The sequence below is a fragment of the Pan troglodytes genome, chromosome 19, assembly GCF_028858775.2.
Source record: "Pan troglodytes isolate AG18354 chromosome 19, NHGRI_mPanTro3-v2.0_pri, whole genome shotgun sequence".
NCBI classification, from domain to species: domain Eukaryota; kingdom Metazoa; phylum Chordata; class Mammalia; order Primates; family Hominidae; genus Pan; species Pan troglodytes.
In genome coordinates this window covers 47,437,046-47,497,993 of record NC_072417.2, presented here as the reverse complement: position 1 = coordinate 47,497,993, position 60,948 = coordinate 47,437,046, and the positions used below count along the sequence as shown (strand labels likewise).

Below are 60,948 nucleotides of genomic sequence, written 5' to 3'. Positions count from 1 at the left end.
GTAGCTGTATAGTTTTAGGTGCATTTGTGAGAATAATAAGAAATTTAAATCTTTTTAACCTCTGAAGATTACCATTTCCTAAGAAATTTAACATTTTAATAAGCTAACGTTAACTGAAGAAGTTAGGTAAACAAAAAGTGGAACAAGACTAAAATCTGTAAAAAAAAAAAAAAAAAAAAGAAAGAAAAAGTAGAACAAAAATTCATAATGATAAAATGGCCAGGTGTGGTGGCTCACGCCTGTAATCCTAGCAGTTTGGGAGGCCAAGGTGGGCAGATCATGTGAGGCCAGGAGTCAAGACCAGCCTGGCCAACATGATGAAACCCCGTCTCTACTAAAAATACAAAAATTAGCTGGTTGTGGTAGTGTGCACCTATCATCCAAGCTATTCAGGAGGCTGAGGGAGGAGAATCACTTGAACCTGGGAAGCAGAGATTGCAGTGAGCTAAGATAGCACCAGTGTACTCCAGCCTGGGTGACAGAACAAGACTCTGTTTCAAAAAAAAAAAAAAAAAAAAAACAAGTAAGAAAAAAAGAAATTCATAATGATAAAAGATAAATTGATTAAAATATAAAACAAATTAGATTGATGAGAAATAAATCTGGTTAACTATAAGGAAATACATAATGGACAATGTTGGGAAAATATGAACAAGAAAAAAGAGAAAATAACAAAAAACCATTTATGGATTGTTGAAAAGAAAGCCCACTTCCAAATTTAAAGTAAATTAAGGGTAATTAAAATGAAATAATTTTGTGCAAAAATGTAGAAAAGCTACTAGGAAACAAAAGACGTTTTAAGAAAAGTGTTAACTAGTATCATGGAGATGTTAATTTGATCAGTAATTACAGAAGATTTTAAACTTGAAGTCAAACATCTGCTTCTAAAAGGCAGATGATCCTTCTGCTACTCAACCAAGTATGACCAGGCCTCCACAAAGAAATAATCCTCATGGCATGCAGTATGTTCCAGTGAAAACAGGAGCAAGACATGCCATGGAACTCATTTGAGGAGTGCAACACAGACAAAATGTCAAAGCCAGAAAAGGAGGGTATAGCAGACCACGGTACAGTGTCACTTGTACCCTGTTGGTGGGAATGTAAGTTAGTACAGCCACTGTGGAAAACAGCATGGATGTTCCTCAAGAAACTAAAAATAGAGCCACCATCTGACCCAGCAACTCCATTACTGGGTATATATCCAAAGGAAATGCATTCATGGTGTTGAAGAGTTGTCTGCATCCCCGTGCTCATTGCAGCATATTCACAATAGCTGAAAAACTGAATCAACCCAGGTGTTGTGGGGAGGAAAAGCTTTCCCTCTACCCTCAGAGGGTTTGATAATTGAGTCTGTGAAATAAATGGACAGCAGGCAGATTAACAGGAGAATAAGGCTTACAAATTTTCATGTGGGCACGGGAGGCATCACATGAAAGAAACGTGAAACGCAACACCCAGTGAGGCTGGAAGCTTATGTATTTTTCTGCAAAGGGGAGAAAGAGAGGAGACAAAGAGAACCGAAGGGAGAGTAAATGACTTTGGTGAAAGATAAATGGATCCCTGGAAGAATGAATAATGAGAAAGGGACAGCTGTGACGAGGTCTGTCTGGGCTGCTGCGACATGAACCAATCTTCCCTTGTTGATAAGATTCCCAGGGAGGGGATTCATGCCAGCTGTGCTCCCTTTGGAAGATCTGTCTTTCAACAGATGAGAGAGGTCCAGAGAAAACCCTCCCTGCATTTGCTCCTCCACCACTGCCCTCAGTTTGAAGCAATCAACACATCAAATTGGCATATTCTGGTTGGGGGGAAGGAATTTCCTGAACTTCTTCAGTGTACGCACATGGATGAGTGGAAAAAGAAAATGTGATGTACATATAATGAGATAATAGAATATCATTCACCCTAAAAAAGAAGGAAATCCTGCCTTTTGTGACACTGTGGATGAACCCAGAGGATGTTATGTTGAGTGAAATAAGCCAGACACCGAAAGGCAGATATAGTTGACCTTTGAACAACAGAGGTTTGAACTGTGTGCGTCCATTTATACAAGAATTTTTCTCAAAAAAAGTTACAGCAAGGGGGCCTGCTTCTCCTGCCTCTTCCTTTCCACCTCCTCCACCTCTTCCGCCTCTGCCACCCCTGAGACAGCAAGATCAACTCCTCTTCTCCCTCCTCCTCATCCTAAAGACGATGAGGATGAAGACTTTTATGATGATCCACTTAATGAATAGTAAACAGATTTTCTCTTCCTTATGGTTTTCTTAATACCATTTTCTTTCCTCTAGCTTACTTTACCATGAGAACACAGTGTATAATATGTATAACATACAAAATGTGTTAATCAATGGTTTACGTTAACACATAAGACTTCCAGGCAACAGTAAGCTACTAATAGTTAAGTTTTTGGGGAGTCAAAAGTTATACACACGTTTCCAACTGTATGGGGGTGTCAGCACCCCAACTCTCACATTGTTCAAGGGTTGACTGTATTGCACAATCTCCCCTAACTCCTGTTTTTAGATGTGAAATCTAAAAAAATTGTACTCACAGAAGCAGAGAGGGGAACAGGGGTTGCCAGGGGCTGGGAGTGGAGGGGATGGGGAGATGTTGATCAAAAAGTACAAACTTCTGGCTGGGTGCGGTGACTCACACCTGTAATCCCAGCACTTTGGGAGGCCAAGGAGGGCAGATCATCTGAGGTCAGGAGTTCAAGACCATCCTGGCCAACATGGTGAAACCCCATCTCTACTAAAAGTACAAAAATTAGCCGGGCATGGTGGTGCGCACCTGTAATCCCAGCTACTTAGGAGGCTGAGGTGGGAGAATCATTTGAACCCAGGAGGCAGAGGTTGCAGTGAGCCAAGATCATGCTACTGCACTCCAGCCTGGTGACAGAGCCAGACTCCATCTCAAAAATAAATAAATAAATAAATAAGTAAATAAGCACAAACTCCCAGTTACAAGACGAATAAGTTCTGGAATCTAATATACAGCATGGGGACTATAGTTAATAATACTTGACATTTGCTAAGAGCATATCTTAAGGTTCTCATCACGCACACACAAGCTTACTGTGTAAGGTGACAGATGTGTTAATTAGCTTGGTTGTGGTAATGAGTTCACAATATATACATAGATCAAAACATCACACTGTGATCATCACTTCACCTTAAATGTATACAACCTTAGACAACTATACTTCAATAAAGCAATTATACCTCACTTTGTCAATTATACCTCAAAAACCTTAGCAATGTGAAGCTGATAACATTCAGAGGGAACATGGAAGAAGGCAATCTTTTAACTAGGTTTAAAAGGATTAAAGATAGGTAAGAATGGCTGCAGTCACTAGAAAATACCACATTGCCATCACAGAAGACAGGCTTGTTTGAAACACCAGGGGGAAACTTCTGGAAGTGAATAGTGAAATCAGTGAAGTTAAAAATTAAAACACAACAGATTAGCCTCAGATGATGATAGAAATTATAAGAATATCCATATGTGGAATTGTCTAGAATATATAGCAATAAAGATTTGCAAACTGTGAAAGATCATTAGGAGACCGGAGAATTGAAATGAGAATATGCAAAACATGCTTGACAATAATTACAAAAGGAGAAAATGCAGATAATGAGAGAACGGTCCTATTCAAAGGGATAATGGCTAAGGAATTTCTGGAATTGATGAAAACTATTGATCTTTAGATTCCAGAACCACAATGAGTGCCAAGAATAAATGAAAGTAGATAATATGCAGAAGTATTGTGATACTGAAGTAAATCAACCAAAATTAATGTTTAAGAGACCCAGAATCTCAAAAGTAACCACCCACAAGATAGTTTGTACTCAGAAATGGAAACGGGAGAAGGTTACAGTGGAGAAAGAATAATTTTATAAAACACACTTACCCAGGTGGTTGCAGTCCAGGGAGAAAGCCCACCTCACCCTCACAGCAGGGGAGAAACTGGCTTCATGTTTCTTGTTAGTGGTTGCACTGAAAAAGCCTGGCATCCCCTCTGTACTGTTCATGCTGAAAGTGCAAAACCTGATTCTCAATGTGAGGACGTATCAGGCAACCAAATGGAGGGACGTTCTATTAAATGACTAGCCTGTATCTGGAAATACATCAATATTAAGAAATCAAAGAGGCTGCAGAACAGTTCCAGATGAGACAACTGAATGAAGGCATGGTTCAGGATCTTCTTCCCCTATAAAAACAATATTGGAACAGTTGGCAAAATCCGAAGAAGATGTGAAGGTCTGAGAATTGTATTGTGTTAATGAAGATTTCCTGTTTTTGATCACTGTACTGTGATAATGTAAGAGCTGCCCTTGGTTTCAGAAACACACACTCAATACTTGTAGGTAAAGGAGCATCATGTCTGCAACTGACTCTCACAGGGTCTAGGAAAATAGCGATAGTATTCTACATCTGCACCAAGAGAAGAGAATTTAGCAAATGTAGTTGAATGTTAATATGAGAGGAATCTGAAGGAATCATAAATGGATTTTTTTGCACTACTATTGCAACTTTTTTTTTTTTTTTTTTTTTGAGACGGAGTCTTGCTCTGTCGTCCAGGCTGGAGTGCGGTGGTGCGATCTCAGCTCACTGCAACCTCCATCTCCTGAGTTCAAGCAATTGTCCTACCTCAGCCTCCCGAGTAGCTGGGATTACAGGCACCCCGCACCATGCCCAGCTAATTTTTGCATTTTTAGTAGAGGTGGGGTTTCACCACATTGGCCAGGATGGTGTCAAACCTCAGGGAATCCACCTGCCTCAACCTCCCTAAGTGCTGGGATTACAAGCCTGAGCCACCACGCCCGGCCGCAACTTTTAAAATGTCTGAAATTACATCAAAATAAAAGATAGGAAAAATTAGAGAAATAAATGTAGGCAAGGCAGATATCTCAACAGCCACACAACAACCATGGAAAGATTTATTTATTTATTTTGAGGCAGAGTTTCACTCTGTTGCTCAGGCTGGAATGCAGTGGTGTGATCTCAGCTTACTGCAACCTCTACCTCCTGGGTTCAAGGGATCCTCCCATCTCGGCCTCCTGAGTAGCTGGGACTACAGGCATGCACCACCACACCCGGCTAATTTTTGTAATTTTTGGAGAGACAGGGCTTCGTCATGTTGCCCGGGCTGGTCTCAAACTCCTGAGCTCAAGCGATCCACCCACCTTGGCCTCCCAAAGTGCTCTGGGATTTCAGGCATGAGTCACTGCACCCAGCCAGGTTTCTTTAATATACTGAGGAAATATAACTGTCAACCAAGATTTCTCTGCTTACATGGTGATCACTCAAGATTATGAATTGAATCAAAACCTTTTCAGGCAAAAAAGAAGACTTGAAGAGTTCATGGCTAAGAGAAATTGCATTGAACTAAGTAGTAAGGATGTAGTTGAAGGAAACCAAAATATTTCACCCCATGATATATTTGGACACATTTTGAGATGGCTGTTTAGAGGGGCCTGCAAACAGAAGCAGCCCTGCAAAGCTGTCTTTTGAGGGGAAGGTTTGCATCTGTAGAGAATCCGCACTGACGCAGGCAAGTTTCCTCTGAAGCCTTCCCTTGTCTGGATCTAGGAAGGAGTCCCTCAGAGTCTGACATATTTAGCCATCAGAAAGAAATGTTTACCATCTATTCTCTCCGAGGACTGCTGTCTGTGTGGTTCTGTCTGCATTCTGAGACCACCTTTGCGAGCCAGGCCTCCTCCTCCCTCTCCCCTAACCTGTCTTGCTGTCATCCCAGCCCCTGTTCCTTCTGTAATCTCAAGGCGGTAAATAAACTTCTGCACACCATTGCGGGGTTGGGATCATCGCTCTGGTCCTTCTCCATGTGCACATTAATAAACGTGCATGCCATTTCTCTAATTAATCTGACTTTTGTGAGTCGATTTTTCAGTGAACTTTTCAAGGGCAAAGTGGAGGTTTTCTTTTGGCCCCTACAGTTTTGGTGTCCTGAACAGAATACCAAAGCTGCTTTGCTCTTCTGGAAGCTTCAGTCAGGGGACCCAGGACCTGACAAGCTGGCAGAAGGGTAACAAATTCTTACCAGCCAGGCTCCTGGCTGGTCTCTCTGTGGAATCCGGGTGAGCAGATGGTAAAAATCAGTTGTTTTTCCTCTACAAGGTGTTGATTACTGTGAGAAAGGATCTGTGTGAACAGTGTTGGGTGCAGCGACTCTGGTGTACTTTTTGGTGTGAATATTCATATTGTTTAGGGCCCTTCCTTCCAGGAGGATTCTTCTCCTCTGTCTTGGTCTTCCTGTGTTGTTCTGTCCTGAAGAGAGGCCTTGTAGGGTAGAATGGGGGCTGAAGATCCTGCCAGCCCATTGTTCAGGCCAGACCTGAAGAGCAGCCAGTCTGTGGCTGTGATCAGATGGGCATTCAAACTTTGCTGTGGGTCCTCAAAATAGAAGCCAAGCCGGGTGCGGTGGCTCCCAGTCCTTTGGGAGGCTGAGGTGGGCAGATCACTTGAGGTCAAGAGTTCAAGACCAGCCTGGCTGACATGGTGAAACCCCATCTCTACTAAAAATACAAAAATTAGCCAGGCATGGTAGCGAGCACCTGTAATCCCTGCTACTCAGGAGGCTGAGGCAGGAGAACCACCTGAACCCAGGAGGCAGAGGTTGCAGTGAGCCAAGATCATGCCACTGCACTCCAGCGTGGGTGACAGAGTGAGAGACTGCGTCTCAAAACAACAACAAAAACAAAATAGAAGCCAGATGAGGACCCCTCTCATCTTGTTTTATGCCCTGGAGAGTTTGACTTGTGACAAGTGGGAGCACTGTCTCTTGTTTCCGCCCTCTGGGGTGTGATTTTTGGGTCCCATCAGGTGTTCAGTCTGAAGATGCCTGGGAACCTGAGATACAAGGTTTTAGGCAGCACACTTTTTGCTCTGAATGTGTCCAGCTGTTGGGAATGTTTGTCTTAATAAGAAGTCCCATCCATAAGGAATTTTTGTGGTCTGGCCCTTGTTGCCTGGATAGTCCTGGGAAAGTCCCATCCTAGGAGAACTGTCCAGTGTCATGAATTAAGGGGTCTTTGATGGGTGTCCCCAGAAATGTGTGGGTCACCAGAGGCACTGTGTACACAAACACCATCCTAACCATGTGTGACAACAAGAGTCTGTTGCTTTGCAGGGACGTGGATGGAGCTGGAAGCCATTATCCTCAGCAAACTCACACAGGAACAGAAAACAAAACACTGCATGTTCTCATTTATAAGTGAGAGCTGAACAATGAGAGCACATGGACACAGGGAGGGGAACAACACACACTGGGGCCTGTCGGTGGTGGGGAGGGAGAGTATCAGGATAAATAGCTAATGCATGTGGGGCTTGATACCTAGGTGATGGGTTGATAGGTGCAGCAAACCGCCATGGCACATATTTACCTATGTAACAAACCTGCATGTCCTGCACATGTATCCTGGAACTTACAATTAAATTAAATTAAATTAAATTTTAAAAAGAAAGAAAAACAATAGACAAGAAATAGGAACTAAGGAGCTAATTTTTATTTTATTACTTCAACCAATATAAACTGTGGGTTAAAATTAAAAAAAGTCTCTTCCTATCTGAGCCTGTTTCTAGGAGTGAATTTTACTGGAGGGATCTTTGGAACTGCCTATCGTCACCCTCTTCAGGAAACAAGTCTTTCTTAAATGGTAATAACCTACTCTAAGCCTGGAAAACCACATCCGGGGCTTTCCATGAAGAGGCTGTGGGATGGAGTTGCTATTAGAGTAAGTACATCATTGGAAATTCCAGCCATTAGCAGCCAAAAGATGGATTCTTTAAGTCAGAAAGACCTCTAAATTACAAAAAATAGTTTAGAGATTTCTTATTCTAAACAACTGCCTTATTTATATTCATTGGAAGATTAAATTAAAAGACACATCATAGTGTCATGGCTTGCCTTAGAAATCCTCTTGATGAGATTAAAGAGCAAAAGTCTGACCTGAAACAAAGCTAAAATCCTTCATATGCTCCAAATGCCTGCCCTGGGTCCCTTGTGGAATCTGCAGTGCCAGCCACTCCACCTTGCAGTCTATTTTTTTTTTCTTGAGACAGAGTTTCACTCTTGTGATCCAGGCTGGAGTGCAATGGCACAATCTCGGCTCACTGCAACCTCCAACTCCCAAGCTCAAACGATTCTTCTGCCTCTGCCTCCAGAGTAGCTGGGATTACAGGCATGTGCCACCATGCCCAGCTAATTTTTGTATTTTTAGTAGAGACGGGGTTTCACCATATTGGCCAGGATGGTCTCAATCACTTGACCTCGTGATCTGCCTGCCTCGGCTTCCCAAAGTGCTGTGATTACAGACGTGAGCCACCGCACCTGGCCCCAGCTTGCAGTCTTGTTAAAATTCCACACATTCACCGCCATGGCCTGGGTGCAGGTCCCGGTCAGGAAGCCAGTCGCTTTTGGTTTGATATTTGTGTGACTTTTGACTTTGTGGCGTACCCACTTGTCATTGATCCTTTCCCCTTCCATAGACAGCTTTTGGTTTTCTGTCATCTCCTGTTTGAGGGGTTACACGGGGCTCTTAGGCTTTTGTGTGTAGATGGTCAGCTGAAAGGCTGAGACCCTGGAAGATATGGCTGGCAGATGTGGGTCGTAACCCATTTGTGGCTAGCAAAATTTTCCTTTCTTTGAGCTGTCTTTGAGGTGGTTCTGGATCTGGTGAGGACTGCTGTGCCCCTCTCTGGAGATGCCTCATGTGCCCTTGGTTAAGTCATAATCTTGATTAAGCCTTATTGGTTTTGGTGAGCCACTTGAGGCAGTATCTTTGTTTAAAAAAAAAAAAAAAGATCCAATGGTACAATCTCCTGTAATCCCAGCACTTTGGGCGGCTGAGGCAGGAGGATCACTTGAGCCCAGGACTTCGAGACCAGCCCTGGGAAGCAAAGTGAGATCCTGTCTCTACAAAACTACAAAAATTAGCCAGGTGTTGTGGCATGGGCCTGTAGTCCCAGACACTCAGGAGGCTGAGCTGGGAGGATTTCTTGAGCCTGGGTAGTCGAGGCTGCAGTGAGCTGTGATCGTGCCCCTGCACTCCAGCCTGGGTGACAGAGTAAGACTCTGTCTCCAAAAAAAAAAAGTTTCTCTTCTTTTTTGAGACTGTCTCACTCTGTCACCTATGCTGATATACAGTGGTGTAATCTCAGCTCACTGCAATCTTCACCTTCGAAGATCAAGGAATTCTCATACCTCATCCTCCCAAGTAGCTGGGATTACAGGCATGTGCCACCACTCCTGGCATTTTATTTCATTTTATTTTATTTATTTTATTTTATTTTATTTTATTTTATTTTTAGTAGATACAGGGTTTCTCCATGTTGGCCAGGCTGGTCTTGAACTCTGGCCTCAAGTGATCCACCTGCCTCAGCCTCCCAAAATGCTGAGATTAAAGGCATGCGCTACATGCCGAGCCATAAAGATAGTTTTTAAGTTATTGCTACAGTAAAATAGAAGGGCCAGACATGGTGGCTTATATCTGTAATCCCAGCACTTTAGGTGGCTGAGGCAGGAGGATCACATGAGGCCAGGAGTTTGAGACCAGCCTGGGCAACATAGCAAGACTCCAATCTCTACAAAAAAATGTAAAAAATTAGCTGGTTGTAGGCTGGGCGCGATGGCTCATGCCTGTAATCCCATCACTTTGGGTGGCCAAGGCAGGCGGATCACCTGAGGTCGGGGGTTCGAGACCAGCCTGACCAACATGGAGAAACCCTGTCTCTACTAAAAATACAAAATTAGCCTGGTGTGGTGGCACATGCCTGTAATCCCAGCTACTAGGGAGGCTGAGGCAGGAGAATCGCTTGAACCTGGGAGGCGCAGGTTGCGGTGAGCTGAGATCATGCCATTGCACTCCAGCCTGGGTGACAGAGCGAAACTCCGTCTCAAAAAAAAAAAAAAAAAAAAAAAAAATTAGCTGGTTGTGGTGGTGCATGCTTGTCATCTCAGCTACAACCCAGGAGTTGGAGGCTGCAGCGAGCTATGATTGCACCACTGTACTCAAGCCTGGGTAACAAACGAGACCCTGTCTCTAAAAATAAATAAATAAATAAAAAGAAAAGTAAATAAAACAGAAACATCTTCAGAATTTAATTTAGACATTTTTGCCTGGGTCTAATTAGGCAGGTTTTTACTGTCTCTGTTAGGTGTTTTACAGTCATAAAACTGAATGGATAGCGGGGGGGAAAAGAAAATAGAAAAAATGCAAGAAGTTATAAAAGGTTTATGAAAATCTTATTTTATGTGATCAAAACTGAGATTGAAGGGATCTATTTATAAGATTTTATTAAAATTAGCTTTAGCATTAATACACCGTTGCAAAGGTAGAATTTGGTTTTCTCTTTTAAACACGATTTTCATGTAGTATTAATAAGCGATAGTAAATGATTTTTGTTTTCCTTGTAAGTAAACTGCACAAAAAAGAGGGGAGAGATGGATTTTGTTTGCTTCATGCTGTCTTCATTAGGTCTTTTGATTATTTGGGAAACAGAGTCTCCTTTCTATCAAAGAGTAAAAGTTTTTGGTTTTAAAAATCTTTACATTATCACTTGGGGTAATCATCACTAATGCATGACTATTACTTTATAGTGGTGTGTGATTCATCCTGTTTTTTATCAAGTGTTTTAAACTGTTGATATTTGGAAAACTTCCCAAAATCCAATTTGAAATTATAAAAGTAAGTATTTTCATGAAGAACTCCTGGAAGTCCAAGAGGGACATATTAGTCTTATTTGGTATGCAAAAATCATATGGAAAGACTGGCCAAATAAGAAATTGTATTTAAATTTCTTTGAGTTGTAGTTATAAAAATGTGTTATTAATATGTGTTCCAAAATGGTATGGGGTTACTAAAATTCTGATATGTCTTCATATGTGTTATCAGTAATAATTATGATTATTATATTAAATTGTTGAATGTCACAGAAGTAACCAAATTTCCTTGTCAATTGTGTCTTTAACCCTGGTTATTTTAAGTCTTTTGTCATCCACAGATAATTTTTGTTTTACTTTGACTCTTCTCAGATAGCAATTCATGATTTATTATAGTCAAAACTTGCTTCTTCTTCAAGGAAATTTATCAAAAAGTCCTTGACAAGTACTCTTGGATACAGATTTCCGGTAAGTTTGGATATCATACTGTTGGACTAGGCAAAAACTTCCAGAACTCTGATAAGAGAAGGTGATGGGTTCCTGAAGATTGCTAATCCAACATCAAGCAGTACAAGAGTAAATTACATGGGACTCAACTGATAGAGGACTGAACATTTTTTTTCTTGACTATTTGGTTTGAAACATTGTGGATTCTTTCTATGCTTTGTTTTCTAGAATCAAGAAAACTTTTTTCTCTTAAGCCATCCATAGCTTTTAACAATTGAACAAAATTGAAACATTTATCTCTCTCTCTATCAGATTTCTCTAGAAATCTGTTATTTGCATAAGCTCAGTAAGAATTGGTTTTTTAAAAATAACAGGACATAACTGGAGACACTGGTTATTTTACCAAGGTTTTGACAAGAATGGCATATTTTCAGATATGATGAGCCTATTTAGCAGAACTAAAGTTGATTTTATAGATCTAATAAAAATCCCTGTGGAAAGACTGGCCAGGTACCTTGTCTACACAGTTCCCTTACAAGGTTCTGGACCTTGCAATAAGTAAAGAATGTCACTTTCTGAAGGGCCCAAGAACCTCAAGATATACTGGGACCTCAAGAGGGGAGGAATTCACCAAATTTGTACAGGCATTACAGGCACAGTCTGATGGCAAACTCTTGGCTTGGTTTCCTAGCCTTTAGAGGATTTTAAAAGTCTAATCTGAAATTCCTTATGAAAAAGTTACAGCAAGGCCAACTTAAAAGAATGGCCAATCACCATTTTTTCTGTACTTTATTCAAACAATCAGGCCAATTATAACAAAAAGAAAACTTATTTTGTGAATAAATTGGTCCTATCGTGATTTGTCTTTGTTAGAAATGGGGAACTGGAGAGAGAAAAACTATGTTTCAGAAGAAAACTATAGTATACCCACTATTCTACTCTAGCCCTGTCCATTGTTTTTCAGTTTTTATTATTTGTCTGCAACTGGGATTGAATCCTGAATTCTTTTCTGGCTACAAGTCTCCAAGCTAATGTTTTTACATTTTCTCACATTTTTCTGACTTGGAATCACTAGAAACAAAAAAAACTGTGCTTTTCTTAAAGCCCTGCAAATTGACGCTAGAAAACTCGATATAAACTTTAGGGGAAATCACTATAGCAACTTTACATGTAAACAGCCTTTGTACCTGTTGATGTATAGACTACTCAGAAAGTTTGCTGGAACACCTGATTCCAACTAATACCCAGAAAAATCTGTCAGATTACCACTACTATTTGAAGATGCTTCAGCGACTCTGGAAAAACTAGTCTATAGACTATTCCAGACATTAACCTTTGTTTTTCTTCTGTTTCCATAGAAATGTCTCAAGAAGATCTGAGACAAAATATTTAAATTTGTTCTTTTCTGCTCATTCAAATTTGTCATTTCTTTTCTTTGCCTGTCTCTTATCTAACAAGTTCCAACCTAAATATCTCCAAAGGAATCAACTTGCCTTTTTATATGTGAAACATTTGAAGTTTCAAAGTGGGGAGTGGAGAAAACCAAAAATATTTTATCTCAATATATACTTTGGTGCACTGGAAAAAAAGACTCTGGAAAAAAAGGAAAAGGATACTTTGGCATATTCTGAGATGGCTTTTCAGAGGGCCTGCAAACAGAAGTAGGCCTGCAAAGTTGTCTTTTGTTGGAGAGATTGGAAAGACAAAAGCACCCCACAAATACAATTTATTTATAAAACATTATGTGTTGTCTTAGTCCATTTTGTATTACTGCAACAGAGTACCACACAGACGGAGTAATTTATAAAGAAATTTATGTCTCACAGTTCTTGAGACCGATAGGTCCAGTATTAAGATGCTGACATGTGGTAAGGGAAGGCTTTCTTGTTGCATCATCCCATGGTGGAAGGTCGGGGGCGGGGGAGAGAGAGAAGAGAGAGAGAGAGAGAGAGCGAGAGGGAGAGAGATACCCACTGCCATGCTAACTAACCCACTCCCGAGATAAGGGCATCGATCCATTCATGAGGGTAGAGCTTTCACGGCCTAATCACGTCGTCTTAAAGATTCCACCTACTTTGGCTCTTCCTCATGGCACCTTTTTATTTTTAAAAATAAAAGGTCCTACCTCTTAATGCTGTTGCACTGGGGACCAAGTTTCCAACGCATGCTTTTGGGGGCCACACTCAGACCACGGCAGGTGTCTAGCCCCACTGTGTCTTGCAGTAAAGCAAACAAAGCCAGGAAGGAGTTAGGAGCCCTGAGCCACGTGGCCTGTCAAGGAATCACATGGAAGTTATGTCTGTTTCTCATCGCTGCTATGGCTGAATACCACAAAATGGCTTAAAACCACACACATTTGTGCTACATTTCTGGAGGCGAGAAATCCCAAATGGGTCTATCAGGCTAAAGTCACGTTGTCTGCAGGGCTGCGCTCCCTTCTGGGGGCTCCTGGGGAGACTGTTCTTCACCATCTCAGCTTCTAGAAGCTGCCCACATTCTCTAGCTCACAGCCACATCACTCCAACCTCTGCTTCCACGCCCGCCTCTCTTTCTATGACCTGGCCCTCCTGCCTCCCTCTTTAGGAACCTTGTGATCATCTTGGACCCACCCATGAAATCCAGGACATCTCCAGAGCTGCACGGCAATGCAGGGGCACATCCACATTGCCACATATGTAACATGGTCACTGGTTTCATGGCCTGGGATGGGAATAGCTTTTGGGGGTCATTGCTCTGCCTACCACAATAACAAAGAGCTTGGGACAGCTGCACTTGTTAACATGTTGGTCCATGAGAACTAAGGCCCTGAAGGATTTGACTGCTTCCCGCTCCCTTCTCCTGACTCCAGGTAGCAGTGAATCCACAGGAGAGACAGGGATCAGTTGACCTTAGGGTGTGTCTGGTGTCAACTCTAATTGGACCAGTAAGGGAACAGAAGCCTTGAGAAAGTACCACAACAGTCTCGAAGTCCTCAGCCAGCCAGTCTGTGACCATGCTGCCATTCAGATTTCTGCCACTTGTTTTCCAGGCTGCAGATTCTTCAACACACGAAACCAGTCACGCGACGGGACACTCAATGGTGCTGCTTGCCCTGCTTAGTTTGGCCTGGGGTTGCTTGCTACAAGGCAAGCTCCACCTGCAGCTCTGATAACCCGCCCTTCTCTCCAGTCTCACTGATCTCCCAGGTGGACAAACTGGAAGGTGTCTTACTGGAGTTGTGAGGCAGGCAGAGGCCAGAACCAACAGCCATGCCTGGTTAGAGAATGCAGCATCCTAAGCAGAGGCAAGGAGGAATCTGGCTGTCCTCCAAGTCTCAGCCTCTTCAGCCGGCACCACAGACTTCCGTGCCCATGCGCCTGGGCCTGCAGCTGTCTGAGGTCCATATCTATTATGTCTACTAGCTGGGCCAGGGCCGTGTCCCCCTTCTCCCAGCTGAGTCAGTGTCTGAAAAGCAGACCTGATATTAATCCTTATGTCTAGCAGGGTCCTTCATATCAACACACCAAAAGGAGGAAAAACTCATCGAACTGGAGTTTATCCTCAATTTTTTGTTGGGGTATGTCTTCACTTGTCACAATATGATGACAATAAAATAAAAGTTTTATAAGATCTCTCAAACCCAAGGGTTGGGAAACAAATTAAGCCTCAAATGAGGGGTTATATGTGCCAGACAAATTATAGGCCTGGAATTTGGAGGGCCAGCCCCACCTGGAGCTACCACTTGGCGGCCCCTTCACTCCCATAGCAACCAGCACAAACTAAGCAGAGGTGGCACCTGCCAGGGCTGTGTTCCTCCCAAAGCCCACCCTGCCCCAGGGGTGATACCCTGAGGGTCCAGTGCTCAGTCCAGTCCTGCAGTCAACCCAGCCCATACCCAACATCCTGATTTGCCTTCCAACAGCCTTTGGCTGGTGACATCTCACCCCAGATCCCCAGCCGGAAAGCTACTCTGGAACCAACAAACTCAGATTCCAAGGAGAAGAGAGAAACTCACAGGAATTGCAGTCTGGAGAGGGTAAGCTCACTCCATATCTTGATACATAGACCAGTAAGATCCAAACTGGTCTGCAGCCTGTGGAGGCATGTGGCACACACACAGCTTCCTATCAGAGTTCTTACACCTCTGGGCATCTCGTCTGAGATGTCCCCGTCTCTGCCATGGTGACCTTCCCCTCCACCCGTGCCCTCCATCCTTCCTCCCTGTGGTTCACTCAGTCTTGATCCATCAATTACCTCTCCCTGTCTTTTACATAAAACTCAGTTCTTCATCATCCACTTCCTGTCAGCCTTTGCAAAAGGTGAACTCTCACACGAGAAATAACCGAAGTTCTTCTATGCACCGCTGACGTGAGTGTAGCGGCTGGAGTGTGAAATCAGAGCTACAAAGGCAGGTGGACCGGTGCATATCTCCAGTGGGTGATGGTACATGCATGTCCATTTCATTATAATTTTTAGAGTATAAAAATAGACTCTATATCCCCTACTGAGTATAAGATGTCTTCTCACAGTAATGAGAAATAAACAAAAGCAACCCCTCTCCCACATAACCAGTGTAAATTTGGGCTCTTATTCAAGTCAGCTTGGGTTTGAATTCTAGCCAACTGGTAAGAAGCAGCATGATTTTGGACAATCACTTAACTTCACTAAGTCTGTTTTCTACCTATAGGATCAAGCATCAGCTCCAAACAAACAAACAAACAAAATATCAAAAGGCAGAGCTGTGATCTAAGCCCTCTTTTTCATGTTCAGAGCATACATTCTCCACCTTCATCCTACAATAATATCCCAACTAATGGAAATAATTATTTCTATTTTTGATTGCTTATGACCTTTATAGCAGCCATATATGAGGACACCCTGCACCCCTACCCTTGTTACTAACATGTACAACTGAACTAAAAAATATCGAGACATAATACTCAACAAACAACCCAGTCCCTGCTTCTCATGTTAGTTAAAAGCACACCAACGAGTAACTGGGAGATTCATACTGTGTAAGTAGCAAATATTCCAGGCCAAATATTCCTTGTGGGAGGGGCAGTGATGATCTCTGCAGCTCTTCATGCAGTGGGAGGCCTCCCTTGGACTGGTCGTTAGTGAACCTGCTTCACACCCTCCACAGCTCTTCCTGCAGTCTTCCAAGGCCCCCAGACTTGCCTTGTCCCCTCTCACAGGAGTGCTCTGTCTGCCTGTTGATGCTGGAGGTGCAGGTGGGAGCTTCTCGGGCCAACTGCTGGGGTCTCTGTCTCCTCAGATCTGCTGCAGGAGAGCATCTTCCTGTAACCTCATCCTGTGTGTCTGCCCATTGGCTCTGCCAACTCACGGGGTGGCTGACATGCTCTGGACAAGACACCCACCAGCATGAGTTTGCCTCTTCTTTGTCACGGCAGTAAGGCTTTGTTCTAATTGTGTCACAGGAGCATTGAGGAGGACAGAAGCAGCAACTGTGACCTCCCCCTTGGCCATCAGAGGCACAGCTCTGCCCAGCTGCAGGCCACCTGCAGGCAGACCATGGCTCTCTGACACTCTGCATTTGAAAGCAAGTCTACAGTTGTCTTCCAAAGTGCTGACTCTTTTGAAACATCATCAAAAAGAAAAAAGAGGAGAGATTGGAAGAAAAGCTGTGAGATGATGGAGGCCTGAGAGGGAGAACTGAAGAAGGGTGGAGGACCTCAGGCCAGGGCCAAGAGGGGACGTTGCCGTCACCAGCACTTAAGCCAAAGGTGGGCAGGAGCAGGGGCTTGTGGATGTCCCAACTCAGACAGTGCTGCCCTCTTGCACCATCCCTCAACATACAGGTGGGGAGTGTGACCGCCTGTGCCAAGGTGGGCAGGAAGGGGAACTGCCTCCTATCAAGGTGTGGGAATTTCCTCCTGTGTAGGGAAGTGGAGAACCTATTATTTTTGCTACAACAATATTGTCCCTTCTCATCTTGTCTCCCTCAAATAGATGCTGGGATCCTGGCCAGGAGGTGCTGTCTTCCGGTTTTCTGTCTGTCCCTGGACTGGAGTCTCAAGTGACAGGACAGGACACCTGGCAGACTCCTGAAAAACCCTGGCATGCCTGCAGTGTGCCCTGAAATGGACGCTGCCTTCCTTGCAACGGGGACACATGCTCCTTTCTCTAGAGTTACAGTGTCTTCAGGCTTTTCATCTTCATGGTGGTCAGTTTTTACCTTTAAGTTATTAATTTTCTTACAACATTTAGCATCTTGGCAGCAGGCTGTGATGCTTGAGTGGTGCTCACACACTGAGTTCTTAGACCTGATAATGCTTATTTTAAAGTTGCAAGGTCTACTACATTGACCCGAGGAATAAAAATTAAATCTTAAGTTCCCCCAGTTGACTGATAGAACCCTCTCTTGGCCAAAGGGCCCCAGAGAAACCTTAAAAACTGAGCTCCTGGCCATGATGGGATGGGAGGTCAGATACACTTCAGCATGTCCCTTCCATATTAACCTTTAGCCAGAACTCTTTCTTAAGGAGTAAGCAGAAACCAGCTCTGGCAAACAAGAAATGCAGGACTCATTCCTTTATCATCTTTAGCCAATCATCTGAGGCCGTGGCTGGACTCACCCTACCTCTTTGCAGTTTTGGAGTGACAGTCACCAGCTTCACAGTGCATCCTTCCTAAAACGGACCACCGCCTCTGGACCAGTTTTGGCTGGCTCACAGAGGATGCACAGTGAGAGGTTTGTGGCCCCTCCTTCGCCTTTTGATGTCACAGGCTAAAAACTACACCCTCGCATGAACACGTGACCCATGAAGAGGCATGAAACTCAATGGCACGTTCACATTTCTCCTTTCATAAATATTCATTGTTCCTCCTGTAGTTTATTGAATATGTATGTTCTGCCACTCCATTCAGCATAAATTCCACACAGAATACAGTCACTCCTTCATATCCACGGGTTCTGCATCCATGGATTCAGCCAACCTCGATTCAAAAACATTTGAAAAAAAAGAATGATTGTGTCTGTACTAAACGTACAGATTTTTTCTTGCCATTATTCTCTGAACAATACAATATAACAACTATTTACATAGCATTTACACTGTATTAGATATAGGTAATTTAGAGGTGATTTAAAGCAATCTTGTCCAACCTGTGGCCTACCCTCCAACGCAAATTTGTAAACTTTCTTAAAACATTATGATTTTTTTTTGTGATTTTTAAAAGCTCATCAGCTATCGTTAGTGTTAGTGTATTTTATGTATGGCCCAAGACAATTCTTCTTCCATTGTGGCCCAGGAAAATGAAAAGATTGGATACCCCTGATTTAAAGCATGTGGAGGATGTGTGTAGGTTATATGCAAATACTATACTTTCATATATAAGGGACTTGAGCATCCGGTAATTTTAGTGTCCAAATCACCAAAACCCTTCCAGAGGAGGAGTTTTGGGACCAATCCCTTTGAAGATACCAAAGGATAATTGTATTTCTCTGATCACTGGTCACTAAAAAGTGTAGAGATTTCTCCCCACCAACCATTCCTTCAGCAGATAACAGCTGGGTGTCTCCTAATTCAATTCCATTCTGAAACTCTCTACCCGGACAGTGTCAGACCTCACAGATTAAGGGCTCAGTCCCACCAGACTGTCCCTGCTTCAGATGCCAGTCACAAGTAGTAAGTTGTGACCTGTGCTTCTGCCCAACTGGCTGCAAATCAGGATTCCCAGCATCCCCTCCTCGGGTTTGATTAATTTGCTACAGTGGCTCACAGAGCTCAGGGAAACACCTTACTTACACTTCTTCATTTATTACAAGGGATATTTCAAAGGATGAAAATGAAGAGGCAGATGGAAGAGGTGCGCAGGGTGAGGCATCTGGGAAGGGGCTCAGAGCTCCCACACCTGCTCCAGACACACCGCCCTCCAGGCTCCATGTATTCAGATATCTGGGAGCTCTTCAAACCCTGTCCTTGCGGGTTTTCACTGAAGCGGCATTACAGAGGCATGATCAACCACATCATTGGCAATTGGTGATCAGCTCAACCTTCAGTCCCTCTCATCTCCCCAGAGGTTGGCAGGTGGGGCTGAAAGTCCCAACTCCCTAATCCCGCCTCTGTCTTTCTGGTGGCCAGCCCCCATCCTGAAGCTCTCCAGGGTCCCCAGCCACCAGTCATTTCATTAGCACACAAATGACACTCTTAGTACTCTGGAGATTCCAAAGGTTTTAGGAGCTTTTTGCCAGGAAATGGGGACGGGGATGAAGACCAAATATCTATCTCAAAATAGCACAGGAGTCTAAATTTGTAACAGGCTTTCTAACATGCAATTTGTTAAGTCATTGCATGACTTAAAAATAAGCTATTCGAAAGCTTTAGAAAGCTATTCGGAGGGAAATGTTGGTGAGTGTTCATGAAAAGATATGGATGAGGCTGTTCATTTCAGCCTTATTATTTGCTTATTTATTTATTTATTTTTTGAGACACAGTCTCACTCTGTTGCCTAGGCTGGAGTGCAGTGGCACAACAATGGCTCGCTGCAGCCTTGAAATCTTGGGCTCCAGTGATTCTCCTGCCTCAGCCTTCTGAGCAGCTGGCACCATATGAGTAGGCTCCTATGCCTAGCTAATTTTTATTTTTTTATTCTTTGTAGCGACGAGGTCCCCCTGTACTGCCCAGGCTGGTCTTGAATTCCTGGGCTCACACGATCCTCCCACCTCAACTCTCAAAGTGTTGAGATTACAGGCGTAAGCCACTATGCTTGGCCTCAGCCTTATTTGTAATGACAAAAGAAAAACAATCTGATCCATCCTATAAACTAAAAATAAAATCCTAAGCCACCTGCACTGACTGAACAGACCCCCTCTTGGCCAAGGGAATCCCAAGCCTTGTTACACTCCTTCCCTTTTGGAGTTTAGGTGCAACTGTCCAGCATTAACATTAGAGATCCTAATACTGACAAGACAGATTCTGTGTCAATAAAAGACCAAATTATAAAGAAGACCTAAGGCCATGCCAGGTGAGGGTTTAGTCAGGCCTGCAGGCCATCAACCTTGCTACATAGCATCCTTAACTTAAAACATGCCTTTCCGCTGACATCAAATTTTAGACAGAGCTTACTCCTTTAACCAACTGCAAATTAGAGAAACTCTGAATCCATCTATAACCTGTAAACCCCTGCTTCAAGATGTCCCACATATTCGGGTCACACCAATGTACATCTTCCATGTGTTGACTTATGTCTTTGCCTAGAACTCTTTCCTCCTCAAAATATGTACAACCAAACTAACCCAACTGCCTCGGGAGTGCTTCCTCAGGCCCTTCAAGACTGTTTCCCCAGGCCACTGTCACTCATTCACTCATAGTAAACCTTTTTCAAATATTTTACAGAGTTTGGCTTTTCCATCAATAATCCATGTCTGAGAACTCTTAAATCAGCGTTCCTCAATTTAGATTATCTATTTGCTCCTGTCACTGTTTTTGACATACCCTGATATGACCTATGCTTTTACCTAATTCTTCTTGCACATCCGCAGAGACATGTTCTGTCAGTGTCGCCTCCCAAGTGTATCATGCATCTGTCCACTTGCCGCCATCTCTCTGCTACCCCCTTACTGGGAGTCCTGTCCCTCTTACTTGATGGTAAGTGCTTTGTGCTTCTTACTTCTTGACAGTAAGCGCTTGCGAATGGTGCTTCTTCCAGCCAATTCTCTTATGCAGCAGCCAAAATCCCGTTATGGAAAAACCAAGCTTCTTCCTGCTACACAACTTTTTTACTAGCTGCAAATTCAGGACAGCCAGCGTCTCATTAATTACTCAGGTCACAATTCCTATTTTTACATCAGAGGACCCTTCAATGGCTGACGTCCTGTGCAGTGCTGGCCCATCCACACACACAGCCCCTTCCCTGCGATGTCACCCTCATAATCCTGGTAGCTATGTGCCATCAACTCATTTATTTCTTAATAAGAGCTTTAGTGAGACGTCATTTGCATTTCAAACAATTCACCACTGAAGTGTACAATTCAGTGGTTGTTAGTATATTCACAGAGCCATGAAGCCATTATCCAGTCAATTGCAGAACATTTTCAGCATCCTGAAAGGATGCTCCCCATCCCTTCCAGACCTAAGCAACTGCTCATCTACTTTCTATTTCTACGAATTTGCCTATTCTGGACATTTCCATGAATGGAGTCATTTATGACCGGCTTCTTTCACTGAACGTGCTGTTTCTGGCGTTCACCACGGTGTGGCATTTCTCACATGTGAATGTCGCATTGTGTGGATGGAGCACGTGTTGTTTATTCACTCATCAGTCGGTGAATATTTGGGTTGTTTCCTCTTCTTGGCTATAATGAATGATGCTGATAAGAACGTTTGTGTGCATGTTTCTGTGTGAATGTGTTTTCAAGAGTTGTGCTCTTAATACATTTGAGGAAGTTTTGGTGGAAGAGACCACAAAAAATGGCATATACATCTCAGCCTTCTGTTTATATAGAAAATATTTCTTGAAGGATACATTAAAAATTTTAGCAGCATGAATGTCTCTGGATAGTGGGCCTTGGGCTAGGTATTATTTAAGAATTTACTGATTTTTTGCGTTAAAGAGAAACTATTACTATTCTAATTAAAAATATTATAAGGAAGTAACATGCCACACTTTGCCTAGCTTGGTTTGCTAGTTCCACGAAGTCACTGGCCTGGCATGCCGGGCCCTGACCCTTCCTGCCTCACTCTTGGATTTGCCATAGAAGCACCTGCCATTTGCGCTCCTGCATATGGAATCTGTTTGCTCCAGCTTCAAGCCTTGTGCATTTGTCTTCTGCCTGGACGACACTTCCATCCACGCCTCTGAGAGACCGAACACTGCTCACCTTTCCCACTCGCCTGGGGAGACTTCCCTTAATCCTCGAGACTAAATTCTCTCAGACACCACATGCCATCACTCTCCTCATTCTTACCCTCATGTTGACTCCGTGTGTGTGTGTGTGTTTGTGTGTGTGTGTGTTAGAGCTGTGTGGTGCTCCTCTTGGAAACAGTTTCTGAACCCATCTGCAGGCCTGCTGCAGGAGCTTCAGAAGGCACATAGGGAGAGGGATGCTGGAGTGAAGAAGGTCTCTTTATTGGATGTTTTCTTTCTAAGTTCAGGTGGTGACTTTATGCTTGGTGGATCTGAAGCAACATCCTCAAGCACAAAATCATTTTTATGATGTAAAGATCCATCTGGGGGAGCACCTGGCACCTGTCAAACACCACCCAGCTCCGCCTAGAACCGGGCTGTGTTTGACCCTGCTCTCTCCTCAGACTGTGCTCCATGTGGACACCTGTGGCTAGCTGGGTGAGGGGGAAGACTGCGGGATAAAGAGAGAAGGAGGAGGCAGGAGAAATGCACCTAGGCATGCTGCCACCCCAGGCACGCATGTGAAATCTTCGTGGATGGGCAGGAAATGCCCATCCGTAGTAGCATGGGAAGCAGCATGGGGATAAACAAAGACCACTCAAATGAGGGACGCAAAGGCCCCAGCAAGGGAGTCAGCCATCTCCAGTTGCATTTTGGTAGAAATGTCCAGGCAGGCAGAGGATGGGAAAAGTTCACAGTGGAAAAAGAGGAGGCTCCAGGTGCACTCCGAGTGGAGGCTGTTGGCTTGGGGAAGCTGGGGTGGCTGACCAGAAACGGGGCCTCCTGTGTGGTCAGTTAGGGCAGCAGATTTTCTGGTTGGTTCTAAGTTGGAAGCTGGGACAAAAATTAGGGAAGCTGTTATTAGTCAAGTTCTGGCTGTTTTGGGCTGGTTGTTACAGGGCGGTGTTAGGCTCCCTGGATTGACTGGAGATAGCGGGCTGGCTTCCTGCAGGTCTGACTTCTAGAGGGCTGGCTTCCTGGGCTGTTGCTGCAGATCCCAGGCTGGCTTTGGGGCTGGTTGCTGCAGATTATGGCTCAGAGTTTGATTTTTGTATGTAGTCTTGCCACTGTCATTGTATATTCAGTCTCTCACGGGTCAGCTTATCAGCACCTGCTGGGACACTCCAGGGCTTGCTACTTCAACCAAGGGATGGGTCTTGCAGATCTACCTTGCTAGCCCCCATTTCAGATGTGACGCTCGAGTCCTAACAAATGAAGGGCACATGTGTGGAGGCAGCTAATAGCACAGAGCCAACTTCTAGGAGAATAGGACGAGAGAACATAAAGATGTATTGAAAACCATAACTCTTGAAAACCGTAAAATCTCAATCCTCAGGCGGTGTCTGAAATAATCACAACAAAAAATTCTTTATAAGTACAGAAAACCCACCTTTTGGCCGGAACCGCCATCTTCCAGTAATTCGCCAAAATGACGAACACAAAGGGAAAGAGGAGAGGCACCCGATATATGTTCTCTAGGCCTTTTAGAAAACATGGAGTTGTTCCTTTGGCCACGTATATGCGAATCTATAAGAAAGGTGATATTGTAGACATCAAGGGAATGGGTACTGTTCAAAAAGGAATGCTCCGCAAGTGTTACCATGGCAAAACTGGAAGAGTCTACAATGTTACCTAGCATGCTGTTGGCATTGTTGTAAACAAACAAGTTAAGGGCAAGATTCTTGCCAAGAGAATTAAGGTGCGTATTGAGCACATTATGCACTCTAAGAGCCGAGACAGCTTCCTGAAACACGTGAAGGAAAATGATCAGAAAAAGAAAGAAGCCAAAGAGAAAGGTACCTGGGTTCAACTAAAGCGCCAGCCTGCTCCACCCAGAGAAGCAATGGGAGAACCAATGGCAGAACCAATGTAGAACCAATGGGAAGGAACCTGAGCTGCTGGAACCTCTTCCCTATGAATTCACGGCTATTATGCCGTGTTAAAAAAAAAAAAAAAAAAGGCCTCTGGGCTGTAAAAAAAAAAAAAAAAAAGTAGAGAAAACCCAAAAGGAAATAATCTGTAAAGAGGCAAAACCAGCAAAATCAAGGGAGACTGAGAAATTTGAACCACAGCAACGGGACCCCACGGGATCCTAGCGTTGAGACCTTAAAGGGACCCTCGAGGACCTATCTCTAACCACAGCCTCCAGGCTGAACCTTTCTCACTGCCTTGGGGCCCTGACTGCACCAGGACCCGTGCACGGCTTAGCCCCTGCAGGAAGCCCAGGGCGTCCTGCTGGCCTTTGGTGCAGAGTCCTTGGATGGAGCAGTGGCTGTGGCTGACTGCAGACGGCATGGCCTCATGCACTTTCTGTGTTAAATGCATAGGCGGTGGAGTGGAGAAGAAAGTGACTGGCAGAGAATGACAGATGCCCCCTCCCTGGTCTGCTGCTTCTCAGAGGAAGGTCTGCTGGGGTGACTAGGGGAGGAGGAGGCATGGCCCTGAGGCCTCCCTGCCGGCCACTCCAGGTGCTCCCAGCCCCCTGGCCTCCGGGCCCCACAGGTCCCTGAGCACCTTGCTGGGAGATCCCTGTGTCCTGGCAGTGGTGACAAAGCTCCTAAAGCCTACCTGTCAAAACTCCCAGCTCTGTGTTCAAGTATGTTTTTCAAAAAACATTGGAATGAAACTGGTAGGGTTTGCATGATCCTCGCAGTGGAGAAAAACGTTAATGACGTTGCTGGTTGGAGCCTGTGAGTGCAGCACCCCCTGCTCAGGACACACAGGCATTGGTGCTGCTGTTGCCAGTCCTGTCCCAGCCTAGCTGCCTTAGAGAGGTGCTGGAGGGTCAAACTCTGCAAAACTGCAGTTTGCCACTGGTGGGTGGCTCAGGACTCAAGGCTAGCCCCCAGCCCCAGTCCTACAAACCTTCCCCGTGGACCTGGCCTGATGCCACCCGTCACACCCCCACCCCCTGGGAGCGCTGAGGCCCAGTCCTGGCTGCCACACTCGCCATCTCCTTGCTCCCCCTAGCCAGAGGGAGGCCCAGCACCTCGTGGTCGCTTTGGGGGTTGGGGGTCCCAAGTGCCTGGGGGACGTGAGTTCAAGCAGAAATGGTGCACCCGAGGCCCCAGCCGGTCGGCCGGTCCCAGCAGCGCCCCCATTTCTCACGAAGGCTGGCAGCTACAATTCGGGCGAAGTCAACCGGCCCATTTGCACCTGAGCAGCGATACTGGCCCAACAGACTCCAAGTGCCTGGATTTGCGGTGCTAAACCTGAAGGCCTTACCCTGCAGATGCAGAGGCCGCCGCGGTAGATCACAGCAGGCAGAACTCCAGGTCAGCGCTCTTCCCTGGCACCACACCAGATGGGGCTGCCGACCACCTGGGTTTCTGCTGTGCCACACTGAAGAACATTTCTCCAGGGGACACAAACACTTAGCATTCTCTACTGAAGTTTTCTCTTTTACGTTTAACATTGAGGTGTGCGATTCATCCGGAGTGCATACTTCTGTGCACCGTGAGCTGGTGCCCGCGGTTTGCTGGCCGGGGGCCAGGTAGGCAGGCATGGACAAGGAGTCCAGCACTTGTGGAGGAAGCTTTGGCAGCTCACTGACCAGGCAGCGGGTGCCCGACCTGGGTCCCTCTCCCTGCGCGCCCCTCCCCCATTTCCCCTCCCACGGTCCTCACTGGTCTGCCACACCGTCTTAGGGCAATTTCCCTTTCCTCCTGCTGCTCACCCCTTGCCTTCACAGAGCATGTTGCATGTGCAAACCTGGGTCTCTGACTGCAGCCCACCCTGGGACCCAGCAGGAGTAGGTGGTCATTCTCCAGGAGCATGTGCGGAGGTCTGTACCCTACCCTTTCATCCTCCGAGGTTAACAATAATAATAGTTATTGTTGCTGTTGTTCAACATTATTGTAATGATTACCATTATTATTTGTTATTGTTATAAAAACACTGAATGAGATTTTTCCATCCAAAAAGGGTGTCTGGTTGACTGAAGGTAAGGAAGGAGGAGTTTCAGGCTAGGAAATATTCTAATTCCTGCTGTAGCCCAGGGTCAGAGGTCAGGGGGAGTCCTCGGCCCCAGAGGTGCTGAATCAACCCTTCACTCACAGCAAGTTCCCGTGTCTCTGGGGCGAATGCCCAGGGGTTTGGTTGCTGGGTTACATGGTCCTTAGGCAGGGGAAGCAAAACTTTACCTCTACTTTACCTCTCCGGCTGGGCCTAAACTTTACCTCTCTGGCTGGGCCTAAGAGGTAAGTGGACATAAAACACATTAACAGGAGAAAAGCACACAGATTTGCACATGTAAGTGGAACCCTGTAGGAAAAAGAGATCTGAAGAAGCAGTTAGGCCTGAACGCTTATATACTAGGTTGGACAAAGAGTAAGCTGTGAAAACGTGCAAGACAATGGGGTCTGGGATAGGGCAGTTCACTGTGGAGAAGTGACGAGGCAGATGAGGGTTAGTTTAACGAGATTTGTTCATACAGATTCCCCTCGGCCCCAACTCCCTGCCTCTGGTGGTAAGAATGGCTTCCTTCCTCCTGGTACAGGGAGGGCGCCTTTCCCATGGGAGATTCACCTCCTACTTTCAGGAAGAAAAAGGGGAGGTCAGGGCATCTTCCTTGTGTCTGCTGTTTTTCAAGTGCCTTTAGCTCAAAATAACCCTTATGCTAAAGTGGCATATTTTGGGGTGGCATATTCTGCCACGCTTCACTTGCACGTTTTTGTTGTTGCTGTTTTCTTTTTTGAAACTGCCACACTGTTTTCCAGAGTGGCAGTACAATATTACCTTACCACCAGCAATGTGTGAGAAAGCCCGTTCCTCCACAGCCTCGCCCGCATTTGATGCTGTTCCTATATTTTGTTGAAGGCATTTGATGGATGTGTCATGACGTCTCACCGTCATTTTAATTTACACTCCCACAAAAGGCTAACGTCTTCTCATGTGCCGACTTGCCATCTGTACATCCTGCTCAGTGAAATGCTAGTTCATGTCTGTGAGCTAAGTTTTCTGAAAAGGAATGTGGAAAGTGACTCTATTTCAGTGAACAGTTTGTAAATGGGGAAGTTGCAGCCTTCAGTGTAAAAGGAAAGTAAGTTCCAGAAAACTAAGAAAGGGTTTGGGTTCTATGGTAAAAGTTTCTGTCCAGGTTTCCAACTACTTTCATTTATGTAAATGAAGGACTGAAACTCATGCTGTCCTGATCGGTGGATGTAGCTGAATCCTGATTAGTCAATACAGGTGAACCCTGATTGATGCAGTTGAGTCCTGATTGGCCAGGGCAGGGGAGTTCTGACTTGTTGTTCTTTAAGCCTTAAGCAGAAGACTGTCAGAAATTTCTTATAAATGGCTGTCAGGGGTCCAGGGAAGTGGTGCTCAGGATACAGTTATCTTGGCATTGACAACAGGAACTGGTTTGGTTGTGGAAGGGAGGTCTTGTGATACTTTTACAACATCTTTCTGAGAACACAGAGTACATGAAGGCTCTGTCACCCAGCTACGGCTCCCTGGTTCCATTTTAACTTTGAGCACCTCAGTTAGTCTCCTGGGAGTCATTTTGTCTTTCTGCAGGGGGCATACTTTAACATGTCTTTCGTCAATTTTGTAATTGGATTTTGAAGAAAAATACCGTTGCATTTTGAGGTTTTTTTTTTTACACATTCCTGTAGAATATATGGTTTGTAAATATATTCTTCTGATCTTTAATTTGTTTTCCTCCTCTTAAAAGGACCTTTCAGCTGGGTGTGGTGGCTCACGCCTGTAATCCCAGCACTTTGGGAGGCCAAGGCAGGCAGATCACGAGGTCAGGAGTTCAAGACCAGCCTGACCAATATGGTGAAACCCCGTCTATACCAAAAATACAAAAATTAGCTGGGAGTGGTGGTGCGCACCTGTAGTCCCAACTACTTGGGAGGCTGAGGCAGGAGAATCGCTTGAACCCAGGAGGAGGAGGTTGCACTGAGCCGAGATTTCATCACTGCACTCCAGCCTGGGCGACAGAGCCAGACTCCATCTCAAGAAAAAAAAAAAAAAAAAGAGGACCTTTCACAGAACCTGGGGTTTTAATTTTGATGCCTTCCAATTTATCCATCTCTCTTTATGAATCATGCTTTTGATGTCAAGTATAAAATCTCCTTTTTTAGCCTAGATCCCAATTTTCTCTAAGAATTTTTTTTCCTAAAATTTTATAGTTTTACATTTTACATTGAAATGTGTGATCCATTTGGAGTTAATGTTTGTATGAGGTGTGAGGGTAGAACCCCCACAATTTATCCATTAAGAAAGGTGAGGAGACTTTATTTCCCATAAGGATTACAGCCTTCAAGGTGGCCATCCCAGCCAAGGGACCAGAAACAGGCACTTCGAAGGAGGAGGGGTTAGGGTAGCAGCTTTATGCTGGGCAGATAGGCTAAACATACATATTCAACAGGTTATAGGAGGTGCTATGAATATTCATGAAGGTGGTCCTGACACATGCATATTGAACAGACATGCATGTAGCATATGACCCATGTTCACTTTGGGGTGGAGACTTAACATTTAAATGTACTACAGTTAGGTCCTATATGTCAACAGGTCTTTTCAGGGCATGAAGGCACACAAGTGTGCAGCCTCTGTAAACCAGCCAAACACAATTCGTGGTTGGTGATCTTATCAGGAAGTTATGGCTGGTAGAGCAGGGGTTTAGTAAGTCAGTGGGTGGTGGAGCTGGAAATTGTTTTAATCTTGTCTATCTTGAGGCCAGTGGTTGTTTAGCTGCTAGAGAAAAAGAAAAGCCTTGTGGTCCTTAGAACACAGTTTATTCTTTAAGCATAGGGTTAGTGACTTAACCCTTGCCTGGCATGGCCTTAGGTCCTGTTTATAATTTGGTATTTTATTGCCACAGAGTCTGTTCTGTCAGTCTTCTGATCTCTGTGTTAACATTAATGCTGGTCTAAACCCCAAAAGGCAGGGGGTATAATGAGGCATGTTTGACCTCCCACCCCATCATGACTAGAACTAAACTTTTAAGATTTTCAGGAGGTCCCCTTGGCCAAGAGGGGGTCCATTCATTTGGTGGGGGCCTGGGATTCTAAAGTTGACAGTGTCTAGGTCTAGGGTTTTGGTTCGCCTGCTTGTTTGCTGTGCCTGTGATGTGCAATTGCCCTACTCCCATTTGATGGAAAGGCTACCTTTCCTCCCACGAGGTGCTTTTGCATGCTTGTCAAAAACCAGCTGGGTGCATTTGTTTTGGTCTCTTTTCTGTTCTGTAGATCATCTCCCTCTGTCCATACCACACTGTCTTTACTAGCTATTTAATGTGTTGAAATAGGGGTAACTTTATACTTGTTTTAAATTCTTCATTTAACATTTCATCATCAATATTTATCTCATCTAAAACAAAACAAATTCACACAGTGTACGGTGTGGATGTACTGGAGTTTATTTAACCTGACCCCTCTTAATCAATGGCTATTATCCCCCACCCCAGTTTTTTTTGTTATTATAGTAAATAATGCTGAAATATTTTTAAAAGATTTTTTAAAGTTTATTTTTAATTGACAAATCATAATTGTATATATTCATGGGATACAATGTGATGTTTTGATATATGTATACATTGGTGGAACAATTACTTTAAGCTAATTAAGATATCCATCACCAACACATCTATTTTTTTGTGGTGAGATTATTTAAAATCTACTATTTAAGGAATTTTGACATATAAAATGCATTAACTACAGTCACCGTGCCATGTGGATCACTAAAACATATTCCTCTTGTCTAACTGAATCCTTGTACCCTTTGACTAACATCTTCCCCCTCCTGCCCTTCCCCCGGCCTCAAGTAGCCACCGTTCTACTCTCCGTTTCTATGAGTTCAACTATTTTCAGATTCCACATACAGGAGAGACCAGGTGGTATTTGTTTCTGTGCCTGGCTTACTTTTCTTAGTACAATGACCTCCACGTTCATCCATGTTGTCGCCAATGGCAGGATTTCCTTTTATTCAAAGGCGGGACAGTACCCCGTGGTGTACATACACCACATTTTCTTTATCCGTTCAGCCACTGGTAGACGCTTCCATATCTTGGCTAGGTTGCTTCCGTATCTTGGCTACTGTGAATGAAATCAATATTCTTATCTTATGCATAAGCGATCCCCACATTCATTTGTTATCTTTTGACTTTGCTTGTGTATTTTGTTCAAACTGTATGTTGTCAAGCCGATCAATCATTTCCTTGATGGCTTCTGGGTTTATTTAATGCTTTAGAAAGGCTTCCCCATTCCGAAAAGACAGAATAAAAGCGATTCACCCATGTTCTCCCTTTCACGGTTTCAACTTCACTGTCTCTCCCGCCGCCAGAGCCCAGCAAAACTTTCTAATCCGCGAGGAGCCCGGGACCCCGCTGCGCCGGGAAGCCGAGGCAGGGCGCCGGCCTGCGGGGGTCTCCGGAAACGTTCCCGGTTCCCGCGGAAGATCGCCCGGCCCGGAGCCGCGTGGGCTGTCTGTCCTCGCAGGTAGCAGTCCCTCGGAGCAGAACGGTAGTTAGGAAAAATTTTCAAGTCTCCTTCGGCTGCGGGGTCGCGCCATTCCAGGCGGTGCCAACTGGGAGCTCCTCCACCAGCCCCAGGCCGAGAAACGCGATCCCAGTTGGTCAGGGACTAGGAGAGGCCTCGCCCGCCGGAGATGCGGATCTGATCCGCGGCCACTGGCGCCGGCTGTCGGGCGCCACCTGGCTGCACTGTTAAGGTTTTCTCTCCGGCGCTCTGGCGAAGCCGGCAAGAAAGGGGATTTGGCCACAGGGCGCGGTGCAGAGTTCCAGGGGACTGGCAGCACTGGCAGGATGAGCCCGGCTTTGCTGGGTGTACTCTTCGTCCTTTCGTCGGAGATTAAACCTGAGGGTCAGCGTTGGAGGCGCGCTCTTGAGCTCGGAGTGCTGTGGCCTGAGAGGGTCAATTAGTACACGCGGGAATCGCTGGGCCTCCGAGAGTGTGAACGGGGGATGGGGTACCCCGCCCGGACGCTGACTGGCGTGGGGCCCGGTCCTCAGGCCTTCCATTACACCCATTATCTCCAAGCCCCGACCCGGAGGTGAGGACCGGCCCGGCTGTTCCAGGAGGACTGCGAAGGGTAGCATGGGCCCGTCCGTGGCCACGCGTGGGTCATGGTCATCCGACTCGAGCTTCACACCTTTTTCTGAGTCTTGTTTTGGAGGTGGAGACTGGCTTGGGCAGTACGAGAAAAACGGGGAAGGCGCAGTGGATTTAGCCGTGACCCGCATAATGGGATCTTGTGGTTGGACTTTGGGGCCCCCCCTCCCCACGGGGGAAGAGCGTACAGCCTCTGGCTCCGAGATAGAGGGGCGACCAGATGTCCCATGGATGATCTTTGTTAGAGTTGCTGGGTCGATCAGCCTCATTTCTGCAGTTTTGATGTGGCCTCAGAAAGTTGATCAGATCGACCAGCAGCCCAACCCAGCAGATGGGCAACTAGAATTTGGGAGAGGAGAAGGGGGCAAGGCGAGGGGAGAAGGGCGTCGGGGGAGGCCTGTGGGGAGGTGAGGAGGGGAGGGTAAGGGTAGGGGGATGGGGGAACCTGAGATTTATATAGCAATAGTAATTGTTATAAGCAAGTATTATAAACAAATAATAATTTATTTACATTTAAAAACTGTGTCAATATAAATAATATACATTTATAGAATTATAAGTATAAATTATACTTTATAAATAATCTACATAAATAGTGATTAGACATAAACAGTTATACTTCTGAAGAGGACGCAGGAGGGGCTTTCGGTCTGCAGAAATTTCTAAATGCCCCTGGGGAGGCTGAGGTAGGTCGACCCCGGTGAATTTTGAAGTCCACTCTGGGTGGGGAGCTGGCCCGGGAGGCGCTGGGGAGTCTGTCCCCTGCCCGGCAGCTGTCCCTGGCCTAGGGCGCTCCTCCCCAAATTTTCCAAGGCTTCTTTTGGCTGCCAGGGATCTCACGGTTCCACTCACGCCTGCCAGGGAGCCCCGAGGTGGGAACGCGACCCGAGGTGGACCCTGACGAGGCCTGGCGTCCTACCCGCCCGCCCGCGATCCGGATCCGTCCGGCTGGCTTTCACGCTGGTTGTCTAGCGACACCTGGCGGCCACCTTTATATACAGCAAGCTCTACCAGCGGGGGCGACGTGGGATTGGGTGGCCGGATGGTTAAAGGGGATATTAGGTTATGGTGGGGGATGGGGGGGCGTCCTGAGGTTTATAGTAGTAGTAGTAATAATATTCTTTTTATTATGTAATTTATAAATATAAATTCTCATAAATACACAAATAATATATACTTATGTAGATACTATAAATGTCATAGTATAAATATGCGTAATATATAGATTATATATTTTAGTAAATATTTATGTATAAATATTAAATCAGTAATTATAATTATTTGGTCCTTGCTGGGATTCATCATTATTGTAATTATTACCATTATTATAAATAGTAATTGTAGTAGTAGTAGTAATAGTAGCAGCTTTTTTTTTTTTTTTTAAATAGCAACACTGAATAAACTGTCTCTGTCAAAGAAAGGTGTCCAAGTGACTGGAGATAATAAAGAAGGGTTTCAGTCCGTGGGATTTAAAAAATCCACCCAAGAGCCTGGTGACGCTCTGACCCACAGTCTGTGAAGCAGCCAGCTGGAAACTGCATACGGCAACCCTAATGGTCAGGACTGCACTGACGGCTTCCCTCCTTTTTGCCCTTGCTTCCAACTTAGGACCAACAGGGAGAACCAAATAGGCACCCTCTTACCAGTCAGGTAGGATCCCCTGACTGGATACAGGAGATGGAAATAAATTGTTTAGGCAGATAGGGCAAAAGAGTCCTTGGCAGAACTCTAACAAAAAACATCCCAAGAAATCATTTCTTTCTAACAAAGAGCAGCCTGAAAGATGGAGCTGCAAACATAGATGAGGAAGCTGGAAGCTTGCCGGTGGGGAGGCCTGCAGCTGCACTGATAAAAGGGACTACCTGGGGCCAGGCATGTCCACCATGGGGGGTTCACCTTCCCTAATTATTTTTTGTTGTTGTTAACACATGCACAGTAAGAAAGAAATAAGCAACATGGAGTAGCTACCCATGTGCGTAATAAAAGATTGGTGTGGGGGCATCCAGAGATTCGTGCCCTATGCAGATGGCACACCTGGTCCTAACTTTTTTCGCACCCGATGTAGATCAGACACTGCTCCCCACTAGCTCATCTATAAAAATCTTTGCATTTCACTGTGCATCAGCAACCTATTTTTCCGGGACCCCTCTCTGTAGCAGAGAGCTATTCTCTTTCTTTCACCTATTAAATTTCCACTCTTAACCTCACCCTTTGTGTGTCCTCGCCCTTGATCTCTGTGGCTGTGAGACAATGAACCTTGGGTGTCACCCCAGACAATGAGGCCACTTCACTAGCAGCCGCCTCTGGCTTCCTCAAGCAGCTGGCAATCCCATCAGGGCTCCTCTTCCCCTTTTCCACCACACAGATTTCCCATTCCTCTCCCTGCCTTTGAGTCTCTGCCAAACACTATTGAGCTGCATGAAAGAACCTTAAATGCATATTACTGACTAAAAGAAACTGATCTGAAAAGGCTGCATACTGTAAGATTCCCACTCTGTCACATTCTGGAAAAGGCACAACCATGGAGACAGTAAAAAGAACAGTGGTTGGCAGTGGTTGGGGGAGAGAGGGATGAACAGGCAGAGCACAGGGGATTTGCAGGACTGTGAAACTACTCTGTATGATATGATAGTGGTGGACATGGCATTAGACATCTGTTCAAACCCACAGAATGTACTGAGGACTAAACTGACATTTTTTCCTCTCTTGCCCAAATTCCTATCTAAGGGGCCTGGGGAGTCAGACCCTAGAAACTAACATCTCAACAGATGGGCTTTATTTAACCTTATATATAACACACCTTTCTTTCCCACCTGACTCTCGTATAACATCATATGACAGATAAAGAAGGAAATAAAAATATTTTACCCCAAAATAGGATTTTTTTTGCGTATTTTGAAATGGCCCTGCAAAGCCGTCTCTTGTGGGGAAAATTTGCATCCGTAAAGAATCTCTATTACCATAACTAGCTCTTTTCCCTTCCAGGCCCTCCCAATCCTCTAGAGATTAGCTGAAAGTCTAGCACCGTTTAAAAGTCTGAATAGGAAATATTGGCCATCTATTGTCTCTAAGGGCGACCTCCATGAGACTTCATCTACATGGTAAGAACCTTGGTCTCCACAACCCCTTATCTTGACCCAGATACTCCTTTGTATTGATTGCAGGTTTTTAGATAATAACTGTTTCAATCAATTGCCAATCAGAAAATCTTTGAATCCACCTATGACCTGGAAGCCTTCCTCCCACCGACCCCCTTCGAGCTGTCCCACCTTTCTGGACTGAAGCAATGTACATCTCACATGTACTGATTAATGTCTCATGTCTCCTTAAAATGTATAAAACCAAACTGTAAAACAACTGCTTTGGGCACATGTTCTCAGGGCCTCTTGAGACTAACTGTACCTTGGGTCACTCACATTTGGCTCAGAATAAATCTCTTCAAATATTTTACAGAGTTTGGCTCTTTTCACTGACAATACAACACCAAGAGTGACCCTAATGTGAACCACAGACTTTGGGTGATAATGATGTGTTGGTGTGGGTTTAGCAGTAGTAACAAATGCGCCCTGCTGATGCGGGACACGGACAGTAGGGCAGGCTATGCATGTGTGTATGTGTGTGTGTGTGTGTGCGCGCACGCGTGAGCGCGCGCGGGCCGGTGAGGGGTGCATATGAGAGTTCTCTGCACGCTCAGCTCAATTTTGCTGTGTAAGTATAGAAAAAATCTTTCCTCCACCCATCTAAGGTTTATTGCCTTGGCCCCACAAATTTAGACCAATGAAAGCCAGGTTAACAAGAGAAAACAACGCATTTATTAATTCATGCATCGCAAATACACATGGGAGAGCTCAGTGATAAGTAATAACTCAAAAAGGTGGTTAGAACTTGGGCTTATTAGCACCTTAATGAGAGAGCAATGTATTTGTAGAGAAGTGGAAAGACAAAGGAAGGGGACCTTGAGCTTCTTTGGATAACAAGTTGTGGGAAGGTAGATCTATGGGGGAAGCTGACAGATAAGGTTGATTTGGTGTGCTTGTGATGTTGATTTTTCTGGTGCCACCTCTGGGCTGGTAAGAGCCATCCTGCCCTTCTGGTAGATGGGGACAGGGCAGAGAGTTTGTCCTGTGTCTACTTGGTCTCAGTTGTCTTCAGCTCAAAATAATCTTTGTATCAGAGTGGCATATTTTGGGATGGCATACTCTAAGCCCCTTCAGCTGTGAATTCAAAACAACTCTAAAAAGTCAATTAAAAATTGTATTCCTATAACATGGCCCTTGCTGGTGGGGCTCAGGACACACCACCCCAAAATATGACGGTACAAAACCAGATATGTGAACACAAAATATACTTCTTAGGCAAATTTTGATCTTGTTATTCTAAGAAATTGCAGACACAGGAGTAGCTCTGAAAAACTGCCCTTTTGTAAAAGAAATTTATAACTATAAAAGAAATCTACATTAGTGAAGTATCTGTATCAGGAAGAGGGCTGGTTGCAGACAACTTCTATCACCCCAGAGACTTTTCTCTGCAGAACAAGACACCTTTTATTCACCAGACATTGCCTCCCCTCACCCTCCCAGAACTTGTGCCCATCCTCAGCAAGCCCCAAGCCCCTGTTCCTTTCTGTAACTCAGGACACTATCTAAGCTTCATTCATCTGGCCCTTCTCCTAGTCTATAGTTTGGGGGACTCCTGTGCATATAGATGTAATTAAAGTGGTGTTTCTCCTATTAGCCTTTCTTATGTCAATTTAATTCCTAGCCCAGCCAAAGAACCTAGAAGGGGAAGGGGAAGGGGAAGCCATTTTTCCCTCCACTACCTGCTTTTCAAGATCCCAGTTTGTTGGAACCACTTCAGAGTTAACCCTCTGTAAATACTTGTCAGTCCTCATCTTTTCAATGTTTTCACCTGACATTCACTCTTTATTTCACTCTTAGGTCTCCCAGCAGGTTGCTCAAGAAACTCTCCCTTGCTGTGGACACTGCTGACTTCTGTAAAATACATTTACAGGAGGCCATTGGTTTGGACTGAGCTTCTGCACTAGGCCCAACAGACTGAGATGGAGCAGGGACCCCTATTAGAGGCCTGCTAGGCCTTCTCCAGCACGGAGACAAGGGAAAATCTTGATTTCCTTCAAGGGAAATTCCAGGTACCTAGCTGGCCTTGAGAAGTAAATGAGCCACCTGATAAGCAAGAAGGGAATAATAGCTTCAAGTAATAGCCACTCAAGTAAGTCAGAGCCACAAGGTGTTTGGTCCCCTATTGAAACTAAAGATTACATCTTAGCATATGTCCATGAACGGTTTTTCAGAAACCCGGACCCTCCTCAGATGGAAAACACTGACCATCATCACAGAGACCTCAGATGTCGGGGAGCTGAGGGCTGCACTCTGACGGCTGCTCTTTGTTGTAAATTTCTTTCTCAGGGGCCTGGAGAGAGTCATGCCCACAGGCCAGACCTTAGCATTCCTTTCTGCTGACCCCAAGTTTTAGACAAAGCCTGGCTTCCTTAACCAATTGCAATCAAAGAATCCTGAAGCCGCCTATGACCTGTAAGCCCCTTGCTTGAAGAGCTTCCGCCTTTTTGGGCCAAACCAATGTATACCCTCTGCATTGATTTATGGTTTCCCTGTAACTTCTGCTTTCCTGAATTGTTCCCCTGCCTTTAAAATCCCTTGCTTGTAAGCCATCCAGGAGGTTGGGTCTGAAGCGTAAGCTGCCCCATTCTCCTTGCTTGGTGTCCTGCAAGTTAACACCCTCCTTTCTCCTGCTGCAAACCTCGGTGTGGGTGTTTGGTTTTACCACACGGGGCAAGCAGACCCAGGTTCAGTTCAGTAACAAGACCAGACTGGAATGGAGTTCCTTGCGCTAAAGTTCCACTTTTCCAAACCAAAACTAAGTTGTTTATCTGACCTTCTGAGAAGTCAGGACACAGAGAGATAAAAGGCAAATCTCCAACAGGCCAGGTTTAGCCAGAGTGATAAGCAGTCCCTCCCCTCTGCTTTAATGTTTACAAGGAAAGTAACTTTGCAACCAATCTATGCTTTGTTCTTTGCTTCCATTTCAGCCTTTTCTATCCATAAAGCCCATCTCCCCCACTCTGCTTGGAGGAATGCTCAGTCTGTTTTATGGAATGAAGTGTTGCCTGATTCTAGAATAGCAAATAAAGCCAATTAGGATCTTTAAACTAAATCTGTTGTACTTTTGTCCTTTGACAGTTCCATGATGGAAAATCTAATGGCCACTTTCCATTTACCACATCCAAGGAGCAGTCCAGGTAAGTGGCTCCTTTTGTTTCTGGGGTCCATCTCGCTCCTGGCTCTTGACGCCGATGCTTCTCCTTCTCCTCCTGCATTTCTTGTGCTCCTCCCCAAGGTTTGCCAGCGCGCTCACAACCCCTGCTTGGGATTTAAAATCTGAAGTGCGTCATAACTCACCCCTGAACTCTGCTATTCTTTTATTGGTATGCCAGACAAAAAGAACCCCAAGCTCTCTGGGTGACCAAATTGATATTTAAAGCATTAATTATTAACTCTATTCTTACAACCTCCAGATTTTATCTCCACTCAGAATTATATGTACAGCTGCCTAGCTGATTTCCAGACTGAAATGCCTCTTTGACATTACAGATTAAAACTGATCCCACTCTACTGTCCAGGTCATCTTCCTTGACTTGGCTGTGACCCAGACTTACTGTCTAAATAAATGGTGTGACGGCTCACCTAGGGACCCCAATCCAGACTCTAGGAGAGTTTCTTCAGCCTGTATCCCCCCATGTCATGAACAATCCATTACCGAGTCCTGTTCGTTCTTCCTATACATCTCTCCAAAGGCTTCCCTCCATTTCCACAATGACCCCAACTGTTTCACCACTCGCTCCTCAAAGAACCTCTGGATTTGTTTCTAGCTTTTGGCTATGAGGAATAAGCCTGCTGAGAACATTCAGCTCCAGGATTTTGTGTGAATGTAAGTGCTTTAGTGGTGGGGCGGGACCCTGCAAGCCATCCCTGGGTTGGATGATTCTCTAGAGGGACCCAGAGAACTCCACCAAGCTGACCTAAGGCCCTGAAAGTCAAACAGATACCGCATGGCCCAATGCCTGCACCATAGCTCACTTGTTGGAATAAACTGCCTAAGAAAAATGGGGGTACGTGGTTACATTATCAGAGGCATCCCAGGTGGATCCTGGAGACATGGACAGTACCCGTAGTCACGAAGCTGACAGCTGGAAGAAGCCCATCTGGTTCAACCCCTGTCTGGCGTATTCCTTCCTTCTCCATCCTCACTTTCTACCCCTCACAGGGACAGAGAATTTACAGCTTACCGAGCCAGGCCATTGCACTTTTGGACAACTCTACTAAATGGATTTTCCTCATGCCATCGCATAACTGCTACCTGCCACCAGAGCCTTAGAAATACATGGTTTTCCATCAAGCACTCATGGAACATGTCACTGTGGGCACTTCTAGGGGGGATTCATGATGGGTCCTCCAAGATCAACTAAATATAAAACAAGCTCCCAGGTAACGGAACCATTTCAGCTGTTAAATAAAATCATCTGTATTAACCTAGTTTAATTATGAGGGACTTCTCTCCCAACATTATATATATATATATATATAATAAATATATACATATATAATATATAATAAATAAATATATGTAATAAATATATATTTTATATATATATATTTTTTTTGAGACAGGGTCTCACTCTGTCACCCAGGCTGGAGTGCAGTGGTGCCATCACAGCTCACTGCAGCCTCAACCTCCTGGGCTCAAGCAATCCTCCCACCTCAGCTTCCTGAGTAGCTGGGACTGTAGATGAATGCCATTATGCCCGGCTAATTTTTTAAAAACTTTTTGTAGAGGCAGGGTTTCGCCATGTTTCCCAGGCTGGTCTCCAACACTAGGGCTCAAGCAATTTGCCTGCCTTGGCCTCCCAAAGTATTGAAATACAGCATGAGCCACTGTGCCTCCAACACACTCATAATTTTTTTAAAAGAATAGTTGGTATTTGGGGGCTGGGTACGGTGGCTCACACCTGTAATCCCAGCACTTTGGGAGGCAGAGGCAGGTGGATCACTTCAGGTCAGGGTAGTTCGAGACCAGCCTGGGCAACATGGTGAAACCCATCTCTACTAAAAGTACAAAAATTAGCCAGGCGTGGCACACACCTGTAGTCCCAGCTACTTGGGAGGCTGAGGCGAGTGGATTGCTTGAACCCGGGAGTCAGAAGTTGCAGTGAGTGGAGATCGTGCCACTGCACTCCAGCCTGGGTGACAGAGCAAGACTCCATAAAAAATAAATAGTTGGTATTTGAGCCTTTCTTTCTGAAAATGATTGATAATGGCCCCATTCATCTGTTGAGGTTTTATATGAAAACAAAACCTTATACTGTTGTGTGGAGAAAGGTGCTGACTGTCCTCTTTGTGGTGGGGTGAATATGGCTTCAGCACACCCAGCAGCTGTTTTGGGTTCTCAAGAAGGGAGGCCCAAAGTAGTCCAATCGTAATAGGGTCTCTCAGAAACCCAGCCCAGCTACTCCCCTCCCTCAAGGGAGTTTGTGACCTTGCTACTCACAGCGTGGTCCATGCATCAGCAGCACTGGGGTCACCTGAAGCTTGTGTGAAATGCGGCATCCCAGGCCTGCTGCACTACGTGCATCAAAAGCACACACGTTCTTCCTATTGCTGAGAGGAAGGAGGGACGGCAGCACAGGAGCAAAGCCATCACTGTGATTGCCGTTAGGGACAGTGCCAGAGCACCCAGCCCCGAGCCCCACCACCACCACCCCTTGTCCTTAATTACAGAATTCACTTGAAATTAAAAATCCCCGCTCCCTAAATACCCACCCTCTCCTCTGGCTTTCTTTTTAGCTGAGGCAGCTGCTCTCGCCTCTTCTTTCACTTGCTCCTGGCAGCACAGCAATCCCTGCAAGTTACTCAGACCCTCAGGACTCCTTGTTCAAGTGCAATGGAGGACCATGCAGATGGCAGGGAAAACCAAAGAAAGCTCAGGTGGCCCATCATGGCTGTCATCGGTGGAAGAATGTCTCTGTTTAACACTGAACCTTAGTAATGACATGCTCTCCCCTTGTCCTGGACCTTCATTTTGAAATAGAGCATTCGGGTGGGAGGGGAACCACGGGGGCATTTCAATCCTGAACCTGCTCTGGGCGGTGGCTCTAGCCTTTGGGATTTTGTGCTCATTTACAGTTTTTTGAGATGGAATCTTGCTCTGTCTCCCAGGCTGGAGTGCAGTGGTATAATCTTGGCTCACTGCAACCTCCATCTCCTGGGTTCAAGCAATTCTCCTGCCTCAGCTTCCTGAGTAGCTGGGATTACAGGTTCATGCCACCATGTCCAGCTAATTTTTGTATTTTTAGTAGAGATGGGGTTTCGCCATGTTGGCCGGGCTGGTCTCAAACTCTTGACCTCAAGTGATCCACCTGTCTCGGCCTCCCGAAGTGTTGGGATTACAGGCGTGAGCCACCATGCCTGGCCTGTCCTCATTTACTTAAAGAGCCATTACTCACCCCCAATTCCCCATAGATAGTGGCCAACTTCTTTGAAATCCGGAGACATTTTCAAATGCTCAACCCTTTTTTCACCAATTCTATCTGTTTCTAAAATAAGTGTCAATCAGGATGGATATGCTTTTAGAGAAACACTGTGACAAAGACTCTTTGCTCCAGAGGAAGGACCTGCAGTGGACCCAGGCTGTGGCTCCAGCATCACTTGAGACAGTGTGAACATTTGGACACAATTAAAATGAGGACACTTAATCAAAGAACACACTTACAAAGGAAAGGGGCAGGAAAGCCGGGAGGCAGGAGGTGTGGGACCCCACGTGGGACAGGCAGCTGTGTGTCGTTGGTACCGCCTTCCTGCCATGGCTTTCCTACACCAGCAGAGAGAAAGCCCATTTCTGCTCTCTGCTGCAAGACTCTCTGGATGGAAGGCCCAGTTCCACAGGAAAGAAATCCTGGTGGCTGAGGCGTGCCTGTGCATAGCCTGGATGGCTCAGCCTGTGGCCGGCAGGCACCCAGGGCCCCTGGTGTGGGTCTCACCCGCTTGGGATGGCCTCAGCTCCCAGGCTGCAGCCACCACTGCCATTTCAAAGGTGAGAAGGAACTGTCTGTGTGGGCCTCTCATCCCGCACAGTGAGGGAGGCGGGAGCTGGGTGGTGCAGGGAATTAGGAAAGGCAAACCTGGGATGTGCTGTGCCCTGCAGTGCAGTTTCCAGAGGGGAGCAGCCCGGGGTGGCAGACGTTTGCATTTGGATGTTAGAAATGCTCTTCCTGGCTGGGCATGGTGGCTCATGCCTGTAATCCCAGCACTTTGGGAGGCCGAGGCAGGCAGATCATGAGGTCAGGAGAGCGAGACAATCCTGGCTAACATGGTGAAACCCCATCTCTACTAAAAACAAAAAAAATTAGCCAGGCGTGGTGGCGGGTGCCTGTAGTCCCAGCTACTCGGGAGGCTGAGGCAGGAGAATGGCGTGAACCCGGGAGGCGGAGCTTGCAGTGAGCTGAGATCGCGCCACTGCACTCCAGCCTGGGTGACAGAGCGAGACTCCGTCTCAAAAAAAAAAAAAAAAAAAAAAAAAAAAGAGAAATGCTCTTCCTGACTTTTCAGAGCTGACTGAAGCCCCCGGTTCTTGGCCTGTGTCTTTTCCTTGCCTTGGGGTCCACATTAACCAACTATATTCAATCAACAAGCTTAACATTGAGAATCAAGAGAAGCCCAGGATCTGGGGAGCCCGGGACCCACTTCATCATCCACTGTGCTTGGGATGGGGCTCCTCTTGTTCTCCTGCCCCAAAGGAGCTGGCACACCAAGCGATGCTTCCAATTGTCCACTGCCTTTATGGGAAGGGACAGCGGTCTCTCCTTGGTGCCAGTGTTAGAAGGAAGAATTGATGCTCTCTCGGTCCTGCTGTGTGTGGGAGTCTCCTCTGCACCCTACCCTATCTTGTCACTCATCACCACTGGGTTGAGCAATACCAGACTTTGTTTCCAGGCTTTGTTTCCTGGCCCTTGACAATAAACAGAACAGTCTACCTCAGCCTTTCACACCACATAGACCCCTCAGGATGAGGGGCTGCTCAAGCAGCTCCCACTGATGCTGGGCCTTGGGAAGAGGGGGCCAGTGGGGAGGGCCCTCCCCTGAGCTGAGAGGTCCCTTTATAAAGGCAAGTCCAAGCCCCAGAGATTTGGGGGTCAGCAGGGGAGAGAGCAGGGCTGAAGGTGTAGAGGGGGCACCCTGCACTTTATACCTGGGGCAATGCAACAACAAAGGTGCCAGGTATGTGGACACACACCTAGAGGAAGAGTGCTGTGCACCCTCAAAGCCTGGTCTGAGGATCAGCAAACCAGCCCCTCTGGGAAGGTTGTGGGAAAGGCCAACTCTCAAGCCCCTCCCCACCCCTGATGCACCAGAACCTTCAGTCTGACCTAGCCCTGGGTGACTCCCCTGCTCCCGAGGTCTGGGATGAGCTGCCTGAAGCACTGGCTCTCAATCTGCCTGATTGTCAGCACCACCTGGAGAGCCAGAGAAGTTCTGAAAAGACAGATCTCTGGGCGCTTCCATCCCTGGGATTGTGACTCAGTAAGTAAGGGGTGAAGCACAATAATTCATATCTATGTTTTTAAAGCTCCTCCAGCGTTCTGGATGCTTAGCCAGCCTGGGGACCCTCTCTCTGCCCTTCGGGTATCTTACAGGTAAGAAAGATGTCATTGTAAGCTTTTATCCTTGGAAACACATTCATTCCAAACATATCAAAAGAACTTATTAGGCCGTGTGTGGTGGCTTATGCCTGTAATCCCAGAGCTTTGGGAGGCCCAGGTGGGCGGATCGCTTGAGCCCAGGAATTTGAGAACAGCCTGGACCTCCTTGACTTCTGGGGAGTTTATGAGGGACCTGGACACTGTCAGAGTGGTTTTTTGTTTCCCTTTGTGTACAGTTTTGAGTTCATTGTTTATGTATTAGGGTTTGGAATAGGATCATATAAATATTTCAGGTCCTAAAATAGCTGTGACAGTGTCACTAATCTGCCCCTGAGCTGCACATCCACCCCTCCGCCGCCATTTAATCCTCCAGTCATGTGAGGGAGGATGGGAGTCTGTGTGAACGTCATTCTCACTCGCCTTCAAAGATCATATCTGCCTGTCTCATCTGTCAAGAGTGTAGAGTTTGTTGTGATGGTGGATTCAAAATAGACGAAACGTGTGGTCATTGTACTTGGCAAACAGCTTTTCACGTCAGGATGTTTCTGCCCCCGGCTCAGGGCTGGTCCGACTGTGTGACGAATGCGGCTCAGTGCAGATGCCCAGTCTGCCACCCTCAGTCCCGCAGCTGCAGTGTTAGAAAAACTGTGCTGTGGGCACCCAGCGTTGGTGACATGGGGAATGTGGAATAATGAATACTTAATTCACATGTGCTTATAGAAAAAACTTTATACAATAAAAATAACCAATTGTTAGATTTACATCTTTTTCTGTCACTATATATAAAAGGAATCAAGAATTTTCATGCAGCTTCCGGGTTTTCTTGAGACTGGTATATCATTTCTTTTTGAAAAGTGCATTATTGCATAACAACACCTAGATAAATATATTTTTATGTATTTGTAAGTATATTTTAGCTCAAAAATATCAATAGTATACATAGCTTATAGCACAGTTTGGGAAATGCTGATGTATACGGTAATAATGCGTTGTTTGGGATGATTTAAAATTATATCAGGGTATTAGGAGCCCAATACAGTGATCCAAATTGAGATCCTCTTGTCTAGTATTCTTTAAAATGGCAAAACATCAAATCTAGAAAATAGATAAGAAATGAATTTTAAGATAAAAGTACAACAGATTTTCTATTTTTACAAAAATCATTATTGATTTTCAAAAATATATTTTAGAATTCAAGCTGTTAATTTAAAAAGTGCTTATTTCATCATATAACGAACAAAACTGGATATAAGAAAAAACGCCTTGTCTTGCTGTCTCCAAATCTTGCAGCTTTTCAAAGTTTCAGAATTTTGTAAAATATTTTGAATAGCCCAGACTTTCTGAAAATCGGTGTAGCCTTTCAAAGTATTAGAATTGAGAAGCTTTTAAATGCTAATCTTATTTTATAAAGTGTTGACTTTTCACTATAGACTAATAGCGAACAGTTTGTAAAGAAATGTAAATAAAAATGTAAATAAATAAAATAGGCTTACTAGTTTTCAAAAAATTTATTTAAAAGGAAGGGGCAATGTTGATTGGAGTGAGGAAGTATTTGAAAATGTATTTTGTGAAAGAAATCAACACACACGCACAAACACACGCCTCAAACACACACACACACACGCCTCAAAAGCGAAACTCCAACAATGCAGCTGCTGTTCCTTTGCAGCAATATTTATCTCACCTTGAGTGAGTGAGGGCCATGCTGCTTGGAAGCGTAATAACTTAAATACCTTGCCTATGTCTAGTGATGAAAAACTAAGCTCTACTCAGCTCATGTAATGCCCCTGACCTCCACCAGAGAGAGATTCTTGGTTATTCCTTGTGGGCAAATATGTCCATGGATCAGTGGATCAGGGACTGTTGAATCAGATATGTCTCCCTCTCTACATATCATGGTTTGTAGAGATCAAAAATTTCCCTGAAAACACCCAGGTTTATGAAGCCAGGTGATCAGCCAGTTCTGAGGCCTAACTAGGGAGGCCAGAATCCTGCTTGCAGGACAGGGCTGGATTGGGGATGTCTGTGGTGATGTCATCTCCAGCTGTGAGCTCCAGGGCAATGCTGTCTGGGATGAAGGTCTGGGGCACCCTGAGCTCCTGGAGAAAGCTGGGTGCAGTTAAGAGCTCTATGAAGATTGTATGTGGTGGCAACGCTGCTGGGATACCCCATGGGTAGCCTAGAGAAGAAGTACTGTGTCCCATTGCAGGTGAAGGTGAATTAAGGCAGAGAGGCTATTGAAATAGGCACTGAACAGAACATGATAGCCGAATCTATAACAGCAAAATATTTACCAATTGTTGATTGGATGGGGTCAGTAAGTTCCATAATACTGGGTGTTGGGTATGGGGTCTTAATGAAAGGATTACAATGTTAAGGTTGTAGTAATCCACTGTGAAGCACCATTTATTTTTTTCCAGGCTTAAGCACAGGCAAGACTGAGCTGTCAAATGGAGAAGCAGTAGAGAGAGTCACCCTTTTATTAATTAGGTTTTATATATTAAGTTTTAAACTTGAAGGTCCTGTACATCTGAATTGTGTCTCTCCCAAAATTACATACTGAAGCCCTTACCCCAGTACCTCAGAATGTGCCTGAATTTACAGATACAGCCTTTAAAGGGTGTGGTTAAGTTAAAGTGAGACCATTAAGGTGGGCCCTAATCCAACATGACAGGTGTCGCTATAAAAGAAGAAATCTGGAGACATAAAGAGACCTCAGTGCTGGGTGTGCTCATAGGAAAGGTCATCCCAGGTCGGGAGAGAGGCCTCAGAGAAACCAAATACCCCGCACCTTGGTCTTGGAATTCCAGCCTCCAGAAGAGTGAGAAAATAAATTTCTATTGTTAAAGTCACCCAGTGTCTGGTAGCCCTAGCAGACTAACACATCTTGCTATAACTTACGTAGAGTCATATTAACTATTTTAACTGGGGACCTGCAAGGTCCAATTTGTCTCATAATTATAGCAATATTAACTATTTTTACTGGGGACCTCCAAGGTTCAAGCCAATTTGTAGGTGCCAAAGACTTAATTGAATCATATATATTATTCATTGTGTTAGAGCATGTTTTAGGGCAATGAGTATTATGCTTATGCGAAATTTAGGCAAAGCTACAGTTAAAATAAAGCATGGCTATTTTTCCTCTATAGTTATTTTGCCAGGATTACAGGCATTGCAGTGTTTAAATTTAGTGAGATTCCCAGGTATAACTGTAATTTGAGTCCCAGCATTGACTAAGTTCATGAAGCTTTGTCAATTGGTGCATTTGTTAATCTGGAGCTCATGCTGCACAGGCACAAAAGCCAACCACGGCCCCTTTTATCTCTTTGTTATATAAATCCTCACAGTAAATTTTGTGTTTCCAATTGGGTCAAGTTATGGACCTTTGTTTTATTACATATTTATGTTACTGGGAAGGGGCACTGTTCCAGACCCCAAGAGAGAATTCTTGGATCTCGTGCAAGAAAGAATTCGAGGCAAATCCATAAAGTGAAAGCAAGTTTATTAGAGAAAGTAAAGGAATAAAACAATGGCGACTCCAGTGGCCAAGCACGGTGGCTCATACCTGTAATCCCAGCACTTTGGGAGGCCGAGGAGGCGGGCGGATCACCTGAAGTCGGGAGTTTGAGACCAGCCTGATCAACATGGAGAAACCCCGTCTCTACCAAAAATATTAAAATTAGCTGGGTGTGGTGGCGGGCACCTGTATTCCCAGCTACTCAGGAGTCTGAGGCAGGAGAAGCGCTTGAACCCAGGAGACGGAGGTTGCAGTGAGCTGAGATCGCACCATTGCACTCCAGCCTGGGCAACAAGAGTGAAACTCTGTCTCAATAATAATAATAATAAAAGAATGGCCACTCCATAGGCAGAGCAGTGGAATGGGGTGCTTAACTGCTTGTACTTATTGTTACTTTTTGATTATATACCAAACAAGGGGTGGATTATCCATGAGTTTTCCAGGAAAGGTGTGGGCAATTCCTGGAATTGAGTGTTCCTCCCCCTTTTAGACGGTATAGGATAACTTCCTGATGTTGCCATGGCATTCATAAACTCTCACGGTGCTGGTGAGGGTGTCTTTTAGCATGCTAATGCATCATAATTAGCGTGTAATGAGCAATGAGGACAACCAGATGCCACTTTCATCACCATCTTGGTTGTGGCTGGCTTCTTTACCGCAACCTGTTTTATCAGCAAGGTCTTTGTGACCTGTATCTTGTGCTGACCTCCTATCTCATCCTGTGACTTAGAATGCCTACTTTCCTGGGAATGCAGCCCAGTAGGCCTCAGCCTTATTCAAGATTCTCCAGGCTTGAGGGTGGAGCCTTATTTACCCAGCCCCTATTCAAGATGGAGTTGCTCTGGTTCAGAAACCTCTGGCATTTATATTAAAATATATAGAATATATGAAACATTACATGTAGGTAATTTTTAATATTCATTTTATTTTCATCCCTGGTGTCTAGGCCTGCCCTCTCCCCCATTTCTGGGCTTCTGGCTGCCCAAAGCCGAGGTTTTGAGTTACTGTCTCTGGCTGACGACTCAAAGTGTGGACCTTCTGGGGCTTGTAGGAGGCAGGGTGTGGGGTGGGGATCACAGGCAGCCCAGCCTCTTTCCCAGGCTCTCCAATCCCCTCTAAGGGGGTGGGATTTGCCCTTGGAACCTAGACGCCCCCTTTCCGGCTGCACACACCCTGCCTGCTGTTTCCTCTAGAAATGCAAAACTCCATCCCTGCACACTCCTAGATCCCTGCCGCGGAAGAAATCTTTGAAAAATGAAGTGGCTTCCTTTCAGGACAATATCACCGTTTAGTTTCCTGCTATTTACATCATATACAATTTTATCTGAGTTGGGCAGAGTGCAAATGACACTAAAAACCAATGCAAAAGAGAATCAGTCACAAGATTTTTTATCACAGTATCAACCAAAATGCTCAATCTTACATGAAAAAGATATTTTCCCACTTCGTTCTTTCATAACTGTGACTTCTTTCCTCTGGGTGTATATGTCACACATTTGTATGCATTTTCAAATGGGCTACAATTTGTAATTCCAACTTGGCTTGAAAATGCAATTCCATATCTAGACATGTAGTTAGGTAATATTTTTCAGGAAATAGAATGTATTTACTACCTGTATCCGACGATTTCACCCATGTTCATTCATGGGCACTCCTGCTGCCTTGTGGGGGAAACCAAGATGGATTAGGGGCGAGTGGTGCCCTTAAAGCAGAGACAAGCTCCAATTATTACAATATTTCAAGTCCTCAGGTCTTTGTATACAAAATAATTTAGGACATAATTACTTTTTAAATAGCCAAACTTTTTACATATGCTATTTTTTAAAACTAAATTTTATTGAGGTATTGATATAGAAAAGAGACAGGGAAATACTGCATAGAAGAGGGCGGCTCCCCAGCAAAGGCCCCGCCCTCAAGCCTGGAGACCCATGGCCCTAACTGGGAACAGGCATTTCTGTTTTCGTACCCAAAAAGTTGCCCTTTGGCCTACCACACCCCCATATCCTGTACCCATATAAACCCCAAACCCCAGGCTCCAGGAGCAGATGAAGAGATGAAGAGAAAAGCAGTCAAACAGCAGAACGGCATGGCAGAGACAGAAGATGAGGAACACCTGAACGCTGAGAGGAGTTCAGCTGGGGGTGGTAACAGAGGAGTTTGGCCATCCAGTGGCCAAACTCCAGGGGAAGATCGTCTTCGCACTCCCTCCCCACTTCCAGCTCCCCATCCATCCCACTGAGAGCCACTTCTACCCCTCAGTGAAACCCCTGCATTTATCCTTCAAGTCTGTGTGTGACCGGATTCTTCCAGGATCCTGGACAAGAGCTTGGGATACAGAAAGCTGTCACGAAGACCCTCTGCCTTTGCAGAAAGGCTGAGGGTCCACTGAGCTGGTTAATACTCAAGCTATCCACAGATGCCAAGACTAAAAGAGCACACTGTAGCACACACCCACTTGGGCTCCTGCACCTGTCCCTCTGCGTGATCCCCCTCCCGTAAGGGGTTTGAACAGGCAGCGAGCCGCACCCTTGTCACACGTCCTGTGAGAGGGGCCAGGGAACACTCCCGTTTCAGTGTAATTTGTGTTTACTAAAATTAAAATGCAGTTTGATGAGTTATAAGTTGTTTTTAACATTATAGCAAAATTTGTTAAATATACAAAAAAATAGGTTTAAGAGGCAGTTTGACTATAAGCATCTTAGTACATGGAATGGTTAACAGTTGTTAAAATATCAGTTTCATCAAATTGGGAAAATATCCAGTGTGACTGGAATAGGAGCAATTCCAAATTCTAGAGTATTTATTAAATATTCTATTACTTATTAGAAATCGAGGTATCCCAATGTGAAATCACTGTGACCTAAAGCAAACAACTCATGTCACCTTGGAATCATGATTTCTTCTTCAGGATAGATAAGGGGATTAGACTAAAAGATGTCTTAGGTCCCCACAGTTCAAAAGTGCTACGACTTCCAGTCCATGCCGGCAGAACACCGACTCCTGCCCCTCCCTCTTGGAAACCCTCCTCCTGCACCTCCCATCCCTCCACACCCTCCTGCTTTTCCTGCTGCTCTTTTCTGATCTCCAGTGGCCTCTTCCTAAATGCTGGCATTCCCCAGGCTTTACCCTCGGGCCTCTGATCCTGCACTGCCTGCTCTTCACAGCTGCAGCAGCTGCCTGCCTGCTTGTAACTTCCAGGTCTGTATGTTGCTGCCCCACATCCTGGCCCCAGCATCCTGGAAGCACATTGGATGGCTGCTGGACATTAGTTCATCGGTGTCCACAGGCACATCCAACTCCCCATGCCCAGATTCCCCTCCCTCACACCTCAAATGCTGCTTCTTTTCCCATTTTCTTTATTTCAATAAAAAGCACCAGCACTCATTTTAACCTCAAAATCACTGAGTGATTTAATATTCCTATGGCATAGTGATCTATGTATTGGACATGAGAAAATGGACGCTTAGGGAAGTGAAGGAACATGTCTAAGGCTACACAGCCAGTCAGTGGTGGAGTCTGGATTTGAACTCAGGTGTGTCTGACTTGAAGGCTAGGGCCCCGAACCCTGTCATCCACCCTCATGTGCCTCAGGCGGGAACGTGGGTGCTGTCCTGGATGCCTCCTCCCTGTCACCATGCACGGCCACTCCGCCAGGACTCACAGGCACACAGGGCTCGCAGATCAGCTCCTCGCACCTCTGGCCCAGCTTGGTCAATCCACCCCCATCCTTGCTTCACCCCTAACACAGCCATCTTCCAGCCAGTCTTCCATCTTCCTCTCTTCAAGCCATACTTCACATTGAGAAAAGGTGCTTTTGCTACAGTACAGGTGACACCACTCCCTGGCTTACAAGGTGCTGGTGGCAACCAGAAGCTCCCGGGATAGGAGCAAGCCTCGCACTCGCAACAGCCTCTGTCTGCAGCTCCAGCATGGGGGTGGTCCTCTCTAGCCACTATTTCATATTTGTGAACTTTTCTGCTTGTTAAAATGTATTTTTAACCCCCAAATCAATACTCGTGTTGCTTTCACAGTCACAGGAAAACATGTGCAGAGCAGGGCAACAATTTGAGCCATCGGCCTCCCAGTGGAGGCCATGCAGGGCCCCATGCTGCCTTCTTGTTCCTACTCTCAACCTGCAAACCAGTCTTCTCATGGTCTCTATAGTACCACTTCTTTTGCAGTTTTGAGCTTGTTGTTGTTGATTTCACTGTTTGAAATGGCCTCCAAGCATAATGCTGAAGCGCTGTCTAGTGTCCTTATGAGCAAGAAGGCTGTGATGTGCCTTACAGAGAAAACGCTTGTTAGCCAAGCTTGGTTCAGGTGTGGGTTCTAGTGCTGCGACCTGTGAGTTCAACGCTAATGACAAACACTACAGTGCATCCAGAAAGAGGAAGGGGAGCTTCACCAACCTGTACACGAGGCTGCTCGGGAAAGTGCAAAACTAACACCCCCTGGAGCGTGGCAAAACCATGGAAACCACGGAAAAGCAGCTACATTTGTGACTTCATGAGATGATGACCAATGAAAGCACAGCGGGCAGCACTGTTGTGAGGAGAGCCAAAAAGAGGCCTTAGCTAATGCTGCCTGGCTGGCACCTTTCAAAAGGCAGCATGGCATGGAAAGTGTTAGCTTTTCAGGAGTGGCAGCTCTGTAGATCAGGAAGTACTCTATGGGAAAAGGGTATGTGGAGAGCAGTTTTCAACACTGATGGGACTGCCTTGTTTTACAGGGATGTTGGAAAATGAACCCATGGAACATGAATGGTGCCTTGGCAGTTGAAAATATTGCAACCAGAGGCTTGCAGGAACCTTACCCTGTGTTTCCCCAGAAGCAATACTTCAGGACCCGAGGCGAGTTTACAGAATATAACCACAGCAAATCACCAGATAGGCCGCGCTCCTCACTCTCCTGCCGCGACGGCTGCAGCTCACTGAACCACGATTGCCTGAAGACGCTTTTCCTCGGTGCCCTCTCCCATCTGTCTCATCACCGAGGCTCATCCCTTAAACCTCAGCCCCAGTCATCCACAGGATATGTCTCTGGACCCTGCCTCCAGGGCACTGAGAAGTTTCTTATATAGCACTTATATTTTAAAATTTGACATACAGTACCCACACCATATTGGATTGATGCTATGTTTCTATGTTATGGTATCTAGCAAAGTGCCTGACTCATAGAGACGAGCAGAAAATATTTGCTGAAAGAAGCATAAAGTTTAACAGTATTTATTCAATTTGTTCATTCTTCCTAACTGAAGTTTCTTGGGCCTTACATTTTTAATTGATAAAATAGTCAAATTAACATTCAAATAATAGCTCATTCCCTGAAATAATCTAGAGAAGCCCTGTTCCCTCTCTTTTTGAGCTACCTATAACAACATTCTGCTGAGCCAACATGGAGCAGTTCTCCTGGCACATCCTGCCTGGGGAAACCGTGGCAGTGACTGTCATTAATGGAGTCACAGAGCCCCTCCAGCTTCTAGACTATGCTGTCAAGTCTGTATGGTGAAGGCCCTGAGTCACCACAACACTGAAATTGTTTGAGGTGCTCTGGACCCAGGAAACACTGCCTGGCCATGGAACACTCTAGCGGAGGAGAGGTGAGGATTACCCCTGGCCATGGAGCACTCTAGCGGAGGAGAGGTGACGGATTACCTCCTGGATCATGGCCATATGAAAGAGAAAGGTGTGGGGCTCTAGTAAACCACTAAGTTAACTGAAACTGGGAAAGAGCCAGGTTGGCGGAACAGGGACCTAACCCAGTCTGCAACCCTTTTGTGTGAAAAACCACAGCCGTTATCTTGCAACTTCAGAAGTGAAAAGGCGTGTGGGTTACAAGACAGCTAAAAGCAGCAGGGCGTTTCCCTCGGGCACCAGAAGAGGAAAGGTCTGGCAGTTAAAATTATTCCAACATATCTTAGCATATAGCACAAGCTCACCTGCACATAGCCCCGTCCAGCACAACCTTAGAAAACTTCCCTCCAGTCCTTCATCTTTGCAGACAGCCCCTTCTCTGCTGTGCTGCATGCTGCATTCTTGCAATGTATTTTCATAGTTTCTGTAATAAATTTGCCTTTCTTTACTCACAGTTGTCTTGGTAAATACCTTTACTACCCACGACAACCCTGGCCCAGCAGTCGCACCCACGACAAAAGGGGCCCATGAGGAATTCTGCCAGGTGACGTCTGCAATACAGAGCCCAGGCTCTAACCGGAGGCAGCCAAGCTCCAGCCATTCCATCTTGAGCTTCCACCATAAGAGGAGCAACCCAGGACATCAGTAGCCTGGGAAGGAGAGAATGGCATTGTCCACAGGGACCTAAAGCCAGAACACCTGTTTCTGGCTGCTTGACCTGAACATCAAGGTTGCAGACTTTGGCTTCAGCAACTGTTGGCAACAAGCTGAACACCCTCTGGGGCAGCCCCCTTGTGTGAGCTGGGAACTCTCCTAAGTCCATAGGCACACTGGTCCACAGTGGTGGTGTGGAACCTGGAGTCACCCTCTGTAGCCTGGACACCGGGTCCCTGCCTTTTAACGGACACAACTTCAGGAAGCTGCAGCAATGGATCCTGATAGGAATGAAACACAACACCTCTTACATATGTGTGGAGGGTGCAAACCCACTGAAAACATTTCTCATCCTCAACTCCAGCAAGAGGTGCATCTCAGAAAAACCCACAAGGGCCCCATGGAGGAACACCAGCAGAGTTTCAGCATGAGAAGGAACCAGAGCCACCCGGACGCTGAGCTCTCCCTAACCCCAAGAGTCCTGGCAAACTGAGCTCATGTTGTCCATGGCTTGCGAGTGAGACCAGATCCAGGACTGGCTGATGGACCACCGAACTGAACCTGGGCTATATGCAAACATCCCAGCATGGAGGGCTCCAGCATCACAGTGAAGGCCCTGCCTTTGGCTGATCCCACCACCATCTGCAATCCTTTCCCTTTTTGCATGACACAGCCTAGGGTCTCTGTGAATCCAAAGCTGAGGTTTCAGCCATTCCCACCTTTAATTCCTCCTGGAAGAGCAGCAGCCCAGAAAATCAGCCACCTGGGGAGGACCAGGGTCAAGACAGAAGCCACAAGGACAGCCAAGGTGCCTGCCAGTCCCTACCTAAGCTGGAAATGAAAACCACCAATTCCAGAACAGCCCCCAGTGTGGCCCTGTGGTGCCCCCATGGCAGCAGCAGCAGTGCAGGCACCATAAGAAGCCAGTGGCTGCCAGGGCGCATCCTCCAAGGAAACATCCTCCCTAGGCAGCTCCATCAGGTGTGACACTAGCAGAATTTGCCTGAAGGTGTGACATCAGCCACTCCCCTCTACCAACACCCATGCTTCAGGCCAGTCCGAAAGACCCGGCATGAGCTCAAAGGAGAGTGGGGGTGAAGAAGCCTCACAGGGTGGACAGGTGAGGGCCAGGAATAAAATGAAGGATGTATGTATGGGTGTGGGGGGTCAAGTGCATCCTGGTGCTTTCCATGGAGCATGCAGACCCCGAGTTCCACAGAGCACGCAGACCCCGAGTACCACAGAGCACAAGGATTCTGAGTTCCATGAATCACACAGACCCCAAGTTCCATGGAGCACAAAGGCCCTGAGACTCCAAGTTCCACAGAGCAAGAAGACTTTGAGTTCCACGGAAAATGAAGACCCTGAGTTCCATGCAAAATGAAGACCCTGAGTTCCACAGAGCATGCAGACTGTGGGGTTCAATGAAGCTCAACGAGATGATGCAGGAGATCGGCCAGGAGTGGGACACAAAGAGCTGCTGTGTGTGCACAGCATGTTTGGTCTTGGGGGCCTTTGGCTGTGGAGGTTGAAGGTGCATAAAATGCGGAGGCATTTGCTCAACAGGTTTTCAAAGAAGAGGGCATGCAGCACTTCTGCACACTCAAAAGCATGCTGGGCGGAAGGTTAAATGACAACCTGCAGCCAGCTGGGCAACCAGAGGAGAGGCTGGCTGGCCTGTGCCCACCTGGGCAAAGCTTCAGAGACTGGATGATTTTTTCTGGGGCACTTCTCCCCTCCTCTTCTGGGGTGCTTCTCTTGTCTTTTCTTTCATGTTTGTGGGGCAGGGGAGATGATTCTGTAGAAATAAACAAAGATAAGAAAACTTAATGGCCAGGCATTTAACATTTTAGTTTCTGAGCTTCTGCTAATGATGGGTTGTGACTACTGACTTGAGTGGTTCTCATAAGGTTCATCTTAGAGAACACAGGATCGTCATTTCCTAGAGCAGGTTGCATAACAATGATATTAACACCAACAGGCACCACCACACGTGGTTCATTTTTAAATTTATTTTGTAGAGATGAGGTCTCATTATATTGCCCAGGCTGGTCATGATCTCCTGGGCTCAAGCAATCCTTCCACCTCAACCTCCCATAGTGCTGGGATTACAGGCGTGAGTCACTGTGTCTGGCCTGGCAGTTCCTTACAAAGCTAAGTATACACTTATCATATGTAAGCTGACAACTTATATCCACACAAAAACTTCCATGTAAATGTTTATGACAGCTTTATTCATAACTGCTAAAACTTGGAGGCAATCAAGATGCCTTTCAATAGGTGAATGGATAAACTGTTGTGGATTCACACAATGAACTATTATTCCTTGATTTAAAACTGAGCTAACAAGCCATGAAAAGACACACAGGAAACTTAAATGCATATTGGTAAGTGAAAGGAGCCCACTTGAATGCTATGTACCATAGAATTCCAACCACATGATATTCTGTAAAAGGCAAAACTATGGAAACAGTAAAGACAGCAGAAGTTGCCAGGGCTGTGGGATGGGGAGGGTGAAAGAAAGGAACAAGTAGCTGAGGCACCAGGGATATTTTAAGACAGTGAAACTATTCTGTATGCTGCATTAATGATGGATACATGTCATGTCATTACACATTTCTCAAAATTATAGAAGGTACAATACAAAGAGTGACCTCTGATGAATTTTAGTTAATAATAATGTTTCTACATTGTTCATCAACTGTAACAAATGTACCACAAGGCAAGACTGTAAGGGTAACAACAGGGCATGTGGGCAGGAGACTGGATAGATGAGAACTCCCTGTACTTTCCACTCATTTTTCATGTAAATCTAAAACTGCTCTAAAAAAAAGTCCAATAATTTAAAAAAATCCAAAGGACCATCAAGGGTAGAATGGATAAATAAATTACAGTATGTTTGTACAATTGAATAAAATGAATAAACTTGCAAGTTAAATGTAATCCCATGGTGGTACACACACACACACACACACACACACACACACACTAGAACATATACAAAAGGAAATGAGGAAATTAAAACATTACCAAAAATCAATTAAATACAAAAGAAGACAGTATGCAGGAAATGAAGGACAAAAAAGCTACAAGGCATATAAACAACCAACAGTATATGACAGAAATAAATCCCTCCTTATCAGTAAATAAACAAAACCACAAGTTGGTTTTTGAAAAGGTGAACAAAACTGACAAAACTTTAGCTAGACTGACTAAGAAAAAGAGACTCAAAGCCAAAAATAAAAGTGGGGCATTATTACGAATTCTACAGAAATAAAGAGTTATAAGAGGTGTATTATAAACAACTATTTGCCAACAAATAGGACAGTCTAGATAAAATAGACAAGTTCTTAGGTATACAAAACCTACTAGGACTGAATCATGAAAAACCAGAAAATTAGAATAGACCCCGTAACTACTAAGAAGACTGAATCAGTCATCAAAAACTTTCTGACAAAGAAAGGCCCTGAATCAGATGGCTTCACTGGTGAATCTTATCAAACATTTAAATAACACTAATCCAACTCTTCTAAAAAACCGAAAATCAGAGAGCATTTCTAAACTCATTCTATGAGGTCAGCATTACCCTGATACCAAAGTCAGAAAAAAAAATAGACAAGAAAACTAGAGACACATATCACTTCCCTGATGCATATCAATGTAGAAATCCTCAACAAAATACCAACAAACTAAATTCAGCAGCATATTAAAATAATTATACACTATGACCAAGTAGAATTTATTCCTGGAATGCAAGGATGGTTGAACATTCAAACGTCACTGCATTAGGAGAATGGAGTGGTAAATCACATGATTATCTCAACTGATGTAGAAAAAGCATCTGACAAAATTTAAACACCCTTCCATGAAAAAACACTCAGCAAGTGCAGAGGGGATGGAAGCTACCTCAATATAATAAAGACCATATATGAAAAACGCAGACTAACATCATACTTAATGGTAAAAGACTGACAGGTTTTCTACTAAGATAGGAACAGAGGAAGGAGACCTGCTTTCACCACTTCTATTCAAAATGGCTTAGAAGTTCTGGCCAGAACAATTAGGCAAGAAAAATAAACAAATGGCATCCAAACTGAAAATAAAGAGGTAAAATTATATTTGTTTGCAGATGATATGATCTTAGATGTAGAAAACCCTAAAGATTACACACACACACACACACACACACACACACACACACACGTTAGAATAAACAAATTCAGCTGAATGGTAGGATACAAAATTGGTGCACAAAAATCAGCTGTGTTTCTAAATACTAATAATGAATAATCTGAAAAGGAAATTAAGAAAATTCTATTTACAATAGCATCAAAAAGAATAAAATACTTAGGAATTAACTAAACCAAGAATGTAAAAATCCCAATGATGTGCTGGGCAAAACAGAAAAATTCATCCTAAAATTCACATAAAATTTCAGGATCCAGAATAGCCCAAACAATCCTGAAAAAGAACAATGTTGGAGGACTCATACTTCCTAATTTCAAAACTTAGTACAAAGCTACAGAAATCAAAACAATGTGGTGCTGGCATAAAGACAGACATATAGATGAACAGAATAGACTAGAGAGCCCCAAAATAAACTCTCACATATATTGCCAAGCGATTCTTGACAACTCAACAACAACAAACAACCCAATTGATTCATCTGTGTTGTATATGTCCTATAATCCTATTTATATGATATTTTAGAAAAGGCAGTATTACAGGGATAGAAAATGATTAGTGGTTGCCAAAGAATGCGGTTGGGGAAGGGGTTGACTACAAAGAGGCGTCAACAATAGAGAATTTTAGAGGTGATGAGACAGTTGTGTTACTGTGAACGTGAATGTATAACTCTATACAGTTGTCAAAACTCATGAAACTGTATGTTACAAAGAATGAATTTTATTCTATGTAAATTTAAAAATCAACAAAGATGGTGGGCGGGTCAGATGGAATGCAGTTGGTGACAAATGAATCTTACTGAGTTAAAAATTATGACTAACCCATATTGAAGAGTGTGGGGGAAAGAGTCTTCACCTAAGTAACCTTTGAAAATACTGTTTTGACTGCATACTGTAAGACTCAAGAACTGCACACAAACATACTGTATTCTGGTTGGCAAATTTGTTTCAGGGTATGGGTGAGCAATTCTGAAATGATTTTCCATGTTATCAAATGTATTTTAGAGAATTAGAGCCCAGTTTCTCTCTGTAGGTGAAAGAGTTATAAATAAACAAAGGGAGAATGCTAGAATAAACCCTAAGGTGCTGGACTGGAGTTAGGAATGTCAGTATGAACCCATGTCTATTTTAATATATCTGTTTAGATGGACAGATGTAGATAGGTAGATGCTGAGTTTGTATTCATGCATACATGTTTGGAAACATTCACATTTTTCCAAACTATGCTGAGAGGGCCTGGAAGCATTGATATCCCAGTATTAATGAGCACACCCAGTACCCAGATCCTGGTTTCTAAATACCATTCTCCTATAAAAGAAACCAAGGCTTCTTGGAGAAATGACTAATTCTAGGCCTGCCATGAAAAACACAAGATGAGACTAGAGCAACTTGCAGTGCCAGAAAATAAGAAAGTGCTTTTAAAAAACATAAAAGGGTGGGGACATGTCAAAAGAAGCCAACCTGGAAGAGCTCTCTATGACTCAAGGTGGAACAATGTGAGTGGCAAATAGTTATGACAGCACTAAATTGTAACCAAGAACATAAAATAAATATTCACAAGTCCATACTGATATAAGAAAAGATTAAATAAATCAGGAAGGAAAGACAAATCTTCCTTGCAGAAGAATTCCAAGTAATAAATGTTGAAGGAGCACAAATAGAAAACTACCACTAGAACACCACAGTAATCATTACTGCAGGAAAGAGTCATCAACGAATGCAAAAATTGTGGATGAAGAAACAGTATGTTTCTGTGGCCTCAAAACATCTCCCTCCAAATATTTATTATATATTTTTCTTTTTTTTCCTCTTAATTTCACCTAAAGATCTATGACTAAAGCAAATATAACACTGTGTTGTGGGGTTTATGACATGTGCAGATGTAAAATTTATGGCAACGACAGCACAAAGGATAGGAGATAAATGGTGCTATTCTGTAGCAAGTTTTTCTATTTTACACTCACTGTAACAGTACAATATTAACTCTAGACTGTGATAATGTTAATGATGCACATTGTAATCCTTGGAGGAACTGCTAAAAAATGAAAAAATGTGTCACTTCAATGCTAATAAAGGAATACAACAATACAAAAAAGTACTTGTATAAGAATGTTCATAGATCTTTACTATTATGATAGCCCAAAACAGGAAATAACCCAAATATTCATCAACAGAGAAATTTATGAACAAACCATGGTGCATTCATACAACAGAATACTATTCAGCAATACAAAGGGACAAACTACTAAAACACACACTATGGAGGTGTTTCACCAATATTATGCTGAGACTGCTGGACATAAAAATGTATATTGTATGATTTCAAGCAAAATGAACTTACAGTTAAAAAACCCCCACAACAGTACTTTCCTCTGGGGGAGTTAAAAATTGCCTAGGAATGAGCATGAGGGTGTTTTCTGGGGATGATGGAAATATTCCATTCTGAAAAGAGGTGAAGGTTATATGGGTGTATTTATTTTTCAAAGCTGTACAATTAAGATTTGTGCCTTTCAATGCATGTGTATCTTACCTCACCAAAAAAGAACTAAAAAAATAAATAAAGTGAGGGGTAGTAGGGAAAGGGCTGAGGTACAGAAGAAACAAAAATGGCACATGATTATTAGCTGTTGAAGCTGGGTCACGGCTCTATTATACAATTTTGTTCATTTTTTATATATGTAAATTTTTCTGTAACGAAAAGACTTGCACAGAAAGACAAAACTGATCTGTAATGTCACCTGTTAAGACACTGGTACATTTGAAGAGGAGGGAGGGAGAAAGCACTTGTGGGCCACATGAGTGACGCTGCTTCTATTTCTTGGTTACCCACGTGTATTAATTTTGTCATAATATATATTGAGCTTAAGTAAATGCTTTATGCACGTATTTCTATATGCATGTTATATATCAACAAAATATTTAAATACCACATATTTGCACACATAACTTAGTATCTCAGAGTAACAGCAGTGTTTTTTGTTTCAAAGTGGGACACTTCCACTCACAGCATCATCAGATGAACTGTAATATTCTGATGTATCTATTAGTGTCCTAACCCTTGGGTGAGACCCCCTAGGTCTTCCCATTTCTGCCTCAATTTGGTAAGTAGTAAGACTCTTATTTCTGACGATGTGATTTTATTTCCCAGCAAAGTCCTCCCCAAACCAAGGCCACAATAACTAGCACGGTGCTCTGCACATCATATGCACTCAGCACTTGTGAAAGTGAGTTGAATCAGAAACAAAACGAGGAGCAGAGGTCAAGTCCTGCAAAAGATAGTACGTAAATAATGTAAATAACGCAAGTAAGATTGAAAGGCTACAGCTCGGCAGCAAAGACTTCACATTCGTTTAAGAAACCATTTGCTACTAGTTCATCAAAAGACGTTGGTTTCATGCTGTGGTTCTCAATTCTGGCCACACATTGTAACCAGTTGGAGAGCTTTAAACAGCAAGGATGTCTGGATCCTACCCCAGGGATTCTGATTTCACTGGTCTGTTGCAACTTGGGTTTTGGGAATTTTAAAAGCCCCCTGCCACCCAGGTGATTGTAAGGTGCATCAGGGGTGAGAACCTTAGCTGTGCCTGATTTCCTTGTGTGCTGTGGGGATTTGCCTTATTGCAGCATCTCAGCTTTGCGGGGAGGGGTGGCGGGCAGTCTTAGAAAACAGCTCTGCCCTGTTAAAATCAAAGGACAGCTTCAAGACGTGCTCAGCTGCTTGACTAAATTGCAGCAGGAGGAAATGTCTTTTCAGCAGATCTATCTTTACATCACTTGCTTTCAGAGTAAGAGGTTGTTTTGGGCACAGCATTTTGATTTAGTCTGTGTTGAAGACCAGTAATAGCCTACAAATACCAAAATGGGATGAAAAGAATTTCCAAACATGTGGAGTGCTTTATACATGTTTCTTCATCCTTCCCTGTGTCTACACCCTTTGCAATGTGCTTTTACAGCTGCTCCCATCCAGAGTTAGAATCTGTTTCCCAAGACTTGGATCCAGCTGGCAGTTTTGGGCCCAGTCTCAAAAGGTCTTGAATGCTTCTTCCTTTTCTTTCAGAACCGTGCTATCTCCGTGACAACAAGCCCAAGTTAGCCTGCTAGAGGATGAAACACTTTGCGGAAGAGAACCAAAGTTGCCCAGTCCACAGCCAACTCACTCTCAACAGCAGA

The 60,948-nt window shown here is 44.7% G+C and overlaps 1 long non-coding RNA gene and 1 pseudogene across 1 annotated transcript in view; one reads left to right on the top strand and one right to left on the bottom strand.

Annotated features, from left to right (window-relative positions):
• The first annotated feature begins 19,731 nt into the window (after positions 1-19,731).
• On the top strand, positions 19,732-30,458 carry LOC129137713 (large ribosomal subunit protein eL21-like; annotated as a pseudogene).
• A 15,817-nt stretch (positions 30,459-46,275) lies between these two features.
• LINC02693 (long intergenic non-protein coding RNA 2693) overlaps positions 46,276-60,948 on the bottom strand; it is a 24,227-nt gene continuing 9,554 nt past the window's right edge. The window contains exon 2 of the long non-coding RNA XR_008540426.1: positions 46,276-54,392. This is a non-coding gene — a long non-coding RNA (long intergenic non-protein coding RNA 2693). The remainder of the gene's footprint in view (positions 54,393-60,948) is intronic.